This window comes from Ipomoea nil, unplaced genomic scaffold (assembly GCF_001879475.1).
Source record: "Ipomoea nil cultivar Tokyo-kokei standard unplaced genomic scaffold, Asagao_1.1 scaffold2805, whole genome shotgun sequence".
NCBI classification, from domain to species: Eukaryota; Viridiplantae; Streptophyta; class Magnoliopsida; order Solanales; family Convolvulaceae; genus Ipomoea; species Ipomoea nil.
In genome coordinates, this window is record NW_017619233.1 from 356,060 (window position 1) to 428,148 (window position 72,089).

Genomic DNA, 72,089 nt, shown 5'->3' on the forward strand with positions numbered 1-72,089 from the left:
AGAAATGAGTGAAAAAAAAAAAAAAAAAAAAAAAAAAAAAAAAAAAATCAAAAACTGAAAAATCCCCCAAAAAAACCCCCAAAACCCCCTAAAATCCTCTAAATAACATAAAAGGGCATCCTTATTAGTAGAGATTTTGATGTGAATTTTGAGGAGCTTTTGTAAGTGTAATTAGGAAAGAGAAAATTGTAGAAAAATAAAAAAAAATGCTAATTTAAAAAAAAAATTGTCATTAACGCGACACTACACACGCCCGCTGAGCGTCATTTGTTGGCCTTCACGTGAACAGAGATGGAAGTTACTAAAATTGGTGGGTCCCACTTTTTCTGCAAGATCTCCAAATTTGGAGTAGCAACTCTAACATTCTCTTCTCATTATTATCCTTCCATGTTGGCAAATTTTTATTAAAACAAGTGCATAGTCCCCTTATTGAGGGAAAATTATGCTGTGCATCTGTATGCACCATGCATGGTGCATACGGATGCAAAAACGACGTCGTTTTATTAAAAACGCGCGTCTCACTTAAAAAAAAAAAATCAGTTTCGACTTTCGATTCCGAGCAACAACATATGAACTAAAATTCCAGAATCGATGAACTAAAATTCTAGAATCTATGAACTAAAATTCCATAATGAATGAACTAAAATTCCAGAATCTAATCTATGAACTAAAAATTTCAGAATCTATGAACTAAAATTTCAGAATCTATGAACTAAAATTTCAAAATCGATGAACTAAAATTCCAAAATCGATGAACTAAAATTCCAGAATCTATGAATTAAAATTCCAGAATCAATAAACAACATAATGCTGTTGAGGGGAATCGAAACTGATTTTTTTTTTAAAGTGGGATGCGCGTTTTTAATAAAACGACGTCGTTTTTGCATCCGTATGCACCATGCATGGTGCATACGGATGCACATCATAACTATCCCTTATTGAGGATGCCTAACAACAGGGCCGAATTTTGGGTTAGTGCAAGCTGGGCTACATCGCAGGCCCCAAATTTTAGAGGGTCCAAATTTTAGAGGGTCCAATCTTTTTGTAGTGCGAGTTTGCACACGCCATTGTTGTTGTTGTTATTATTATTATTATTATTATTATTATTATTGTAATTTATTTCATAATATGTCTTTTTTTTTTCTTTGCGCACATCAACATTTTAACACCTTCTCCTTATTATTATTATTATTATTATTATTATTGTTGTTGTTGTTGTTGTTGTAGTTGTAATTTATTTTATAATATATCTTTTATTTTTTTCTTTATCACAGAACATTTTACCACCTTATTATTATTATTATAAAAAATTATGATATTAATTTTAATGATTGTAATTTTAGTAAAGTCTTATTTATTTACCTTATCCCTCTCTCATTCAACACATGATTTTATTTCTTAAAATATGTACAAAATCCCCTAGTGGGGATGGCCTTAAACCCACGTATAATAGACACCGGACAGAGTGCACTGTCAGTGATGGCTGATGAATTTTAGTTTAGATTCCAATTACATTGTACTCTAGTGCTCTCTCATTACCTATCCTTTATATATATAAGTACGCGACAAGCAGCTGGTAATTGAGAGAGAGAGTGGAGCGGAGGTGATAGCAAATTATAAGAAATGTGGCGACAGTGCCGGAAACTGAGCGGCAGCTCTACTGCGAACTCGGAGCGAGCTTTGAAGGAGAAGAAATGGGACGCACTGGTGATCGGCGGTGGCCATAACGGCCTAACCGCTGCTGCCTACCTTGCTCGCTCCGGCCTCTCCGTCGCCGTCCTCGAGAGACGCCACGTCATCGGCGGTGCTGCCGTCACCGAGGAGCTTGTTCCTGGCTTCAAATTCTCCCGTTGTAGCTACCTCCAAAGCCTCCTCCGCCCCTGCGTCATCAAGTTACTCTCCTTCCCTATCTCTATCGCAAACACATATCATTCAACAATTGTACAATATTGCTAACACGATTGTTTAGAAATTTAATTTGATCGATTTCTGATTTTGTTATTTTGCTCTTGCTCTTACTGGAATCATAGAGAACTAGAGCTAAAACGACATGGATTAAAGCTATTAAAGAGAAATCCATCATCATTTACTCCCTGTCGTGATGGACGCTATCTCATGCTTGGTAGAGATAAACAGCATAACTATTCTGAAATTTCCAAGTTCTCCGAACGTGATGCCAAGGCTTTTGCGAGGTTTGTTTTGTCTGTATTGATAGACTAGTGATAAATGTGTTTACGTGAGAAAACTGTTTTGAGATTATAAGGTGTAAATGTTCAGTTGCCATTTTGATTTTGATTGATGACGATGGGGTCATTCTAATGAGACATAATGCTAATGTATTCGTAGCTATAAGCTATTATGTGGAAAAGGTGTTTTATTCACCAGTGCTAATGGGCTATCTTTTATTTACTTTGTATATGTGTGTCTGAATAATTAGTTTTTTGTGCTCTGAACTTCTACTCATAAATAGGTATGAGAACCAGCTAGACAAGTTCTGCAAATTTTTGGATCCACTTTTGGATTCTTCACCACCTGAAGCTCTACAAGGAAATCCATCTTTTAATGCCCGACTGCATAATAAGTTAGAGAAATCAGCCTTTTGGTCTCACTGCCTACGAAGTGCACTCACATTGGGACAAAATGACTTACTGTAAGATTTCATAATCATAATCTGCTTTTGAGCTTTTCCTTCACATCAGCTGGACATTTACTTGACATGCATTAGAATTTTTAACATTTTTCCCTTAACTTGGTTTAACTTAATATCAGGGAATTTATGGATCTTTTACTCTCTCCAGCATCAAAGGTTCTAAATAACTGGTTTGAGGTAACTAGTTCCATAATGCATCTATTTTTGTTCAAAGAAACAGATTGTAATCACTCACTTAAAAGTCAACTCTATTTAAATATATTGGAAATTAGAAGGTTCATAGTGTGGCAGCCACTAAAGTTCTTCTTTGATCACCTAGGACACTAGGTCTAGGTTGAATATTAGTTTGTCTACATGGCTAATCTTTTCTTTTTGCTCTGTGGAATAATTTTTTTTGTTCTATACTAGAAATATATTATTGCTTCTTTGAGTGTTGGATTATTCTTATCAAGAAAACATTTGATAATCTCAAAGAGTTTTAATTCCATTCTTTTCACTTTATGGTTTGCCCAAATATTTATATTCTGCAATACATTCTCTGAATGATGGCATCTCTTTAACTCAGTTCCACTTAATATTACAGACTGATGTTCTGAAATCAACTCTTGGAACTGATGCAGTGATAGGGACCACGGTAAGCTATTTCACTATCCATCATAGAACTATATGCATTGATGCACTAAGTCTAACCATTTATATTGTATAAGTTGCATTGATAAATTCTCTTATATCAAGGAGGCTACAGTTTTTCTCTTGGATTAAAGTCAATCAAAAAGTTTAGAAGATGGGGGATAGCAGGCCATTCAAGCTATTTTCTTCCGCTAATTAACTTAGATAAATAGGTTTCATCTTATCGCATCTATGCATAAAAGTCAATACTCCAGTTTATTGATTTTGGTATACAAACAAAAGATCTAGTTTATCTCAAATACATTGTGGTGAGAAATAGTTCAAGTTATTCTCTTAGTTCTTTCTTTGGGTTCAATGAACTTGAACTTAAGAAACCCTGTTTGCCATTCTTTTGACCCGCAATGCGATTGGACATAACTTAAAATGTCAGTCTCACTATTGACATTAATTTCATTGACTTGTGCTGTTGTGCATGTCCTTGTTTGATACATGAAGGCACATTTTGTATTCTTGACAAGGCTCTTGATTTGATAATGTGCTTTGAGCTAATGATTTTTTTAAAGAAATCTTGACAGGATTGCTAAATACAATCCTTGTTTGTAGTTTTATTTCTGCACATACTGTGTTAGATTTTATGTGGCTTATATATGGTTATGAGACTTGTTTGATGTAGTTTTGTCAAATTCTTTTCAACATCACTTTTATTTTTCTTTTTTAAATTTTAAATCATAGGCAAGTGTACATACACCTGGAAGTGGATATGTCTTGCTACATCACGTGATGGGAGAAACTGATGGTGACCGTGGTATTTGGTCGTACGTATTTTTAGAGAAAAGACAACATAACTGCACATGACGGACAAATAAAAGCTTTTTACTTGCTTGGTTTTTAATTTTACTTTGGGATCTTATGTATTCAATAGGCCAAAGACCATACAAACTTATTTATTAAATTTCATTTGCTTACTAAAAACCTTTAAAAAAAAAAAGCATTGGAAGTCTTTAGATATTTCACTACCATTTTTTTTGACCTAATTATGGATTGATGCTTTTAGCATAAGCAAAGTGTGGTTTTTCATGTTGTCTGCTCTTACTTGATTAAAAAATTAGTTCACAATTATTGTGACTTGTAGGTATGTTGAAGGGGGAATGGGCTCAGTGTCTTTGGCCATTGCTAACGCTGCTAGGGAGGCTGGTGCAGTTGTAGTGACTAGTGCAGAGGTATGTGCAAAGCCATTGCTTTGTTCGGATACATCTCCATTGATATCACTACAATGTTAAAATTTACATGTTTATTAAGTGCTTATTTGCTTGGCTCTTCAGAGATATACAAGAAAGAAGTTGCTAAGATTTGAATTCCAGATGTTAGGTTGTAATACCTTAGTCGAATGCACTTGTGGTGGAAAATCTAGAGCCTCTTGTATTCAAGCCTATGTCCACCAATTTTAATGCTTTCAATAGATCTATGAATTGAAGTTCTTGCTTCTTTTATTTTTTTTGTCATGCAGGTCTCAGAGTTGATAATTGAGGACAGCGGTAGAGCTTCTGGGGTTAGTTTTATTTCATTTTATCCCTTTTCAATTATGTTTTCATACCTAGGATGAGCTTATGAATATGGATGGTATCATCTAGGTGTTGTTGGCTGATGGAACACCAGTGTATTCTTCAGTTGTCTTGTCAAATGCAACTCCTTACAAGACTTTCATGGTAAAGTTTTTCTAGCTTTCTGCAGAGTCAAGCAGTTTTTTGTCAATATCTTATTAGTTTAATATTCTTGCTAGTAAATCTTAATATCTTATAACATCATTGCAACTTTGTTGAAATTGATGAAATGGTTCATAGTGATGCTTTTCTCATTAAACAGGATCTTGTACCTAAAGATGTGCTTCCTGATGATTTCCTTCGTGCAATAAAGTTATCTGATTACAGTTCTGTAAGTTCACATCTATTTATTTTTTGCCTTGAATGAAAGATAATGCAAAACATTGTCAGAAGGCAAAGAAGAAACTCAAGAGATTAACTTCTATAATTGCTCTCATGTACATGGAACTATTATGATGATAGAACATTGAAAGGAGACATCAACTTGTCATCATCCTCAATGCTTCTTATCATGGTGCCTTCTTATATTTGTTTCATCCTATCATTTCTTGTCATTCACCTACCTGTTAATGAGAATTGATTAATGGGGCAGGCAACTACCAAAATCAATTTGGCAATTGACAGACTCCCACAGTTCAAGTCCTGCAACTTAAGTCATCCTGATGCTGGGCCACAACATACTGGCTCCATTCACATCGGTTCTGAGTGGTATGACACCATTCATTTTATCCATTTTCAGATTTATGTTCTCATGGTTTATTTGCAACTTATGTCTCAAGTTTAGATTTAAAAATTATCATTAATTTTAAAATACAATGACAAACTACCACTATATAATCTGTGCCTGAAAAAGGATTATAGTTTTACTCTAGTTCAAGTAACATTCTCCTGTTAAGAGTTCATGCTATATCTAAAAAATCGTTGTGTTGTTGGCCAGTAGTCATTTTGATCAAAGTTAAGTTGGCTTGTGAACTTCGGTGCAGTTGTCACTGAACATAATGCCTGCCTTTTTCTTCACAATATTAGTTCTTTAGCTAGCAATTGCTTTCTATGTTGTGTTATTTGTTAGAAAGTCTGCACTATTGGAAGTTTGGTCACAGCAGAGATCAGTGAGTTCCTTTTGCAACTAATAATTTGTCTCGCTGGCAGTTAAAAATGGAGTTGTTGTCACGATGGTCACATGGTTTAGGTGTTGATGTTTCTATTCTCTATTGCAGTACATAAATAGAATTTTTGTTATATAAATTTTCATAGATGCCTTAGTCAATTATTTGTTAATGGTCATATGACTCATATCAACAGTCAATTAGTCAAATTAGTTCTGACCAATTTATGTGTTTACGATAAAAAGCAGATCCACCAGTTGGCTTGGCTGTTTTCTCTTTGCCTGGGTCATATTTTCAATTCCATTTCCTGGCATCACGTAAAACCTTTAACTTCTAGAACATCAATTTAAAAACCATTTTTTTATGTTCTTCGTTTTCATTGTAGTTTTGAGGACATGGCTGCTGCTGCACAGGATGCTGAAAATGGAGTACCATCTCGAAGACCTATAATTGAAATGACAATCCCTTCTGTCCTTGATAAGACCATTTCTCCTCCTGGTGATTTTAGTTGTTTTCTTCAATGATAAATCAGTGAATAACTTTGTGTGTTACTTTCTTGGTGCACCAACCTTTTGCTTTTTCCAATATAACTTGTATTCTTTCTTCGTTATTTTGATTTAACTTTTGCATCTTCATTTGATGTATTGGATAAAATATTAGCATTTAGGCTCTTCTTTCACTCAGAAAATGTATAGAATGCTTACAGTCCTCCCATTATACATCATTTCCATTTATTAATGCACATAACCAAACATTTAATGTTTAGTTCTTTAGGTGAGTTTTTCTCCAGCACCATTTCACCAAGTGGTTGCAATTTGGGTCATTTAGTATTTTGTGTTCATCCATCATTTAAATTTATCCTTAATTCATTTAATGGATTTGGACACTGCTGTTGTGTGGTTATCCTTTTCATGAATAATTTTATTTGGCTTTGCTTTCTTTCTCTACAGGCATTGTGTGTGTTCTGCATACTGAAAATCTTCATTCCTCTTTCTAGGCAAGCATGTTGTTGGTTTGTTTATCCAGTACACACCGTACAAGCCATGTGATGGAAGCTGGGAAGACCCTACATACAGAGTAAGAAATTAAGAATGACACATGCACACATTTGTATTTTGAGTGAATGATATCAATCTTAAAATTCTGTCCGCATTTACCATCCATTTTTGCTATTAATTTTGAAGCTTGTACAGTTAATTCTGAGCCTGCAAAAGTTTGTTTGCATGTTTGGGCCCATCTCTTATAATTTTGAAACCTAATATAGGTCAATTAGTAGATGGCTTCATGGTTGAGTGTGAATCTTTTCTGCAGGAAGCATTTGCTCAGAGATGCTTTAGCCTAATAGATGAATATGCTCCTGGATTCAGCTCATCTGTTATTGGTTACGACATGTTGACTCCTCCAGATCTTGAAAGAGTAATTGGTCTGACAGGTATCCTGTGGTTATCTGAGTTCAGTTAAATATCTAAACGCATTTAGAGGAACGATGGGTTATGGGTGTGAAGATAAGTCAAAACTTGAGTTGGAATGTGAAGTAGAATTACTTATTTGTCTATATTTCTTTGGGAATCAAAATCCTTTGATCCTTCACTGCAATTATGTTGATGGGTGTGATCTCCACTACTTGCTTCTATTTTGACATTGCATTCGCATCAAAATCCCTAGTTTTTGAGTAAAAAAAATATATTCTAAGGATTCTTTCAGAGCTTCTATTGTTGTCAAAACATGTTCTGGCATATGTCTGCATCTGGTTTAAGTCACCATCGCGAGAATTTCTCAATTGGAATTTCAAGTTTAATTGACTTAAAGAAAACAACATAGATGGTACCATTTTATTAGTAAGGCGGTATTTGAATGCTGGTGTATTACTTAAAACTAGCATAACAAGCAGATCTAGATTCTTGTCATCTTCATTGTTATATGATATCTTGGTTTTACTTTGACAGGGGGGAATATCTTCCACGGTTCCATGGGATTAGATTCATTGTTTCTCATGAGACCAGTAAAAGGATGGTAAGATTAAACAGAGATTTCATAAGTTGGTATTTTGGCACATTTGTTTCAAATGAAGGCTCAGCCACTGTTCCATACACAGGTCAAACTATAGGACTCCACTGCAAGGTTTATATTTGTGCGGTAGTGGGGCACATCCTGGTGGAGGAGTAATGGGAGCCCCAGGGCGCAATGCTGCACGCGTGGTTATTCAAGACATTAAGAAACAGTAACTGATGCTAACCCTGAACCAAGTAAAAAAAAAAAAAAAAAAAAAAAAAAGAAACAGAAATTCTATTGATTCCCGATTTGAGCATTGAGGATCATACGATTCGTTTAAGCTTCGGGAGCACTGGGGTTCAGTTACCTCATCGGCTACAGGTAAGACTATTTGTACTAAGAACATCGTACTGTGCATTAGATTTCTTGAAGTTGTTGGATGGAGTTGGCTAACTCCATTTACTTTCTTCCCTTTTGTTTGTTGGGAGTGTTAAATGTTTTATCAGGATGTTTTTTATTTAAAAAATGCATTTCTAAATTTAAATTGTCCTTTTTATGCCCAGAAAATATTTGAAACACCATTGGTGTATAATCGTATTCACCATGTATTAATTGTGTGAATCACATTTTGTAATAACATTAATAAAAGTAGGGAAAATGGTCAAATAGACCTTTAAACTTTTGATGAAAAAGCAATTGAGCCCTCAAACATTAAAAAAGTTTAATTACACACTTGAACTCTTTAAAATTGTACAATTAAACTTAATTTATAGGTAATCAATAAGTTACCAGGTAAATATATATATATATATATATATATATATATATATATATATATATATATATATATATATATATATATATATTTATTTATTTATTTATTTATTTTTGGCCAACCGACGACGAACGCCGCCGGCTTCCGATCTGGAAAGAGGCCTCTATCGCCTCCTTACAGACTGGAAGGAGGCGATGGCGGCTGCCTCGTTCCAGACTGGAAAGAAGAGGCAAACATCACTTCCTTCCAGTCTTGAAGGAGGCGACTATGGCGGCCGCCTCCATCCAGACTAGAAGGAGACGATGGCGACGGCCGCCTCCTTCCAGACTAGAAGGAGGCGACGATGGTGGCTGCCTCCTTCCAATTTGGAAGGAGGTAATGACGTCACCTCTTTCCAGTCTGGAAGGAGGCGACGACGCTGGCCGCCTCGCCTCCTTCCAGACTGGAAGGAGGCAGCATCTGCCTCCTTCTAGATCGGAAGGAGGCTGGAGGCGGCAACATTCAGCCTCCTTCCATATTGAAGGAGGTTGCGAAGGTCGTCGCCGCTAAAAACAAAAAAAAAAAAAAATGAAATAAATCTATATATATGTCTACTTGTACAATTTTAAAGAGATCAAGTGTGTAATTGAACCTTTTTAATGTTTGAGAGCTTAATTGTTTTTTTATCAAAAGTTAGAAGGATATATTTGACTCGGCAAATTATGTTGTGCAATCGTGTGCACCATGCATGATGCACATGGAATTAGATTCATAATTTCTATACTATAGATTCATAATTATTGAACTTTATATTCACAATTACAAAACTCTATGTTCATAATTTTCAATGTTGTGCATAATTTGAACTATATATCCAGAATGAATGAATTATATATCCAGAATGAATGAACTATATATCCAGAATGAATGAATTATATAGTTCAAATTATGCACAAGGCCGTTAACGGCAATCGAAACTGATTTTTTTTTTTTTTTTTTTTTTTAAAGTCGGACGTCAAAACGACGTTGTTTTTGCAACTGTGTGCACCATGGGTTGCACAGCATAACGCTCCGTTTTAATACTACTCCTGTTGGGCTGGTCGTCAACTAGCAGCTACTCTAAATCTCATTTTTGTTTTGTTTCATTTTTTTTATATTATTGAATAGTAAATTTTTTAAAAAAAATTCTTATTTAAAAAAATTATGTAATATTATTATTATTTTTTTACATAATATATACATTTTATTTAAATTTAAAATTTAAAATTATCGATTAACATAAATTTTTTGGTCGATTTAATTTAATTTTAGATAGTGATAATTATATTTATAATTATACTTTTAAAATGATAATAAATAAAGAAATAATTAAAATATAGTTGATATAGATAGATTAGTGTGTTCATAACAAAATTGAAAAAAAATTAAACTAGTGGAAAAAATAAATTTTTAAATTGAGTGAGGTAGTACAACATTGGATGCTCTAGTAACTCTAGGTGGAGGAGAGATAAGGTGAGGTGGAGACAGGAGGGGGAGAAGAGGAGAGAAAATATTTTAGGCAAATTTTGCTCTGCAATTGTGTGTATGGTGCACACGGTTGTAAAAGTGACGTCGTTTTACTTAAATAAAAAAAAATATTTTCGATTGTTGTTAGTTATGTAAACATATGTTCATAATTTTATAATTTCACATTCTGAATGTATAGTTATGAATGTGTTGTTATGTAATTCTGCATATATAGTTATGAAGTTATAGATATATTTAGTTATGTATGCAATTCCGAATGTATAGTTATGATGTTAATGATGTGTAGTTATGCAATTCTGAATGTATAGTCATGAAGTTATGGATGTGTAGTTATGCAATTCTGAATGTATAGTTATGAAGTTATGAATGTGTAGTTATGCAATTCTGAATGTATAATTATGAAGTTATGGATGTATAGTTCAAATTATGCACAACATAACGCTATTAACAGCAATCGAAACTGAATTTTTTTGTAACAGTGTTCACCATGCAGCTATAACGCTCCAATATTTTGTTTGTGGGCTCCCAAGTAGATAAAAAAACAAATTAAAATAAAAAATAAAAAAAAAGTTCTTGGTGCAGTGGTGAACTGCATGTGCCTTCTAAACGCATAAATAAATTTTTTTCTAACACCCATGTTTTTTTTTTCTCTCTTCAAGTCTCAACATTCATGTGACAAAAACTTTGCAAAAATTGATTGCTACAGGAGATGCTCTAACAATGTGGGACCATACTTATCCACAAACACATTTTGAATAGCGACGTGGCGATTCCTTATCCAGTTTTAATATGCTGTGGATTGGATATCTGATATCTCGTACACGAATAGATTAATTTATATCTGTGTGTGATCAGTACAACACCACAACACAATCGTCCCAATTTTGTTTCATCAAAAAATTAAAACAATCTCGAAAGAAAGAAAGAAAGTAGTATTTATCAGAATTGAATGGCAGCCATGGCGTCTCTACATACAATAATGTTCACTAACTCAGGCAAGAAACCGGCATCGCTGCCATGCTCAAAATTCCTGGGCACTCCGAGGAACGTGGTTACTCCGAGCCCCAAGATCGCCAAGACGGCGAGGCCATTCACGGTGGTCGCCGCCGTCGGAGATGTATCGGATGCCGGGACCACCTACCTGATTGCCGGTGCCGCCGCCGTGGCGTTGGTCGGGACTGCTTTCCCTATCTTCTTCTCCCGCAAGGACACGTACGTACCCGTAGTTTTTCCGTGTTTCATTTTACATTTATTTCATTAACACACTCCATATATACTAGGGTATTTGCCAGTGAATAATGCCACACATTTCTAAATTTTTCTTTTGACATGCTTCTATTTGATTGGATTTTTAAATATTTAACTATAAATAAGTGTGGTCAGTTAATCCAATCGATATATCGTGGACCATGATCAACATAGCTGTGTGGATTATGACGATACGATACATATATGTATATTGTCAAATAAAATTATAGTAGATTGAAATTATATTTTAGTATTATTTTAATGAACTAATTGTATGTATAAAATTAAACTGAATAATAAAACTCACTTGTAGTAGAAACTGAATAGCAGAGTTCATACAGATATTTATATTACAAAATTGAGGTGTTTTGAAATTAAAATGATATTTGAATATTGTTATAATAAACTTATTATGTGTATAAAATGAAACTGGATAATAGAGACACTTCAATTTTATTTTTTAGGTTAGACCACGAGGTATCCTAAACAAGCCTTAACTATAGGAGACTTCTCTTAAAGTAAGGGATAAGAGGCGAGTGTACAATCACTCACGCCAACAAAGCTGGTTGACATTTCAATTTTATTATTATAAAATTAGCATATGTGAAAAATAAAACTAAAACATAACTCATAGCCTCAACCCTCATACCATGATATTATTATATGGAGCATGATCCACAGTAAAATTTACCCCGTTAATCCATGGACATCAAATGATTATAATGTATATTATGAGGGAAAAGTAGGAAGGAAGAAAATATTTTCCTTTTCCAATTAACTATTTGCTAAATTTACTCTCTATTTTGAAAATACTCTCTATTTTGAAAATATTATGGCACTTTTTGGTAACATAATTAGCTTATTAACCAATTTTAGCTTATTTGACCATTATTAGTTGTTAAACAATATAATTAATACGAGTGTGTGATTAATTAGCTTTTCGTAACATCTTATTGTTCTAAAATGCTAAAATTTAAAAAACTGCTCTAAGTAGCTTTTTTATCAGCTTTTTTGAGAAAAAATCATTTTACATATAATCAATTATCAGCTAATTTACCAAATACTTTTCTACAATCAGCTAATACTACCAACTAGTCAAATCTACTAACCCAAATAGCTAACAATTATCAACTAACCGCTACTTCGTATTTACCAAACACTCCTATATTTTAATTTACGTATGACATTGTAATATTTCCAATTGATTACTTATTATTTGGTGAATTGGTCGAATTTTGAATGAAATTTCGAGATTGGTAAATTTAGTTATGTTTTTTATTTTAGTTATTAAAGTGAGATTATGTGGTGAGTGTAATCTAAATCTAAAAAACTAATAAGTGTCAATACAAGTTATGCCCTTGATTTTGGTCCCTTTTTTATATGCTAATAAATATATACATTTTACTTTAATTGTTGTACATTCATTTGCATTGGACAAAATCACCCTTACACCGTTATAACACCGTTAGTTTTTAATATATCTACCAATCTTATCATACACCTACATCTATCATATCTTTTTTCTATTTTTAATTATCATTTTATTAAAATTATCATATAACAATTAATTTAATTATAAATTATATTTTAATTAAATATTTATATGAATGTTAAATTATATATGTGTATCATATATATATATATATATATATATATATATATATATTATTTGTGTATCCATATCAATATATCATATATGTAAGTCTTAACTTAGTATTATTTGTAAATTATTATTATATAATTTTATTTTTTTTTTGTTTTGATCACTATATTATTCAAATATATGATAATTCAAAAGTATCATCGCTTTAAGAAATTGTAAAACATAATTTTAACTAATTTTTTAAATTTTGTTACTTACAAATATTTTAATATTGGGCATACGTTTTCGCGCATCGCGCGTACAAAATGCTAGTATATAATATAATGGTGGGATGAGAAAATAGGTGCCCGGAATGTGACGGGGCGGGTTTCGTGAGGCAAGCAGGGGCGACATTGAGGGCCAATGCTGCTAGGAAAGACCAGACTCAAATTGTATGCGCTCGCTGCAATGGTCTTGGCAAGCTCAATCAAATTGACAAATAGACCTAATACATATTCTCCACGCAAATTTTTCTTCAGATCATGAATAAAAGGTATATTTTTAATATAGTAAACGTACATTATTTATGTATTGAATGCACATTATTTGATAATATACAAAATATTATATTTTCAGTACTCAAATAATGTATTTTTAATATATAAATAATGTGCCGTTAGTATATTAAAAATGTACCTTTTATTTATGAATTATGATTCACACAGTTGTGTGGACCATTACACTTACGTACTGTTTCATCTGTAACTTTAATGTATTCTGATGATCAAAACCTTTGGTCAAGTGTATATTGTAATATTAATAAAGAGGGAACTTTTATGGTGATATGTTGTACTATGCCATGTTCTTCAAAAAGGAAGAATAATTGTGTTTGAAAATATTGTATATATACCTCACATTTAGAGCGGTTAACAAACCGAATATAAATGAATACGAGCAGTTTGTGTTCGTTTGTTAAGATTTTTGAAGTGTTCGTGTTCCTTTGTTAAGGTTTCATTTTTGAAAATCTTGTTCGTGTTCATTTATTAAGCGTTTATTAGTGTTCGTTAATGTTCGCGAACATGTTTGCGCACGTGTCCGATAACGTTAATGAACACGCTAACCAACATGTTTGTTAATGAACACGTTTATAAACATGTTCGTTCACATTCATGAACGCTTAATAACCAAACACATTTATTACATGTTCATGATCAGTTGATCACAATTCGTTCGTGAACAAGAAATAATCTATGTTCACAAACAATACAACTATTATTCTAGGCCGCCTAGGCGCTAGGCGGCACCGAGCCTTGGAGTTTTGGCCTAAAGGCGGCCAAAACTCGGCCGGCCGCCTAGGCGGCCTGGGCGGCCAAACTCGGCCGAGTCGGTCAACTCGGCCAACTCGGCCGAGTTGACCGATTTTGACCATTTTTGACCGATTTTGTCTGATTTTGACTGATTTTGTTCGATTTTGACCGATGTCGTCTTTCATTAATTATTGATTTTAATATTATTATGACATTATGACTTGTAAATTATCATTATTTCATATATTTATATGTGTTATTTGAGTGAACGTTGAAAACAACCTCATTAAAATTGTCGAACTACAAGTCTGTTACTATATTTTTTAATTTTTTTGGTGCCAGCCTAGCGCCGCCTAGAATCCGCCTAGGCGCTAGGCGCTGCCCGGCCTCCCGACTAGCGCCTACTGCAACCATGATATATATATATATATATATATATATATATATATATATATATATATATATATATATATATATACTTAGCTGCTTGTTCATAAATATATGTTCATAAACATTATATTAAACGAACACAAAATGAGCTTGTTCATGAACATTATTAAAAGGAACATACACAAACAAGCTCGTTCACGAGCTCTGATCTTAACAAACGTACCTACAACTGTTCAGCCTTTGTTCGTTTATAAATAGAGCTCTAAAATTTATTCATTTATAATAAACAAACATAAACGAACACTTACCGAATACGAACACAAGGAGAGGTTTGGAATTCTTTTTAAGAAGATTTTTCTTTTTGGAGTATGGACGTACGTATGGCATACTGTTGTACATCACCGCTTCACTTATATTATTTCTATTGTCATGAATACAATTTGTAACTAACATACCAAAAATATATATTTGAATGTGTTACGTACTCAAATTTAGTACGCAACAGAAGAAACCTTTCGAGCAGGCTTCTAGCTCCAATCCGTATTCGAGTTACGGTAACTCCAAAAGTAAAACAATATAACAAAAGAAAATGAAGAATTCTTCAATATAATTGACTAGAATAGTAGAATAACAATATATTTCCTCTGAATGGTTCCCCGTATTCATATACAATGGACCTATTTATACTAAATTACTAACACATATAATAATTAAGTTACTACAATTATTCTAACTATACAAGGTAATAATATATTCTAATATACATAATTTCCTTATACTAATATTTAGTCAATTATCCTCTAATTACATATATTCATTCCTTGTAGACCATCCCCTAATTAAACCACCAATTATTTCTTTCCTTTGTTGCATATCACTCTCCACCCCTTCAAAAAACACCTTGTCCTCAAGGTGTAGAGAGGAATAGAATAAACACATATTTGTTGAAGCAGTCCATGCAACTTTGGATGGGGGCTAGTTGGCAAAATAAATTGAAATGGTTCACGAGCTTGATCGTGACACATAAATGGTCTCCTCCCCTTTTGACTTGCACCGTCTAAAAATATCTCTTGCTCTCCAATGTTGAGTTCCAAGTCTAAGGTAGTAGGACTCACAAGTCTTGTCTCAAGATAATCCTCAAGAGACTCTAAGTTGTTGAAATTGTGAATGTTGCTTTCATCATGAGTGGTTGGGAGATCTGTTGCTATTGATGATTCTTTAGACTCTGGGTTACTTGGTTCTTCTTGAGAAATTGGATTAGAATAATTAGGAGTGTGGCATTCCAAAGTATCATCTTGGTCCGTCTGTAATTCTCCACACACAGCCATCAATAGCTCCAAATTAGGATATTTAATGTCTAAGACACAACAGTTATCGTAAATATTTTGGCCATGAAGAGCTTGTTTGGCCATGAATGCATCTAAGACAGAATCAAACCATACCAAAGCTTGGAAGGTGTAACTTTCATCCTTCAAAATATAAATATATTGTACAGATCCTTTTGTAGAAAAGATCGAATACAATACAAAATCATCAATTGAATACCATACATGGTGTACAGAAACCAATAAGCACCGGTGAGTAATATTTTCCATAAAAAATAATTCTCTACTCTTTTTTTTTGTATTTTTTTCTTTTCTCTCGTTTTTTTTTTTGTTTTTTTTTTGAGATCTTTTTTTTTTTTTTTGTTTTTTTTTTTGAATTTTCAAAGGGGTGCTATAAAAAATGAGATAAATACAAAAAATAAAATAAAATAACAAAAGGATATGAGATACTCTCACCAATACTCTCAATGAAAGCACCAATGTTACGTACTCAAATTTAGTACGCAACAGGAGAAACCTTTCGAGCAGGCTTCTAGTTCCAATCCGTATTTGAGTTACGGTAACTCCAAAAGTAAAACAATATAACAAAAGAAAATGAAGAACTCTTCAATATAATTGACTAGAATAGTAGAATAACAATATATTTCCTCTGAATGGTTCCCCGTATTCATATACAATGGACCTATTTATACTAAATTACTAACACATATAATAATTAAGTTACTACAATTATTCTAATTATACAAGGTAATAATATATTCTAATATACATAATTTCCTTATACTAATATTTAGTCAATTATCCTCTAATTACATATATTCATTCCTTGTAGACCATCCCCTAATTAAACCACCAATTATTTCTTTCCTATGTTGCGTATCAGAATGACTATTTGTTGTTTTTTTTTTTTTTTTTTTGTTTCTTTTTTTCTCTCAGACAATGAAAATATATATTTTAGTCTCAATATTAATCAATTAATAGAAACATTACAAATAATGATTTAATATTTAAGTCCAATATATGTGCAATTATCAGGGGTAACAACTGCAATTATGAATATCTGTATACAGGAGGAGTAGCAAAAGTGGTTGGATTTAATTCTTGTATCTAAAGGGCACATATACGATTTTTGCTACACAAGAACTAACACTTTCTAGTGTAATTTTACCTTTCTTTTGTGGTTTGGAGGCCAATTATCAAAATTCTTTTGACTCCCCTTCTTAGTTTGAGGGGTTTACCTCTAGCGATTTACGATTTGATTTTAATTACTGTCTGATGTGGTAAATTTCACCACGTACACGTGCAAGAATAATACAATCATTATTGTGTGGACCATGGTTCATACAAGTTGTGTGGACCATTTTTTATTTACTGTAAAATAATGTACATTCAGTATAAAAATAATGTACATTCAGTACAAAAATAATGTACCTTGTATACAGGGGATGTACATTATTTTTGTTCTGAGTGTACATTATATTACATAATGTACATTCAGTACAAAAATAATGTACATTTAGTATATTAAAAATGTACTTTTTGTTATGGTGCACATAACATTGTGTGGACCATGGTCCACACAATAATTTGCCAGAATAATATATTTGTCTGGTCAATTGCTATTGGGCTCGGTTTGAGTGTTAGCGTTGGTACTCGGGACCTTGTCCAAGTAATCAGGTCGGGACCGAGCACGGGAAGATAAAGGCAGAGGCTCCCTAAGACGTAGAAACATTCGACGATCAAGTCAGGTCGGTCATGCACGATATTCAGGTCGGGTCAGATCGGGAAGTGATCCAAGTAATTTCTGGGGTAAGATATTATATGAGTTAGAATAATGTACTTTATGTATTATAAATTATAATAATGTACTTTATGAGTTAGAATAATGTATTTTTTGGGCCGTGGTTCACACCATTGTGTAGACCACTGTCCACGCAATAATGATTGTCACTTGATGAATTAGACCGACCGTGTTACACTTGTTGGATTATACTTGATGTAGTAAATACGGAGAATACTACTGATTCGTAAGGTATTCGATGTGATCCGGTTTCGATCCTTTTCTTAGCCATAAGGGCAGGCTTGGAGAACGGAGACAGAGGGTTCAATCTTTCAAGAGAAGGACATACAATAAACTTATAAACATCATGGTAGTTAAAAATGAGAAAAACATCAAGTAGTAGAAAACACCTAACATCTAACAAAAGTGATGTTAAAATGCTAGCTCCTCTCATTGACTCCAAGAAGTAATATATAACGGTTGGAGGCTGAATGCTACTGAGCAACCATTGGCCACAAGAATACAAGATTTTAATGATTCATATTAACCATCCCCATCCACTTGCTCAATTCCTCTAATATTTATTTTACTTTTCTTCTAAACTTTAATTTCGATCTCTGTAAATAAATATTAATTTATCTTATTAGGCACTAGTTTAATTTATTATTAATTTTTTTGAAAGCAACCAAAGTGGTTATTATAGAAAGCCTCAAATCGAGTCAGGTGGGACTGAGTCCCAATACATAGCAGTAGCATAGCCAAAAGCTGTAAAAGCTAAAGTGTATGTGTGCTAAACAGTTCTGAGGCACTAGTTGAATTTTAATTTGCAATTTTTTTTTAATGAATTACGCATATAATACATAATGCATTATATATTTACGGTTTGGAGAAAAATATAATTATAAGCTAAGTTAAGGTGTGGATGTAAGCTTAATTGGGTGGGTGGAAAAATCCTAATAATAATAATAGGTGGGTGGAAAAATCTAAGCTAGCTAATTTAACATTGTGTTATTTTCGTAAGATCAGAGACTAAGCTCATTGTATTTTGTGGGTATTACCTCAACAAATTTATAATTCAGATTAGTTCAAAAGAATTGAACTAGAGATTATTGTATTTATATGTTGTAAATATTATGCCATACTAGAGATTAATGTAATTTGCATGAAATATTTTAAAATTATACACAACTTGAGAATTATTGTCAATCATTCTTTAAATAGGTGAGTGGCAAAAATTTAAGCTAATTTATATTGATTTTAATTCTTTTCATCAATATATATATATATATATATATATATATATATATATATATATATATATATATATATATATATATATATATGACTTATGTGATTAATTAATTAATGGATCAAGGTATATGTATAAGAAATTTTCACTAAAAGGCTCTGTTTGGCAGAGCTTATTTAGGAGCTTATAACTTATTTTAAGCTACTAATAAGCTATATGCCCTGTTTGGTAATGTTCCCAAAATAAACTCCAAGCTTAAAATATAAGCTTATTTTGGAACACTACCTTAGGTATCGTTTCAAAATAAGCTCCTAGCTTCCTTACTTTTTTCCATCTTTATCCTTATTATTTTAAAGAAATGACATAAGTTACCATTTCCAATTAAAATCTTTTTCCCTTCTCCTTTATCCGCAACTTTCACCACAAATATTATTATTATTATTATTATTATTATTATTATTAATATTATTATTATTATTATTATTATTATTATTATTATTATTATTATTATTATTATTATTATTATTATTATTATTATTATTATTATTATTATGAGATTTGCAACAATATTATTACTACTTCGTTATGAGATGCTAGATCATGATTATGCCAAATAGTTTTATTTCAAAATGTTAATTTTTTTTAAAGACAAAATGTTAAATTTTAATAGAGTTAATACCCAAAATCGTCCTCGACTATAGTGGTTTTTCTCAATTTCGTCCTAAACGACTTTGGTGACCTAATATCGTCTCAGACTTTTGTGTTTCGCTCAATTTAGTCCCAGACTTTTGTGTTTTTGCTCAATTTAGTCCCTCATTTGTTATTCTGTCCATTTGGTGTTAAATAAATAGACAATTCAGTAATTTTAATATTGGCATCTCTTTACTCATAGACATGTGAACTGCGAAATCCCTTTTTTTTTTTTTTTTTACGAATTACTTCTAAAACTGCGAATATAAAATTTGATTTGCAGGTCCGGGAGTAATTCTGGGTGTAATTCGTACAAGAAAGAGGAATTTCGCACTTCACAAGTTGAAAGTAAAGAAAAGATCAATATTGACATTACTGAATTGTCCATTTATTTAACACCAATTTGACGGAATAACAAATGGAGGACTAAATTGAGCGAAACACAAATATGGATGTCAGCTTTTTCCCCATCCCAGTAGCCATTGCTCCCTCCTTGATGATGATGATGCGAAGGCAGGCTATGGTGGTTAAGAATTATGGGAATAATACAACAGAAATCCACACTTAGCTGGTGTGCAAATTTTGCTGTGCGTGCGTCATATATATAAACATTCAACTGCACTGAAGGTAGCTGATAATCCAAAATCAATGGCCAAATTGAAGGAAGAAGTAACAAGAAGCTTGGGCGTTAATGTGCGTGAGTTTTCTGTTCTGCTTCCTTTTGAGCTCGTAATTATGAACTATTCACGCACATTAAGCACAAATCTCACGCATATTAAGCACAATACTCAGACACATTAAGTACAAGACTCAAGCATATTAACATTACGTACATTAAGTACAAATCTCAGGCACATTAAGCACAACACTCACGCACATTAAGTATAAACCTCACGCACATTAATCTACCGCACAGGAAGCCACAAATGCACATGATCCCTTCTATATATATATATATATATATATATATATATATATATATGTATATATATATATATATATATATATATATATATATATAGATGACTTATATATGTGATTAATTAATTAATGGATCAAGATATATGGATAAGAAATTTTCACTAACACTCTTTGCCCTCTAAAAAAGAAAAAAAAAAAAAAACTGAGCTGATGAATTTGTCAATTCATAGTAATATCAAAAAAATTGCAATTTTGATTACAACATGTAGAAAGATATTGATGTGAATATTTTGTCCTTATAACTATAATTTCCTATTCTGGCTATTTGTTTAATTTCCGACATTGAATCCTTAATGTGTCATTGGTTTGACTTGGACATTACTCAAAAGTATGGTTGGACCAACAGCTAGCTAGCAGTGCAATCAGTTAAATAGGTGATAATTACCTAATTAATTAACCAAACTCTTTTATATCCCTCTGATCTGCCTCTCATTTCACCATCTATATATATATATATATATATATACCCTTGCACTTCACCTTTGTATTCAGCCAACACACTGAAGTGTCATTTAGCCCGCAACATATTATATTGTCTCTTCCCATCCGCCCCTTAACATTCAAACAATCAAAAAACAAAAATATATATAGCATATAATTTAGCTAAGGATGATGGTCTGTCTCTTTGCGAAGAGATTCATTATCTTTGTTTTAGCTGCTTTCTGTTTGGTTTCTGGTGATGTTGCTCTTGCAAAGCATGCAGGCATTACTAGACATTACAAGTTCGATGTATGTGTGTTATTATACATATATTCATTTTACTGCATGTGTTTTTATTTTCTTTGTTTTAAAAATTTGGTGATTAATTGATTGCAGATTAAAATGCAAAATGTGACGAGATTGTGTCAAACGAAAAGCATAGTGACAGTGAATGGGCAGTTTCCTGGTCCAAGAATCATTGCCAGAGAAGGCGACCGTGTTGTGGTTAAGGTGGTTAACCATGTTAAGTATAATGTCACAATTCATTGGTATGTATTGAATTTATTAATTATTTAGCCAAAGTTAGTTGGATTTAAATTTTGAGTTGAATTGAAACATATATAATCAATCAGGTATGATACTAATATAATATAATATATACTTATATTACGTATAGGCATGGAGTGAGACAACTGAGAAGTGGATGGGCTGATGGACCTGCATATATTACACAATGTCCTATTCAAACCGGACAAAGCTATGTTTACAACTTCACTATCACGGGTCAAAGGGGCACATTGTTTTGGCATGCTCACATATCATGGCTAAGAGCGACTCTATATGGACCTATAGTCATTCTTCCAAAGAAAGGAGTTGCCTATCCTTTTCCCCAACCCTTCAAAGAAGTTCCAATTATTTTTGGTAAAGAATATATATAGTTTCTCATTTAATTTTACTTTATGGATATACATAAAAAAATGTTGAACTTATTATTGTGTGTTGGGGTGTAATTATTAATTAATCAATTAGGTGAGTGGTGGAAGGCAGATACAGAGAGGATCATCAGCCAAGCATCTCAAACAGGAGGAGCACCCAATATTTCTGATGCCTTCACCATTAATGGTCTTCCAGGACCCTTATATAACTGCTCTGCCAAAGGTTAATTAATTTGATAGATATATTTGTAGTCTAACGATTAATGTGACTGAATAAACCTAAATATATATAGTTACAATTTAAAAGTTAAAGTACATTATAATGGTGCAGATAGCTTCAAATTAAAGGTGAAGGCAGGGAAGACATATCTGCTAAGATTGATCAATGCTGCCCTCAACGATGAGCTCTTCTTCAGCATCGCTAATCACAGTCTCACAGTGGTAGAAGCTGATGCGGTGTATGTTAAACCATTTAACACCAACATAGTCCTCATCACGCCTGGGCAAACCACCAATGTCCTCCTCAAAACCACCACACACCACCCTAATGCCACCTACCTCATTTCCGCCAGGCCTTACGCCACCGGGCCGGCCCCTTTCGACAACTCCACCACCGCCGGAATCTTGGAATACTCCACCAATTCCAACAAAACAACCACCAACAAACTACCACTCTTCACACCAACCCTCCCTGTATTCAATGACACATCTTTTGCTACTAACTTTACCAAGAAACTTAGAAGCTTAGCTAACGCTAATTTCCCAGCCAACGTCCCCAAGAAAGTGGACAGAAGATTTTTCTTCACCGTTGGATTAGGAGTAATCCCATGCCCTCAGAACCAAACATGCCAGGGACCAACTAATAACACTAAATTTGCAGCCTCAGTGAACAACATCTCCTTTGTTCAACCAACTACGGCTCTACTTCAAGCCCACTTCTTCAACCAATCCAAAGGAGTTTACACCGCTGATTTTCCGGCCAACCCGCCGGTGAAGTTCAATTACACCGGCAACCCACCCACCAACATTATGGTGACTAGTGCTACAAAAGTTGTGCAGCTTAGTTTTAATAGTAGCGTGGAACTTGTAATGCAAGACACTAGCATTATTGGAGCTGAAAGCCATCCTCTTCACCTCCATGGCTTCAATTTCTTTGTAATTGGTCAAGGTTTTGGTAATTATGATCCTAATAAAGATCCTTCCAAATTCAACCTCGTCGACCCCGCAGAGAGAAACACCGTCGGAGTGCCTTCCGGTGGTTGGGTCGCCATTCGTTTCCTTGCCGACAATCCAGGTAATAATAATATAATTACCTACTCCTATTCATTCGATTTCTCTCTCATCTCTCCGCCAGTATACATATATACATTCTAATGCAATTTTGTGCTTGTTGATGCATATATATATATAGGGGCGTGGTTTATGCATTGTCACCTTGAAGTTCATACAAGCTGGGGATTAAAAATGGCTTGGATCGTCATGGACGGAAAAGGACGTAAGCAAAAGCTGCAACCTCCACCCGCTGATCTTCCTAAATGTTGATACATTGCATGCAGCCATTATTCATTCCTTCATTTATTTTTACCTTTTTTGATCAATTTTTTGAGTTCGATCTATTATTTTGAGGAAGATGTTCTGTTCCTTTAGCAGTTCATTATGATTTTGCTGGACCAAACAAACAATTTGGTTATTTCATGTACTGTCGATTGTGTTGTAATGAGAACCCAAAACATCAATGATGAAAACATTTTTTAAAATTTCAAGCATAGTTAACAATATTATCACAACTTGACTCTAAGTTCAAAGTAACTAACTTGTTGTTGGTGTAAATTAATTCAGTGATCGCAACAATTCAAATTATATTAGACTAATTTTCAAAAAAAAAAATTATATTAGACTAGGTGAATAGGTATATTGGGCATTAAACTATTCATGCAACTTGCATGTGGTAACTAATATTTATATAAAAAGAAATAGAAAATAATATTTTTAATTGGTGCTAATTTTTGCACTTGCAGTATTATATGAACTAGTAATTCACCCGCGCCATGCACGGAAAAAAAATTATGCTATTATAAATATAAATAAAAAATAGAAAAACTAAAATATTAAATTATTTAATATAATAATATTTTTGAGCTTCCATTGGTCAAGTATTTATTATTTTTATAGAATACAAAATTACAATTAAAATTATAATTATAATTATAATTATAATTATAACTTTGTATGGTTAATATAATCTCTAATTATGTGCATATTCAAATAAACTTATAGAGATAATTTACATAATTACATTGATTTATTCTTAATTGTATTTCATGTATATTATAATTTTCACAATACAAATAATAACTAAGATAATTACATTTGGAAAGCAAATTTCAAATTTTGTATGTGTAAATTTAAACTTTAATTGAACATATTTTTTTATATGATTATATAATATATAGCTATTTTATTTTTCAAAAGTATATTTTTTATATGATTATATAATATATAGTTATTTTATTTTTTAAATGTTGTGTTTTTTTTTTTTATAATAAAGAATGTTGTGGCATTAATTATAACATTAATTATTTCCCAAACCATATAGCTTTATTATATAAAGGATTTGAATTTTTTTAGGGATAAAGTACAAATGAGCCACTGAACTATTTGGGAAAAAACAATTAAGCCATCGAACTCAAATAACCCCCAAATAAGCCATTGAACCCGGAAAAAAAAGCAATTAATATTTTTAACAGGTTAACTCCAGGTTTTTACTGACTGGATTACCAAATGTTTATTTTATTTACGTTTTTTTATTATTATAATCCATCTACATATTAATATATTTTAAAGTAATTATAATCAAAGTAGTTTTGTATTGTCTAGATCTAATTTATTTATTTATTATTATTTTTTAAAACAAAAGATCTAGTGAAAAAATAATAATAAATAAACAAATCAAATCTCGACATGATAAAACTATTTTGATTATAATTATTTTAAAATATAATACTATCCAAGTGGATAATATTAATAAAAAAGAATAATAAACGTAAATAAAATAAACATTTGGCAATCCAATCAGCAAAAACTTGGAGTTAACCTATAAAAAATATTAATTGCTCTTTTTTTCAGGGTTCAATGGCTTATTTGCTCTTTTTTTTTTTCGAGTTCAATGGCTTATTTGATGGTTATTGAGTTCGATAGCTTAATTGCTGTTTCCCAAATAATTCAGTGGCTTATTTGTACTTTATCCCATTCTTTTATGAATATGCTTTATTTTTGAATGAATTTGGGTTGGTGATTTAACATGGATCCTAGTCCATGATATAACCCTTTGAACTCAAATAACTCATATCAATACAGGCCGGTCTACCCCATTGTGCCAGCTAGATTTAATTTGTCTCAAATTTAGAAAAAAGAAATTTTCTTATTAGTGCCACTCAAAAATGATATTTGGTGTGTACATTATTATGTGATAACCCACGATTACAATTGCATAAAACTATCAAATTAGAGTACATTGGAACTTTGGAAGTCCATATATATTCGGTAACATATAGATCGAAATTTACAAAAATAGATGAGGTTACAAGTACCATCACCTAAAATTTACTCCAAAATTTTTCCTAGAATTGAAATATATATCCTAACATTGGACAAATTATATCGCGGACTAAAGTTCTCCTTGCATACATAAAAATAATACGATAGATACATAAAAATAATATTGTTAATTGGTACATAAAAATGACACCAATTGTATTAACTTTTAGTACTAATAGTAGTGACTTTTATGAATCAAATTTATGTACTTAAATAATGACTTTATTTACTTGCAGATTTATTTTTAAAAAATTTTAAAAATCAATCTAAATATTATTTAAAAGACAAAAAGATTTAGGAGGTAAAATTTTCAAATCTAACATTTATTTATGGGTCACAATATTTTGTGTTGTGGACTAACATTCTATGGTCCAATACAAGTTGGAACTTTTTCATCTTCTTCTAACATTTATTTATGGATCAAAGAAGTCGGGTCACAATATTTTGTGTGGTGGAGTATATAGAAGTAATGTCAGAAGTGGGATTTGAACCCACGCCCTCTCACAAAGATCAAAACTTGAATCTAGCACCTTAGACTACTCAACCATCTTGACTTCATTGTTCATAAGAATCTCTATGTAAATTTCTTATAAGTTATTCCGAAAAAATAGGAATTATTTCTAGGGATAACGTACAGCCACTGAACTATTTGGGAAACAGCAATTAAGCCATCCAACTCAAATAACCTCCAAATAAGTCATTGAACTTACAAAAAAAGAGCGATTAACCTTTTTAACAGGTTAACTTACCTTTTTGCTGACTAGATTACCACATATTTATTTTTTTATTATTATTATTATTATTATTATTATTATTATTATATTATTATTATTATTATTATTATTATTATTATTATTATTATTATTATTATTATTATTATTATAATCTACCTGGATTATATAGCTCTTTACTGCCAAGCTCTTGCTCATTCTTTCCCTTTTTCTTCATTCGAATAATGAATTCTTTCACTATTTTGGATTGAATTAACATTAAAGACTTGCATAATACAGTTGCGAATTATTTTTGGAATTATGTTGGTGGTGCGACTGTGAATCCTTTCACTGTTCCGATGAGAATTAATACAAAGGATTTGTTTTTTGAAAAATCAAACTCTTCTTGCTTTCGTGGCAATGTGTTTGTAATACTTGATGACCCTCTTTGTACCATTAAAATATTAAAATGCATGGGAGATGCTTTTTGGATTGGAAAAAGATTTGAACACTTTGTTGACTTTTGTTTCCGGCGACCACCATTACTGGCGTCCACATGCTTCCTGGACAAGGCAGTACAGACATAACTACCCGCTTCAAGCTTTGTTTATCCATTTTCCATGGTGACCGGAGGAAATGGAGCTTCTGTTCCCAGGTTGGTTTTATAAAAAAAAAAATGCGGTTTGCATTTTGCGAGATGGTGGCTTGCTCCTCTTCCAAGGTACGTGATTTTCAATGGGTCCTATGCGACCACGAATATGGTTCCGGCAAGGAGTTATCTTCATCTGATGTTGAGTGGGTTGCTGGGTGTGCTTTCTTCTGCTAGTCTTAAGGTGTTTATGCTCACGACCAAGAATGTGTGTTGATGGCTATCTCCGGGCTCTGGCGACCTATTTATTCATTGAGGACGGTCTGTGGGGTCAGGGGTGGGGTCTGTGGCGTAGTGCTTTGGTCTCGTTAGTAGCTATTTGTGTATTTTCTGCCGGCGGCAGTTGGTGCGTGGGGAATATCTCCGGCGAAGTCTTCCAGTGTGCTTGTTGTGGTGTGGTGTGGAGTTGGAGTGTCTGTGCGTTGGAATTATGATTTTCCGGCCAGTTTGGAGCGGTCTACGTGAGATTTTTGCAGATTGTTGTGTGGCTCGCTGGATGTTCTCCGAGTTTGGAGATTTTTGCAGCTTGGAGCTTTTTTAGATTTGTGGGTTGCTTGGCTCGAGCCCTCTTCTTCCAGTCATCCAGTGTTAATGCTCATGTCTTGGCTGTCGGTGGAGTGTTTTTTCCGGCGACCTTGCAATGGATGGTTGCTCTGGAACTGCTTGTTGTGGACGGCGGATTCAAGATGTTCCGGCATGGCCGAGTTCTGCCGGTGGGTGTGCTGTTTACAAATGATTAATAATAATAATAATAATAATAATAATAATAATAATAATAATAATAATAATAATAATAATAATAATAATAAAAAATAAATAAATAAATAAATAAATAAATAAATAATAAAATACATATGTGGCAATCCTGTCAGCAAAAAGGGTAATATAACCTGTTAAAAATGTTAATTGATTTTTTTTTTCCAGGTTCAATGGCGTATTTGGAGGTTATTTGAGTTGGATGGCTTAATTGCTGATTTTCAAATAATTCAGTGACTTATTTGTACTTTATCGATCCCTTATTTCTACAATTTGAGATGGCTTTCTTAACTTCATTGTTTACAAAACCGTCGTCCGTCTATGTTATTTCTTATAGGTTATTCTGAAAAAAAAAAACATGAATTTACTTCTACAGTTTGAGATGGCTTTGATAGATCCTTCACAACACAATTCAATGGCCTTTCCTATTCTTTAGGTGAGGAGTACAGTATTGTGCGAGGGTTGCAGACACACACTCCAAGATATACACTCTTAGGGATGGTTTGGTTCACGAAAAATTAGATTACCTTAGGATATTAGATTACTGGGAATGTTACAATAATAAATAAAAGACCCTGCATACGAATGATCCTCCTCGACCTTGTAAAGCCTAGAGTGAAACACCGTCGGAGTGCCTTCTGGTGTAAATTGAGGACATTATTGTAAATTGACCCATATAACTTTAAATATAACCCTTAACCAAACAAGGTAATATTATATTCCACAATCCAAACCAAACACATAAGGTAATCTTACATTCCCAAAATCTCACATTACCTTCCTGGAGGTAATCCGATCCTATTACCTGGGGTAATCCAAGATTCTGTGAACCAAATACCCCCTAAGGGTCAAGTTGGGGATATTCTATGCTTATCTTGGACCACTTGTGCTTGGTTTATGAGGAAAAAGCTATGAAATGTTGTTTATGCTTTGCAAAGTTCCATAACATGTGCATTCTAGTGCTTTGAATGACCCTTGGGCAAAATGAGTGGCATAGGGGCTTGAAACGGAGCAACTTTAGAAGAATGCGGAAGGAGGACTCATCAGAACCCGCACCACGATCATGGTGGAGTGCGTGGCCAAACTTCAAAGCCTGCCACGCATGTCGCCATGATCGTGGCTAGAGTTCTAGGAAGTAATTGGCATCGGCCACGATCGTGGCGTGGCCGGGCCGCGAAGTTTTAGGCGCGGGAAATGTCTTTAAATCTAGAGTTTTTAGTTGTAGTTTGGGAGTCTTGGATCATTTTTCCAGATTTTATTTCTCTCTCTAGATATTTTAGCTCTCAAAATACTCTCTCAATTCAAGAAGAAGAAGGAAGATATATCTTGGAAGTATTGACAACACATTGGATCTAGAGCTAATTCTTCTCCAATTGTTGATTGTAATCTACTTTTGATTAAAGATTGGTAAAAGTTTCCATTTCAATTCCTCAATTCCATTATCTTGCAATGCTTGTCTTCAATTTTAGGTATTTGCAATCTTTGAACATGAGTGGCTAAGTTTCTAGGGTTAGGATTGCTATTTTGTTGCAATGGTGTTAATTAAGTGTGATTTGAATTGAATGTTGGAGTGCGATTATTGAGATTGTGCCAATTCATGTTGTGATTGATGATTTGTATTGTGTTCTTGGAGTGTGGCCCAACTTCTTGAATAATGTAGGATTCCTAATCTTAGGCAAGAGATTTCTTAGGTGAGGATAGCCTTGATTCCATTTACAATCGCCGTCTTAGATCCGAAAGGGCGTAACCATAGAAGAAGTGAATGTAGGCTAGGTGTTTATGGAATTATTTCATAGAGCTTGTGGACACTCAGGTGCCACATTGACCTATAATATGCCGTAGAGACCGAAGTGGCTATAGCATTGCAAAACACTTCTTTTGAAAACACAATCCTCACAATCTCACACTCATATCCTAGACACTAAAATCACATTGCAACGAAGGTGCAATTCTACACCCGTTTCCTTTTAATTGATTTCTACTTGTTTAATTTACTTTCTCTTGCTCTTGCTCTGAATTCACTCTTGATACATGCTCTTCTTGAATTCCGTAAAAGCTTGAGTCCACTCACTAGCATATCTCAATTTTCAAATTTACCACCCTTAGAGAACGACAGTCGGGATTCCATTCCCATTTACCTTTCCATCCACCAAATACACACCCAGCCCATACAAAAATAATCACGTCAAAATGGCGTCGTTGCCGAGGATGGTATATGGTAGTCATTGAGATCTTGTTTGGTGAGAAAGGATTTCAAGCTTTGATACTTGATTCAACTTTTCATTTTGCAATCTTTACATTTTCTTTCTATTGTTTCTTTGTATATTGCTTGAGCAACTACTTTTAGTTGCGAGGACCATTTATCATGTATACTTGTAGGTTGATGCACACCCGATCAAGGGGAACTCAAGGGCTAATTCCACTCAATCGAGAAATCACAAAAGCTACAAGAAAGAAATCAAAGAGCACTCCCATTCAAGAAGCAATTGGTGAGATGGCATCCAGAAGTGCCATAAATCAAGAACACAATGAAAGGCCTATGCCAAGGACTACACCACCACCAATCAATGTCCATCCAAAACCAAGATTTGATGCTTTCGGGGAATCTCAAATCCCCATGAGAGCAATTGCATGTTGAAGAAGATCAAAATATAAAGCTCAAGGGCATATGGAGCAACAAAGGAGGGAGGAATTCTATAACGCCTAAGGAGATCATATCAGACAACCGGATGAGAAGCATTGCGGAGTACATGACTCTAGGTCGGATTTTTCCATGCATAACTCAATCTACATTCCACCCATCGACGCAAACAACTTTACCATTTATCTGGCGATCATAAACTTGGTGCAAAACAATCCGTTTAGTGGGTTACCCTCAGAGGACCCACACACACACATGACAAGATTTGTTAGGTCGTGTGGAATGTTCCGGCAAGATGGTGGTCGGATGAAGTGATAAGGCTCACACTATTTCCAATCTCCATCATTGGTGAACTGGCAAAGTGGCTTAACTCGCAAGATGATAATCATTTCCGCTATTGGGCTCAACTTCACAAAGAATTCATTAACGAGTTCTTTCCACTCACCAAGACCATGAAGGTGAGAAATCAAGTCCAAGAGTTCAAGCAAGGATCCATGGAATCCTTTGGTGAGGCGTGGATACGTTTTAAAATACTCAAGAAGCAATTCCCGCCCGACCTTCTACACCCGTGGGACATCATTAGCTCTTTCTATGGAGGGCTTAATGATGAAAGCAAAATGTTGCTTGAGTCTTCTTCCCGTGGGGCATTTGTATCTTCATCACCAGTTGACGCTGAAGCTTGGATCAAGAGAATCTCCTCAAATACATCTTTTTGGTACAATAAGAGGGATTTGAGGGCTAGTCACGAGTACAAACAACATGAATAAAATTGAATAATTCGCGTCCAAAGTTTGAACTTTGGACACCAAAAGTGTAGTGCAATGACATTTTTGTAATTAAAATGCTACTATATAATTTTTTTTTTAATTAAAACGAATATGAGTCCAAAGTTGACCTTTGGATGCCTATTTAAGGGGCCAAATAATAGGCGTCCAAAGTATGTAACTTTGGACACCTATTATTATGGTTCAAAATTATAACCCTTCCTCTTCATCATCAGATCTACGCGCTCTCCACACTCCACACCCCTAAATCCCTCGCCGTCGCCTCCTCACCGCGTCGCCGCCGCCTCCTCATCGCATCGCCGCCGCCACTGGCCTCCTTGCCGCCACCACCACTCGTCTGAGTCCTCACCACTGCCGCCACTGCACCGGAGATCCAAGCTCGTCCACATCTTCTTCCTCCACTGGTATCCTCGCTGCCGCTGCCGCCTCCGGTCTCCAAGCTCGCCGCTGTTACCGCCTCCGGTCTCCAAGCTCGCCGTCGCCGCTTCTCGCACTGCAACAGGTTTTTTTTTTTTAATTGTTTTTTTTTTTAATTTATTTGTTTTTAATTTATTAATTTGTTATAAATATTATTTTTTATAATTATTATTTGTTATTATTAATATGTTTTTAATTTATTAATTTCTGTATTATGTGTGTGTATATATATATGTATGAAGTCACCCCTAGAACTCTGGAAGGCTAGAATTTCTGCTCTAATCGCTCCATGTACATGTGTATTTAAATGTATTTTTGTGTTTTCAATGTAATCCATGCCAAAAGAAAAGGTTAATAGAGTTGTTTTAGAGTGAACTTAATTCCAATTTTGCTTCTTGAATATTGCATTATCACTTTTGATTCTTGAGTTTAAAATTAATCAAACTTTATTCTTAATTATTAAAGATGTCATTTGTAGTTTTTCAATTATTAAAAGTGGTATCTGGAGCTATTGGGTCTGGACCCAAGGGTAGTTAATTGGAACAGTAATAGTATGTGCTGAGTAATTGGAACAGATTGAGTGCAGAACTGCAGATAGATGCTTTGATTTTCGCTTTAAAAACTTTGCTTTGGTTTGTGATTTCCTTTGACAGGTAAGAATGAATTTGAGCATTCTTCTTTAATTACCCTTCAAATAAATTAATTCTTGTGATATCTCTTTTTTGACTTCAAGAAAGTGCAATGACTTGTATTTATTAGGAAGTGATCATAGGATTTAAATATAAACTGGTACTATTTATATTCAACAAAACAAAAACATATATTAGTCGTTATTGTGTAGTATTAAAGGAAGGGGGAAAGTAGCGTAGTAGTAGTAGTAAACAACATTCTCATAGTAGCACAATAATGGTGTAAAGACTTGACTTGATGATTTATTATTTAACTAAAGTTTTAATTTGAGCCCTTAAGTTATAATTCAAATAAACTAACTCATTTATCATATCTTAAATGTTGTGTGATAATATATAGGAGATATAGATCGGAGTTGGATGTATAAAAAACGCAATACACTTGAATATGTTCATGGGGTTTAAGAGTTTATAAAAATTGCCTAGGAATATGCAAGTCAAATTGGTGAAAATTATATAGTGTGCCCTTGTTATAATTGTAGAAATCTAAAAAAGTTTCGTAGTTCTGAACAAATTAAGAGTCATTTGATACGTCATGGATTTAAGCTAGGATATGACCGGTGGATATGGCATAGTGAAACTATAGAAAAAATCAAAGAGAATGTAGAAAAAATGTAGAGAAAGATCAAAGTAATGAAGATAATGTTGGAAATGATGGAGACAATGATCAGCTAGATGAATGGATGTGTGATATGCAAGGGGATTTGAATGAAATGCCCAAGTGCTTGAAAGTTTTTTTGAGAGTTCTGGAAAACCTTTGGAGATTAAGGCCACATTGAATGCGTAAGTACATATATATATATATATATATATATATATATATATATATATATATATATATATATATATATATATATATATATATATATATGGTAGTCATATATCTAGCTGTCCCTCAAGTAGAGCGTCGTGTTTAGCGGTCGGTTCTAACACGCCTACGCGCCTGAACCTGGAACCGACCGGTACCGAGCCCGGACGGCCAATCGGCACGGCTCCAACCTAAAACCCGAGCGCGAGCACGTGTAGCCTTGAGACGCTTGTGCTACTTGTAGCTTATTTCATGTTATAGAGCGCCACGTGTAGAAGTTCTCTCGGTTAGAACACCTTTAGTTGCATGGAGACCACGTGTCCGGCATGCCGAGAGTCCGGAAGCTGTCTACTCGTCCCTATAAATACCCGCATTTATTGCGGGTAGGGGGACTTTTGGAGACTTCAAGAGAGAGAGGGGAGCCTGCCGACCCGTTATCCCTTGATCCCGGTCTCCAATAGAACACAAACCTATAGTATAGTATGAAGCACCGTATTTACACTATCATTTTGGCGCCGTCTGTGGGGAACGTGACGAAAAGCCGCCTGAGGCACCGACTATCGTTCTCTTAAGTCATGTACTCGTTTATGGGCGATCTGGAACCTGAGGAGAGCGCCTCTTCAGACCTTCGTTCACAGCTTAATTCACGGTTTGACCTCAACCAATTGCCGGGGAGAGCACCGACCCCCGATCAAATTAATTTTGTTCAGCAGGCACCAGTTTACCCTGGAGTACCCAGACAAATGCCGTTCCAGCAACCCATTTACAATGCTGCAATGTTTGACCCCATGTTCCGATATTGGCAGAGCCCGCAACGATTTTATCTTCTAGCTTACCCCTTCCCACCAGTGTACGGTATATTTCCACACCCTCCGTATGTACCGCAGCCAATTGAGGTGCCACTGGAGATGCCTCCGGAAGTTCCTCAACCGGAATTACGGCGGGCACAATCAGAAAGACGGTCTGCCTGATCGCATTTGGGTGCTAAGGGGGGTGCTCCGGCTGAAGATAACGCTGGACCGCGAACAAGTGCTTTTGTGCGGCTCGGCCCTACTACGCAGCGTCGACTCCACCAGCAGGGGGAGTGCCTGGTACAAGCTGAAGCATCGGTAGGGAGTCGCCATGGGGACTCGAGTGAAGTTGGCTCTTCCCGATCGCAAAGGCGACGGGAGCCCAAAAATGTCGCTCCGCCCAACCTGAACGAGGAAGCCAAGGGTCTCCTTGAACAGGTCCGTGATAAATTCCGAACGTGGAAGAGAGAACACGGTTCCCGGTCATCCGCAATTGCGTCTCCTCTCCTCAAAACACCATTCACTCAAGAGATCATGAACCAGCCCTACCCTCATGATCTTCGAGTTCCAGGCAGTAAGGATTATGATGGACGAACCGACCCCGAAATGCATGTCAATTCATATTATGACAATATGCTTATGATGGGAATTACTGATGCCGTCATGTGTCGGGCCTTTTATTCCACCTTGGCTGGCGAGCAGCCGAGTGGTTTAAGGCGTTGGAGCCGGGTTCGATCTCTTGCTTTGCCGATTTGGCCACCAAATTCGTCCGAAAGTTTGTGACGTCTAAAACGGTCAGAAAACATTTTATGTATTTAGAAAAATCTAAACAATTGGAGGGAGAATCTCTGTCGGATTTCCTTATTAAATGGAAAGCAGCGATCGGAGAGGTCGAGCCCATGGACGACCTCACCGCGATTAATATGTTACACTTCTCCCTTCGAGTTGGGGCACTATATCAAGACTTTATTTTGCATCCACCGATCACATACGAAGATGCCATCCGACGAGTAACAGATTATGCCAATGCCGGAGAAGCTAATGCAGCGAAGCGGTCCCAAGAGACCGGGACAAATAGAAAACCGACTGGCCGACCGAATGGAAGGCAAGGAGATGCTCAGGGCAAAGGGCGAGGACGAACGGCGAACCGGCCTGCGATCGATGTCTTGCGTTATGCGCAATTGTGTAATATGATTGAGCTTCCTGAACCATTCAGAGATGGTCAGGACAAGAATAAATATTGCGTGTGTCACCGATGCAAAGGACACGAGACGGAGGAATGCACATACTTGAAATAGCTCATTGAAGACTTGCTTCAGTCTTGGAAATTGACCGAGTTCGCCGCAAAGAAAGAGGAGAGCAAGAAGTCTTCATGGAAGAAAGGTTTCAAGCTATCTAACAAAGGAAAGAAAGACAAGAGTGCCGATGACCCCCCAACATCTGCTTCTAAACAGATTATTCATGTTATTTTTGGCGGGCCGAAGGATGGAACTTATCCGTTAGAATCCAGTTCAATGTACTCGATTGATTCTGCGGATGGCACAAAGAGGAAAAAATTAGAACCGATCACATTCACGCCCAAAGACCTTCAGGCTGATTTGGTTCAATGGGGACGGATGTCTAGCGTGTCATGGTTGATACCGGAAGCAGCATGAATGTGCTTTACTTGGAGGTTTTCCAAAAACTAAAGCTCGATCCGATCTAACTGACGCTTATCGGCACACTTTTATCCGGGTTCACAGGCGACATGATTCATCCCGAAGGAAAGATAACGCTACCCGTAGAGTTGGGAACCCCGCCACGAGCGGTGCGAGTATTGATGGAGTTTGTGGTTGTGGACATGCGATGCGTTCACAATGCTACATTAGGTAGGCCAGTTATCGCTACGGTGGGAGGGATAATTTATGCCCCACCTATGCATGAAGTTCCCGACACTAGAGGGGGTTGGTGTCCTCAGAGGAAACTTCCATTCAGCACGGAAGTGCTACCTTCAGGCCGTGAACAGAAAAGAAGCCAGCAGTTCCCTAGTGAACACGATATCAAAACGAAATGATGAAATCAGAAAGGAACAACCCGAGCCATTTGAGGAAGTTGAAGAATTACCGTTGCATGAAAATCACCCGGATCGAACCATTAAGATTGGCAGATCTTTATCCAATGAGTTGAAGAACTCTGTATTGTCGGTTCTTCGCGAATTTTCTGATATATTCGCGTGGTGACCCGAGGACATGCCCGGGATAGATCGATCGGTTATATGTCATCATTTGGCGATTAACCCAACGGCTAAACCGGTCATACAAAAGACCAGACATTTGTCAACTGATCGGCTAGAATTTGTGAAGAAGGAAATTAAGACGTTAGCAGCGATCGGCCAAATTCAGCCCGTGGTCTTCCCCGACTAGGTCGCAAACGTAGTGCTCGTTCCTAAGCCTCCGGCATGGCGTATGTATATAGATTACACTGATCTGAATAGAGCTTGTCCTTTGGACCCGTACCCCCTGCCGAGTATCCACCAAATGGTAGACGAGACAGCCGATGCAGACCTGATGAGTTTCATGGATGCGTTCAAAGGCTATCATCAGATCATGATGGCAGAAGAAGATGAAAGTAAGACGTCTTTTGTTACACCCGATGGCTTATATTGTTATAGAGTCATGCCCTTCGGGTTGCAGAACTTCGGGGCCCACGCCAATAGCGCGACTGAAATCCCGACCCCTTTTCAGTAACCGTTTAAGCCCAAGTCCTTCCTCGAGAAGCTTTCGTCGGAGATACGGGCCGGGGGGGCTCTTGGTAGTCATACATCTAGCTGTCCCTCAAATAGAGCGTCGTGTTTAGCGGTCGGTTCTAATACGCCTGCGCGCCTGAACCTGGAACCGATCGGTACCGAGCCCGGACGGCCAATCGGCACGGCTCCGACCTAAAACCCGAGTGCGAGCACGTGTAGCCTTGAGATTCTTGTGCTACATGTAGCTTATTTCACGTTATAGAGCATCACGTGTAGAAGTTCTCTCGGTTAGAACGACGTTAGTTGCATGGAGACCACGTGTCCGGCATGCCGAGAGCCCGGAAGCTGTCTACTCGTCCCTATAAATACCCGCATTTATTGCGGGTAGGGGGACTTTTGAAGACTTCAAGAGAGAGAGGGGAGCCTGCCGACCCGTTATCCCTTGATCCAGTCTCCAATAGAACACAAACCTGTAGTATAGTACGAAGCACCGTATTTACACTATCAAAATATATATATATATATATATATATATATATATATATATATATATATATATATATATATATTTTTTTTTTTTTTTTCTTTTTTTGAGAATTATTAACCATTATCGTTTATAAATTATTTATGAGTGTATATTATATGACATTTCAATCGGTTGCAAATTTAGGAGGTAGAAGACCTAAAAACAACGTTGATTGGAATCAAATTGAGGTATATATCAAAATTAGAGTATTAATATTTTTTACAATTTTATTAGTAATGTTTTTATTGTTTAACTTAATAATATAAATACATAAAAACTCATATTTTGTAGTGTCTTCAACAACTGGAGTCTATGGAGTGCGGGTATTATGTGATGAGATACATGTATGAAATATGCACTCTATATTTTGATTTTGAACATTTAGACATGGTATGTAAAATTTATTAAAACTAAATAGTTTTAATTTACACTTTATTAATGTTAAAACTAATTATTTGATTATTTTAAATTTTTGTAGGCATTTGATGGAAAGCCTTACTCACAAGAGCAAATTGATGATATTTGTGAGGTTTGGTCTAAATATTTTATTGAAGAATGCATATAAATTTTTGAACTCTAATTTAGTTAATTTTAATGATGTGTTGGTACTTAGCTAGCTTATTACATGTATGTGTTGGGAACTTTAATTTGAAGTGTTGAGAACTTTGAAGTACTAATATTGTTGTGAATGTATGAATTAAAGTGCTCAAGTGTTGAAGACTGAAATTTAGTTTACATATGAAATTGCACCGTGAATCTTGAAATCAAAAAGTAATGTATTTTTACTTGTTTTTAAGTTAAGCACCAGTTACGTTCATTAATTAAACTTGTTTAAACAAATATAAATAATGATGACAGAAAGCATAAACGAAAGTAAAAACACAAAGAAATTGTTACGCAGTTCGGAGCTCTTTCTCCAACGTCTGCGGGGCACTCCACGTCTGCCCAATCCACTATAGATGTTCACCAAAAGGAGTATTACAAGAGGTAAATACAGATGGCCTCCAGCCTTTACCACTACCACTCTTTCTAACACCTATCCAGGACTGACACACGTATGCCAGAACAATCTTCACAAGATGCTTTAGCAGTACCACGTACAGAACATGTATTACAGATTTAAATCTTCTTAATAATTAAATAACATAGCAGATTAAATTAGGAAGCTTTGTAAGGAAAGTGTGCACTCAGAATTGTAGTCTCAAAATTGGCAAGTTTCCCTTTTGATGTGCTTTCCTTTTATACGCTTCACCTTCCACTTTCTTGATCCATATTATGTGTTGCACATGTGATTCAAACATCCTTAGCCACTCATTCTTTAGTAATCTCTGACTTGCATTTTGAATCCTTCTTCATGAGAAAATCTCCACCCCAAATTGATCTTGGTCCAAAAGATTAACTAAATAATAATACTACTAAATAATACAAACTAATAAATCAATCTAATAAATTAAACTAATAAATTAGCCAAATTAATGTGTACTAATTTGTACACTTACAACATATATGTGTTGAACACTTTGAAGTGTTAATGTATGTTGTGAATTTTGAATGTATTGAAGTTTAGTGCTAAAGTGTTGGTAATGATGTATTGATGTATTTATTGAAGTTTAGTTGAAAGCTTTGAAGTGGTAGTGGTTGTGACTGCATGTACAGGATGTGAATAATATTTTTTATACAGGATAAAAATTGAAATTTTTATCAAACAAATATAAAAAAAAATAAAAAATTATAATACGCGTATAAAGTTTAAGAACATTGGACGCGTATTGTATTTTTTAAAAAAAATGTTACCTTTACGCGTCCAAAGTTCATGAACATTTTACGCGTAAAGTTAACATTTAAAAAAAAAAAAAAAAAAAACAATACGCGTCCAAAGTTCTTGAACTTTAGACGCGTCTAAAGTTACTTTGGACGCTGATTGTTTATGCAATCAGCGTCTCTTACATACGCGTCCAAGCAACTTTGGACACGTATTAGCCTTAACTTTGGATGCTAATGATGGTTTCTGTACTAGTGGTATATATGAAATATCGGATCACACACACGCGTGCGCGCACACACACAAGCACACACACACACACACACAAACACACACACACACACACATATTTATTTATTTATTTATTTATATTTATATATAGTTAAGGTATAATACTATGAGAACAAAATAGATTATCATTCATATTCTTTCGTGTAATTAATATTGTAATTTTATGACAATCTCTTTCTCTATAGTTTTTTTTATACTCAAGGTATATATATATATATATATATATATATATATATATATATAATTGCAAAATATTAGTATAATTACCTAATAATTATTATGGTAATTAAAGAATTAATTGCACAGATATTAATATAATTGACTAATAATTATTATGTCAATTAAATTAATAATTACACGGATATTGGTATAATTACAATTAAGCATTAATCGTTGAATTTTTTATAATAATTACAATTAATTCATTCATATATCACTGCTGAAAATTTTGAAATTTCCGACCACCTGAAAGTGATCTTAAATCAAGTCAAAAGCCTTGTTCCGACCACTTTTGGTATCCGGAAAAACCTTTGTTGCTATTTCCGATCACTTTTTACTTTCAACTTGATTTAAGATCACTTTCAAGTGGTCGAAAATTTCATAATTTTCAATAGTGTATGGAGGATGAGAAAAAAAAAAAAGTAATGGTGATGATATGGTGAAAAAAGAATGGAATAAGGGTCAAATAGGCCATTGAACGGTACACAATAATGCAATTAGGCCACTAAACCTAAAAAAACAACAATTGAGTCCCTAAACTAATCAATTTAATGCAATTAGTCAAATTTACAGGTTTTGTAAGTTAGTAACAGGTCATCCTAAATTTAAAATATTTTTTTTAAAAAAATTATTTAAAAATAATTATTTGATTGTTTAAAAAAAATTATTTAAAATTTATATTAAAAAAAAAAAGGTCCAAGTTTATGTTGATGATTTGAAGTTTGAACCATGCCCACTGCTCCGGAGGTTCGCACTGTAGACGACGACCACGACGAGAATGCTGTGCGAACCGGTGTCCAAGTTTTGTCATGGAAAGCTCCCAGCGAAGCAGCGGTGATTGGAGAGCACACGTTTTCCTCAGGCGACCCCTCTCAGCTCGGCAGCAGATCAACGACTTCCTCCGGCGAAACTTGGGGCAGTTGGGTTTCCTCTCCGGCCGTCTGTACGACGGCGGCAGTAGAAGATCTCCTCGGCGAGAAGTAGCGGCAAAGCTTTCCAGCGCACAAGCAGTTTCAGCGTAGCAGTTATGGAGACATGACCTGAGACGAAGAAAGTTTCTTCGTCTCCGGCGAAGTTTTTTTTTTTTTTTTTTAAATAAAAATAAAAATTTAATAAGTATTTTTAAATAATAATTAAAATATATATATATATATATATATATATATATATATATATATATATATATATATATATATATATATTAAATTTGGGATAACCTGTTATTAACCTGCAAAACCTATAAATTGGATTAATTGCATAAAATTGGTTAGTTTAGGGACCTAATTGTTGTCTTTTTAGGTTCGGTGGCTTAATTGCATTATTGTGTGTAGTTCGATGACCTATATGACCCTTATTCCAAAAAGAATTTATACTTTAGGTATAAAACTATAATTGCACAAATATTAGTATAATTGCTTAATAATTATTATGGTAATTAAGCTAAAGGTCGTTGAATTTATTTTTATAATAATTACAATTAAATTATTTCTAATTTTTTTCATATTTATTTTAGTAATAATATAATTACATAAATCATATTACATATCAATTTTAAAGATAATTGTAGACAAACGAGTCATATATTACTCAACTAATTGAGTGATACTTTTGCACTAATCTTATATAGTCAAATAAATGTAAACTTTCAAATATTAGAATTGTTTATAATTTCATCTTTAGTTTTATTATCTAAATTTATAATAAAAAAAAAAATTTATCACATCGCCCGGGTAATTGGGCAATTAATTGCTCAAATTCAGGCAAGAATAATATCAGAAAACATAATCGATCAAACTCATTTAATCAATTGCACTATATAATGTTCGTTGTTATAATTTATACAATTAGTTCTCACTTCTCACAATGAAACTTTCATTGAAGATGGCATGGGTTATATCATGGACTAGGATTCATGTTAAATCACCAACCCAAATTCATTAAAAAATAATGCGTGTTCATTAAAAAAATTCAAATTCATATAATATTGCAAGATCAAAAATTAGCACCAATTAATTGACCATCAATTAAAAATATTATTTTCTATTTCTTTTTATATAAATATTAGTTACCACACTGCACATTGCACGAATAGTTTAATACCTAATATACTTATTCACCTAGTCTAACATAATTTGAATTGTTGCGATCACTGAATTAATTTACACCAACAACATGTTAGTTACTTCGAACTTAGAGTCAAATTGTAATATTGTTATCTATGCTTGAAATTTAAAAAATGTTTTCATCATTGATGTTTTGGGTTCTCATAATTAGAACACAGTCGATAGTACATGAAATAACCAAATTGTTTGTTTGGTCCAACAAAATCATAATGAACTGCTAAAGGAACAAAACATCTTCCTCAAAATAATAGATCGAACTCAAAAATTTGATCAAAAAAGGTAAAAATAAATGAAGGAATGAATAATGGCTGCATGCAATGCATCAACATTTAGGAAGATCAGCGGGTGGAGGTGGCAGCTTTTGCTTACGTCCTTTTCCGTCCATCACGATCCAAGCCATTTTCAATCCCCAGCTTGTATGGACTTCAAGGTGACAATGCATAAACCACACCCCTATATATATATATATATATATATATATATATATATATATATATATATATATATATATATATATATATATGCATCAACAAGCACAAAATTGCATTAGAATATATATATGTATACCGGCGGAGAGATGAGAGAGAAATCAGATGAATGGGAGTAGGTAATTATATTATTATTACCTGGATTGTCGGCAAGGAAACGAATGGCGACCCAACCACCGGAAGGCACTCCGACGGTGTTTCTCTCTGCGGGGTCGACGAGGTTGAATTTGGAAGGATCTTTATTAGGATCATAATTACCAACTACGAAGAAATTGAAGCCATGGAGGTGAAGAGGATGGCTTTCAGCTCCAATAATGCTAGTGTCTTGCATTACAAGTTCCACGCTACTATTAAAACTAAGTTGCACAACTTTTGTAGCACTAGTCACCATAATGTTGCTGGGTGGGTTGCCGGTGTAATTGAACTTCACCGGCGGGTTGGCCGGAAAATCAGCGGTGTAAACTCCTTTGGATTGGTTAAAGAAGTGGGCTTGAAGTAGAGCCGTAGTTGGTTGAACAAAGGAGATGTTGTTCACTGAGGCTGCAAATTTAGTGTTATTAGTTGGTCCCTGGCATGTTTGGTTCTGAGGGCATGGGATTACTCCTAATCCAACGGTGAAGAAAAATCTTCTGTCCACTTTCTTGGGGACGTTGGCTGGGAAATTAGCGTTAGCTAAGCTTCTAAGTTTCTTGGTAAAGTTAGTAGCAAAAGATGTGTCATTGAATACAGGGAGGGTTGGTGTGAAGAGTGGGAGTTTGTTGGTGGTTGTTTTGTTGGAATTGGTGGAGTATTCCAAGATTCCGGCGGTGGTGGAGTTGTCGAAAGGGGCCGGCCCGGTGGCGTAAGGCCTGGCGGAAATGAGGAAGGTGGCATTAGGGTGGTGGGTGGTGGTTTTGAGGAGGACATTGGTGGTTTGGCCAGGTGTGATGAGGACTATGTTGGTGTTAAATGGTTTAACATACACCGCATCAGCTTCTACCACTGTGAGGCTGTGATTAGCGATGCTGAAGAAGAGTTCATCGTTGAGGGCAGCATTGATCAATCTTAGCAGATATGTTTTCCCTGCCTTCACCTTTAATTTGAAGCTATCTGCACCAATTTATATAATTATTCAATAATGGTATATATGATTAATTAAGTGAGAACCAACATTAATCTGTGAATCTGCGAAGAACTTCTGAAAGATTGAATCGCAACTATTACATGATTGCACCGCTACGGTTCCTAAACATGCTTAGAGGACCTTGCGATGCATCCGAGTGCAGTGCAATCATATAGCAAGTGCAGTGCAATTCTTCAGAAGTTCAATTCGTAGGTTCGAACGTTAAAGTCAATTCGCACCCGATGATGGACCTCTGATCTACTATCAAATTATATATTGTAACTATTTATATATATATCTATCAAATGAATTAACCTTTGGCAGAGCAGTTATATAAGGGTCCTGGAAGACCATTAATGGTGAAGGCATCAGAAATATTGGGTGCTCCTCCTGTTTGAGACGCTTGCCTGACGATTCTCTCTGTATCTGCCTTCCACCATTCACCTAATTACACCCCAACAGTCCAACACATAATAATAAGTTCAACGTTTTTTTTTTTTTTTTTTTTAAATTATATCCATAAATTATAATAAAATTAAATGAGAAACTATACATAAATATCATTTACGTTACCAAAAATAATTGGAACTTCTTTGAAAGGTTGGGGAAAAGGATAGGCAACTCCTTTCTTTGGAAGAATGACTATAGGTCCATATAGAGTCGCTCTTAGCCATGATATGTGAGCATGCCAAAACAATGTGCCCCTTTGACCTGTGATAGTGAAGTTGTAAACATAGCTTTGTCCAGTTTGAATAGGACACTGTGTAATATATGCAGGTCCATCAGCCCATCCACTTCTTAGCTGTCTCACTCCATGCCTATAATAAGTATAGATTATATTATATTAGTATCGTACCTGATCGATTATATATGTTTCAATTCAACTCAAAATTTAATTAAATCCAACTAACTTTGGCTAAATAATTAATAAAATCAGTACATACCAATGAATTGTGACATTATACTTAACATGGTTAACAACCTTAACCACAACACGGTCGCCTTCTCTCGCAATGATTCTTGGACCAGGAAATCGCCCATTCACTGTCACTATGCTTTTCGTTTGACACAATCTCGTCACATTTTGCATTTTAATCTGCAATCAATTAATCACCAAATTTTTAAAACAAAGAAAATAAAAACACATGCAGTAAAATGAATATATGTATAATAATAACACACATACATCGAACTTGTAATGTCTAGTAATGCCTGCATGCTTTGCAAGAGCAACATCACCAGAAACCCAACAGAAAGCAGCTAAAACAAAGATAATGAATCTCTTCGCAAAGAGACAGACCATCATCCTTAGCTTAATTATATGCTATATATATTTTTGTTTTTTGATTGTTTGAATGTTAAGGGGCGGATGGGAAGAGACAATATAATATGTTGCGGGCTAAATGACACTTCAGTGTGTTGGCTGAATACAAAGGTGAAGTGCAAGGGTATATATATATATATAGATGGTGAAATGAGAGGCAGATCAGAGGGATATAAAAGAGTTTGGTTAATTAATTAGGTAATTATCACCTATTTAACTGATTGCACTGCTAGCTAGCTGTTGGTCCAACCATACTTTTGAGTAATGTCCAAGTCAAACCAATGACACATTAAGGATTCAATGTCGGAAATTAAACAAATAGCCAGAATAGGAAATTATAGTTATAAGGACAAAATATTCACATCAATATCTTTCTACATGTTGTAATCAAAATTGCAATTTTTTTGATATTACTATGAATTGACAAATTCATCAGCTCAGTTTTTTTTTTTTTTTTTTTTTTAGAGGGCAAAGAGTTTTAGTGAAAATTTCTTATCCATATATCTTGATCCATTAATTAATTAATCACATATATAATTCATCTATATATATATATATATATATATATATATATATATATATATATATATATATATATATATATATATATATGGAAGGGATCATGTGCATTTGTGGCTTCCTGTGCGGTAGATTAATGTGCGTGAGGTTTATACTTAATGTGCGTGAGTGTTGTGCTTAATGTGCCTGAGATTTGTACTTAATGTGCGTAATGTTAATATGCTTGAGTTTTGTACTTAATGTGTCTGAGTATTGTGCTTAATGTGCGTGAATAGTTCATAATTACGAGCTCAAAAGGAAGCAGAACAGAAAACTCACGCACATTAACGCCCAAGCTTCTTGTTACTTCTTCCTTCAATTTGGCCATTGATTTTGGATTATCAGCTACCTTCAGTGCAGTTGAATGTTTATATATATGACGCACGCACAGCAAAATTTGCACACCAGCTAAGTGTGGATTTCTGTTGTATTATTCCCATAATTCTTAACCACCATAGCCCGCCTTCGCATCATCATCATCAAGGAGGGAGCAATGGCTACTGGGATGGGGAAAAAGCTGACATCCATATTTTCTGCTGCATTTTGCACATTCACGCACACTAAGTTCAAATCTCAGGCACATTAAGCACAACACTCACGCACATTGAGTACAAATCTCACGCACATTAATCAACCACACATCCGCACAGGAAGCATTCAACCGCACGGGAACCTTTCAATAAATATATAAATATATAAATAAATAAATAAATATATATATATATATATATATATATATATATATATATATATATATATATATATATATATATATATATATAGGGAAGGGATCAGGTGCATTTGTTGCTTCCCGTGCGGTTGTGCGGTGGATTAATGTGCGTGAGTGTTATGCTCAATATGTTTGAGATTTGTACTTAATGTGCGTCATGTTAATATGCGTGAGTTTTGTGCTTAATGTGTCAGAGTTTTGTGCTTAATATGCGTGAGATTTGTGCTTAATGTGCGTAAGTAATAAGAGAATTTTCAACAATCTGGAATTGAGGTAAACAACAGAAGTTCCAGATTCTCGCACCAAGATCGGTCTGCATAGACAATTGATAAGGATAGAATTTGTGTATTCACTTTGGGAAGCTTTTATTTCATTGTAAATATCAGTAAAGCAGAGCAACACACTATTATATGTCGTTATTGAAACTTGAAGATTCAAATATTTCATCTTGGATAGAACAAAAAGAGCATCAGCAACCATCTCAGATGTCGAATAAGCACAGGCCAGCATATTCCATACCACATTATGAGCAACCCAATAATCGAAGTTATTCTGAAGTAACTCACAGAGTGCAGGTATTGGGGATGGGGAAGAAGCTGATATCCATATTTTCTGCTGCATTTTACACATTCACGCACATTAAGTACAAATCTCAGGCACATTAGACACAACACTAACGCACATTGAGTACAAATCTCACGCACATTAATAACCGCATAACCGCACGGGAACCTTTCACTATAATATATATATATATATATATATATATATATATATATATATATATATATATATATATATATACATACTAGTTTTTTACGCGCATTGCGCGATTAGGATAATGCCCAATGTTTTTCTTAAATAAGTATTTTAAAGCATATCAAGGCAAGATTATATTTGAATTGTTCATGCATAGATAATTGAATGTTGAATTTGCGTATTTAAATTGGTAATTCTAATTTTACAAATGCAAGATAATATAGTCAAGATTGATTATAATTGTCAATAAAATAATTGTATGGGTATGATTGAAACCAAATACAGGACATAAGGGAGAGCAAATAGAAATTAAAGCATAAAATATTAAATAGATACTAATATTGTTTGAGGAGATTTCGGCAGTAGGATTTGTGGTCAGAGTTCTATTAAGACTTTAATATTAGAATTAGATTAATGTTGTAGTTATAATTCTATATTAGAATTAGACTAACGGTGAATTAACGGTACTTAAAGAAAAAGTTAACGGATTGGATAATCATATAATTAAAGATAAATTAAGAAATCTCAAGGAAAAATTAAAATTTGAACAATCTGAACTATTCATTTGATTTAATAATTTGACGGTCATTGTTTCTACCCAATGTTTATAATTAAATAAATATTTGAAAGTATATCAATGCAAGATTATATATGAGAAGTTCAACATAAGTAATTTTATGTCTAATTTGTTTATTTCAATATGTAATTCATAGTATATGAATACAATGTAATATAGGAGATTCATTATAATTGTTACTAAACTTTTTTTTAATAGTAACCAAGTATTTTTGTTGCAAATGGTTCTAATATATTTAATGAATCCACATATATACAAGATCAATGAATTAATCAACGGTAACAGTCCTTTAGGTGTTTTGCTCAGTGTTCATTTAGTTCAACCATTATTGTTGAATAAATTATTATGGATAAAGAAATTCTTAATTAAAGGAATTTAGATGTAGTAAAATTTAAATTTTTTAGTTATAATGTAACCCAAAGATATTGGACGATTGGAAAATATGATGTAACCCAAAGATCAAAATGCTAAAGAAGGTGTTTTGGTTATACAACAATTTGAAGCAACAATTTGTTCCAAACCATTGAAAATACAAACATTGCAATTTACAATATTTTCACTTAGAGTTTTTAAAAATAATTTCCCCAAAACACATATATATTTTTAAAAAAATTATTATTAAAACAATTATTATTATTATTATTATTATTATTATTATTATTATTATTATTATTATTATTATACTTTAGGTCATTTTAAATGTTAATTTAAACAGCTATTTTTTTAAAATATCTTTTTACCTACCGTTGATATAATTCGCTGGTCAAATCCGCTAACGCTAACCGCTAACTGCTGATTGTCAAACAAGGACATTGCGAGGTAGTTTCTCACCTCAATATGTTGTGTGATTTGAATACTCTCTTTGTCAACAAATCACTCAAGTAGTTAATATGATTGGCTTTATTAATTTAAATTTTTTAAATTTTTTCATGGTATTAATAAAATACTTGCTAAATAAATATATAGCATTATTTTGTATTATAACTTTGATATTTAATTAAAAAATAATGCACAAAAAAGATAATAAACAATGTAGTAAATAATCAATTGATGAATTTGAATGTAAAGAATTTTTACATTGGAGAAAAATAATGACAATATAACTAATGAAATTATTCCTCTTAATTAATTTATTGATAATGAATAATTTTTTTAATAAAGACATTGTAGGGACAATGTAGCGAATATAATCCATTGATGAATTTGAATTTTGAATGTAAATAATTTTTATATTGGATAAAAATAAAGACATTATAACCAATGAAATTATTTCTCTTATTTAATTTATTGATACTGAATAATTTTTTTTTGAATAAAGACATTGTAGACACATAATTCTAAATTAAAGAAATGCATATGTATTATTTTTTTGTTGTAGCTACTAAATTATTATTTAATTTAATAAAAATAAAATAGAGTACTAATTATGCCAACTTTGATTGGGATTAGGTTCGAACCTAAGACCCTTCTTATTGAAATTGATGAGTAAGTTAACGGTTGAACTAACAAAAATTAACGAAAAAGATAATATTTAACGAAAAAGTTAACGGAAAATCATATTCATTAAGGATAAATTAGGAAATCTCAAGGAAAAATTAAAATCTGATCGATCTGAGCCATTCATTTTATTAAAGAATTTGACCGCCATTTTTTCTACCCATTATAAGTCTAACTTTCTTGGGCTCTTATTAGTATAGTAGATATATATATATATATATATATATATATATATATATATATATATATATATATATATATATATATATATATATATATATATTTGATGAAAAGAACTAAAATCAAAACAAATTAGCTTAAATTTTTGCCACCCACGTATTGAAAGAATGATTGACAATAATTTTCAAGTTGCATTGTGTATGAATGTATAATGTTAAAATATTTCATGCAAATTACATTCAAATTATAAAGGCATTGACGGTAAAAATGTTACCAGTAGTAATAATATTAAAGTAACGCAGTGTAAAAGAGTGACAATAGTTGTATTGCCAAGTGTTTTAGTACAAAATAGTCAACATGTCCTCCCAAGCTGAGGGGAGCATCTACTTATACCAGGGTGCTAACGGAAACAGCATGGACATAAATGGGGAGCTAAGTCTTTAATTCTCTCTCATCAATGGTGACATCAATGGTGGCTTCAATGGCAATAAAGGTAACACCTGTTGGAATTCTGTCCGTTGGGTTTCCATGTGGTGCCGGGTCAAATGCCCACTTATGATCCGAGTTGGGTGTCAGCCCTATTATCCTGTCAGGCATAACCGTTAATTACAATATAAATACAATAATCTGTAGCTCTTAATTCTGAAATACAATAATGTGTCAGCCCTATAATCGTTAATTACAATATAAATACAATACCCACAAAGTTCATTAAGCTTTAGTATCTTGACAAAAATAACACAATGTTAAATTAGCTTAGTTTTTTTCCACCCACCTATTATTCTTAGGATTTTGCCTGCCACCCACCCAATACAATCAAGGTTACATCCAACACCCTAGCTTATAATAATTATATTTTTCTCCAAATCCTAGCTTATAATTATATTTTTCTCCAAACCGTAAATATACAATATTACAATGCATTACATATTATGTGTGAAATTCATCACAAAAAATTGCAAAAATTCTACTAGTACCTAGTAAGAGAAATTAATATTTATTTACATAAATCTAAATTAAAGTTTAGAAGAAAAAGAAATTAAACATTAGAGGAATTGATCATGTATTCTTGTGGCCAATGGTTGCTCAGTAGCATTCAGTCTCCAACCGTTATTTATTACTTCTTCAAGTCAATGAAAGGAGCTGGCATTTTAACATCATTTTTGTTAGATGTTTGGTGTTTTCTATTTTTCCTCTTTAACTACCTTGATGTTCACTCCAGTTTATAAGTTTATATATTGTATGTCCTCCTCTTCAAAGATTGAACCCTCTGTCTCCCTTCTCCAAGCCTGCCCTTATGGCTTAGCTTGTATCAAACCCCATTACTATATATGTCAAATTTTAAATTAAAACTGCTGAAGTTATTATGACTCTAATTGGTCCAATCCAACAAGTATCAATCATTATTGTATGGACCATGTTTTGTATACTATAACATAATGTACATTCAGTACAAAAATAATGTACATTGTATTCAGGGGATGTATATTATTGTTGTACTGAGTGTACATTATATTGTATAATGTACATTCAGTACAAAAATAATGTACACTTAGTATATTAAAAATGTACTTTTTGTTATGATCCACATAACACTGTGTGGACCATAACAATAATTTGCCAACAAAGTATAACACCAATGATTAGCACTTACAGTTGTGTAGACCACAGTCCAAAAACTCATAAAGTACATTATTTTAACTCTTAAAATATATTATTGTAGCACATAAAGAATATTATTTTAACTCATAAAATATATTATTTTACCCTAAAAATTTCATTATTCTAACACATATAAAGTACATTATTCTAACTCGTAAAAATATATTATCTTACCCCAAAATGTTCATTATTCTAACACGTACATGGAGCAAGGATTTTTTTTTTTTTTTTTAACACCAACGACGTCGTCCACACAATAATTTGCCGTAGGTCAGTCTAATTCGCCAGTGAATGTGTGACAACCCAACGGGCCTTACACACTATGATGCCTAATTAGTTCCGTAGATTCAACAAGTTTGACACTCTAATTTAAATTTTTTTTTTTTTATTATAAAGAAGGGGATACCCTACATATACATACTATTTGCCTCAACCGATGTTCGAACCTATCACCTCCCACTTAGAAGAGTAATCCGATACCAGTGGACTATAAGCCACTTGGTCACTCTGATTTAATTTAATTAACTTATGATAATCCATCTATGTTTAAAGGCAAAGCACTACGTATAACATTACTAATGGTACCCCGGTTGAGGTATAAGTCTAGAAGGAAAGGGTGAATAAACTTATTGAAAAAATTAGAAACAAGTATTAAATAGGTCAATAAACTTATTATTTTTGTACAATTGAGTCACTGAATTTAAAAAGTATATAATTGAATTATCAAACAAGTAAAATATATGCAACTGAGATATTTTTATGATTTATTTTAATACAATTTAAGTTGAAAATATTTTAATCTTTCATCCTAACTAGTATGACAAAGGAAAGGGTGATACTTAGTACATACCATGAAATTAGTATGATTGGATTCTATTGGAAAAAATTAAAACAAAAAAATATCTCAATTGCAAATATTTTAGTTGTTTAATGGTTTAAATGCTCACTTTTTAAGTTCAGTGATCTAATTGCATAAAAGCTATAAGTTTAGTGGCCTATTTGACACTTGTTTCAAAATTTCAAACTTCTTCACAAATTTTGAATAAAATTCTTTTTGGGATAGACTAAGGTTGTGTTTGGTTGATGGGTTTTACCCATAGGAATGGGTATGAAAGTGATTATTATTGTTTGGTTGATAGGTTTTTAGAACACTACTATGGTTTCGAATACCCCATCAATTGAAAAATCCATACCCAAATAAAATAAGGGTTTCATTCCCTTATTCATTCTCAAACACTACTATTAGTAACTATTCTCATTCCACCCTACTACCAAACATGTTAGATACTTTCACCAAAATTCATTACCAGTACCAAGTATTTGATACCATTCCGATTCCAATTTTCATGCATGTGTGAACCAAACACACCCTAAGTTAGTCCCTCAACTCAACCTTTAAGGCAATATAATATTGAAATGTTAACCAAATACTAAAAAACACTTTAGAGATTTTCATGGGAAAATTATGTTTGCACATTTAGAGTAATGTTGATGTGTGAAATCTTCTAAGAAAACATAGATCTCAATGAATAAAAAGTACGTGAAATAATTGGTTGTCTTGAGCAAGCAAAAAGTCTATGTGGAGGAGGGGGTTTGATAGACCTTTTGAACTTTTTAAAAATAAATTTCATAATTAAATCACATGGATAGATTTCGCTTGCTGATAGTTGGCACTAGTGGTGGAGTGAAGTGTGAGAGGGTATTCTCACATGGGATATCGTCTCAAGAATTGGATCAAAGAGAGTTTAATAGAAGTGGTTAAGCACAAAAGTGTATAGTGTTTGGAAGCTATTTCAGATGGAGAGATGAGAATCATGTAAGAATAGTAAACACAATGAAATGAACAATCAAACAAACAATTATAAATGGAGGGACTTGGACTTGGTCACTTTATTATAGATGCTATAGTGTTTCCTGTTGGGGAAAATTCGGATAGAATATGTCGTAGACCTGGGGCTACTATTTTTTATAGGCTGAGAATGGATGAATCCTGAAGGGATCGGTGACGTGTGCAAGACACTACCTTAAAAGCAAAAATTTCCCGGAGACGGTTGTAGTCTTACCGGTTGCTTTCGACCAGTTAACACCGAAGCTCAGGATTGCAGAAGAGAAGAAGAGAATTTGATGAGTGAATAGAACTGAGGAGAAGCAGGGTATTTATAGTATTGAAAATACCCGCCCCTCCCCTCTCAGCCATTCATGCTCCACGATTTTAGGAAGAATTGTGGTGAAAATGCCCACAAGAATAGGAAGACTTGTTCCACCACAACTTAATGTGTGGATGGTAGATTTCTACATGAAATCTACCTCTAAAAGGGAAAAAACTCGGAATTAAAATAAAGCCCGAGTAAAACGCTGACCCCACCCCACCCCACCCCACCCCGACGCGCGTGCGAACCGAGCCGTGCCGGGCGGGCGGCGCGCGCGTGTGGGGTTCCCTTTCCTTCTCTCTCTACAATAGTTTAAGCCTTCCAAATGGGTTGGTATTAAAAAGGTGGGAATTAGTCCCTTATCCTTCCAATGTGGGACAAGAGTGTCTTCCTTCTACACACTTTAAACCACCATCTTGAATGTAATCTCCAACAATCCCCCACACATTCAAGGTGGCAAGAAGAAGACGGAATTTCTGGCATGAGTGCTGATCTTAATGTCAGTGGTTGTACCTTGAACTGACACGTAGTGACTTGAGTAACTTTCTCCTTTGATAGTGAATTAGACCTTGAACTATCGAAAGAAGAGTTAGTTTTGAACTCAGTTCACACACCAGCAATCACCCTGTAAGAATATATAACTTGGTTTTTCTCGTATGGTCAACTCTTTGACCTGAGACCTATCTCTGAATAGGTGTGTTTAGCTTCCAGGTTTATATAACCTCGAAGTTTGCTCATTGTATCGCTATTAAGCCCATCTCCCTCGATGTTTCGAGGATGGCTCTTTTGTTTAGCCCCTTCGTGAGAGGATCTGCAATGTTCTTTTCGGATTTCACATATTCTAGTGAAAGTACGCCACTTAGAATTAGTTGTCTCACAGACTCATGTCTGACTCTTATGTGTCTCCTCTTACCATTATAGGCACTATTTTTTGCTACGCATATCGCAGCTTGAGAGTCACAATGTATGGGCACTGACGGCGTAGAAGACCCCCACAATGGCACGTCTGCCAGTAGGTTTCTAAGCCACTCAGCCTCTTGCCCTGCTAGATCAAGAGCTATAAATTCAGCTTCCATCGTTGATCTGGCTATGCACGCCTGTTTCGTGGACTTCCACGATACTGCTGCTCCTCCCATGGTAAAAACATACCCGCTGGTGGAGCTCACCTCATCACTATCATTCACCCAATTCGCATCGCAATACCCCTCTAGGGACGCTGGGAAGCCAGAAAAGTTCAATCCCCAGTTCATCGTTCCCTTTAGATAGCGTAACACCCTCTTTAGTGCATTCCAATGGGTATCGCTGGGATTATGAGTGTATCGACTTAGTCGATTTACCGCAAGTGCAATATCAGGTCTGGTATAGTTCATTAAGAACATCAGACTCCCGATTATTTTCGCATATTCCTCTTGAGACACACTTGCCTCTGTGTTTTTCGAGAGTTTTGCACTTGGGTCATATGGAGTTTGAGCAGGGTTCACTTCAAAACTGTTAAACTTCTTTAGCAGTTTCTCTGTGTAGTGACCCTGTGATAACTTGTAGCCATCTTTCTCTTTGATGACTTTCACTCCAAGTATCACATCAGCTTCGCCCATATCTTTCATATCAAACTTGTCACACAGAGACCTCTTTGTCTCTTTTATTGCATTTATATTTGAGCTAAAGATTAGCATATCATCTACATAAATGCAAATCAAGACAATTCTAGACTCAATCTCTTTTGAGTACAAACAAGCATCTGATCGGTTTACCGTGTATCCCAGATCTAACAGTGTTTTGTGGAACTTCTCGTACCACTGTTTGGGAGCTTGCTTTAACCCATATAGGGATTTTACTAGTCTACATACCTTCCCTTCTTGCCCGGGGTTGGCGCATCCAGGAGGTTGAGACATGTAAATTTCTTCTTCCAGGTCTCCATTTAGGAAAGCTGTTTTTACATCCATTTGATGGACCAGCCACTTGTGAGAAGACGCTAGAGCAAACAATATGCGTATTGTGGCTATTTTCGTTACAGGAGAATAGGTGCAGAAGTAGTCTTCACCAAACTTCTGTTTATATCCCTTAGCCACAAGTCTTGCTTTGAACCTTTCAATCGACCCGTCGGGTCTCATCTTCCTTTTGAAGATCCACTTACAGCCAATAGGTTTGGCTCCCTTCGGTAGGTCTACAACCTCCCAAGTGTGATTAGATTTGATTGAATCTAGCTCACTTTGTATTGCTTCTTTCCAGAAGACAGCATCGACTGAGCGCATAGCTGCCTCAAAGGATTTTGGTTCCTCCTCTAGAATTAACTGACACACAAACTGATCAGAAATTTCATTGATGTCATTTAGTTCAGAAATGTACGTAATGAAATCAGGCCCAAAACTTGTCTCGGTCCTTTTTCTCTTACTCCTTCTAGGTTCTTCTGACTCAAGTTCTGTTTCAGAAGTTGAAGGTAGTGAGGACAAGACTTTTTCATAGGTATTTGATCCACGTTTTAGTGGGAATATGTGTTCGAAGAACTCGGCCTCTCGTGCCTTGCACATAGAGTGGCCGTCTAGGTACATAAATCTATATGCAGCGCTATTTTCTGCATACCCCACAAATATTGCATCTGAGGTTTTAGGGCCAAGATTAGGTTTCTTGAAGTAAGGAAGACCTACCTTGGCCAGGCACCCCCACACTTTGAAGTATTTTAGATTGGGTGCGTAACCTTTCCATAGCTCATATGGAGTTTTTTCATAACCTTTGTGAGGTATCCTGTTGAGGACGTGGTTAGCTGTTAATGCAGCTTCCCCCCACAAAGAGTTAGAAGCGCCTGCGCTTACTAGAAAAGCATTTATCATTTCCTTTAGGGTTCTATTTTTCCTTTCAGCCACACCATTTTGTTGTGGTGTATAGGGTGCTGTCACCTCATGGATGATTCCATGTTTTTCACAAAAGGTTTTGAGGGAGGTAGACTCATTCTCTCCACCTCTGTAAGACCTAAGTCTTTTTATCTTTTTCTCTAACTGATTTTCTACTTCAGTTTTAAAGCTTACAAATTTTTGTTCTGCCTCATCTTTAGTTCTAAGCAGATATATCTTTGAAAAACGAGTGAAATCATCTATAAAGGATATATAATATCGCTTTCCCCCTTTTGTCTCAGTATTTTTAAAATCAGCTATGTCTGAGTGTATTAACTCTAGAGCACAAGTTGTATGATGTTTTGCAGTAATGAAAGGTTTTCTAGCTAGTTTAGCTTCAGCACATACTTCACATTGAGAAAGCGAATCATCTTGCACGTTTGAGAGCATATTCATGGTTTTTAATCTACTCATGCATTTGAGACCAACGTGTCCTAATCTAGCATGCCATACATCAAAAGAAACAGCAATATACGCAGAACCGCCATTACGTGTGGCAAGATTATTCATGAAAGTTTCAAAGTTTGCAGAAGTGAATGCAATGAGGGGCAAAACAAACAGCCCCCCACGTAAATAAGTCTTCCCTAGGTACTCCCCTCTACGGGTCATGATCATTCTCTCGGATTCAAACACAAGTTTGATCCCGGCCCTAACCAACAAGGGCCCTGAGACCAAGTTCCTCCGCATAGTGGGGACATACAACACATTAGACAGAAACAGATACTTTGTGGAATTGAGTTTTATCTCTACTGTTCCTACTCCTCTTACCTCAGCAGTACTGTCGTTTCCCATATAGACTTGATCTCATTGTCCTTGAGTGAAGGCACGAAACTCCTTGAACATGATCCTACTCGCACAGAAGTGCCGAGTTGCTCCAGTGTCTATGATCCATTCTTCCGTGCCAGTCACCACATTTGCTTCCAGCGTCACAACCGCTGCTATGACTTCAGTCTCTTCCACCACGTTTGCTTGATGCTTGTTCTCTTGTTGGACATTCTTTTGGTCGTTTGCGCCCCATCAGCGATAGCACTGCGCCGCGCGATGACCGTTCTTCCCACAGACGTAACAAGGTCCTCCTTCCCCTTTCTTCTAGTTGTTTTTGAACTTGTTGTTATTGTTGGCTTTGACTCCTCTTTTCCAGCCTTTATTTTGTCCACCACTCCCAGTTCTGGACCTATCACCTTTAACATCACTGGATTCAACCATGTTAGCTTTTAACGTACCAGAATTAGAAACAGACCTTTGTCGATAGGCGTCTTCTATGTTGATGTGATTGACCATCTCTTCCCAGGAGTAATCCTTGGACTCATGTTTTACTTTGTTTTGAAACTCTCCCCAGGATTCTGGCAACTTCTCAAGTAAGGCATAGGTTTGTAGCACTTCACTTACCGGAATGAGTTCAGCTTCAAGGTCGGACACCAGATTCTCATATTCGTGCACTTGCTCGATCACCGGTTTCGTATCCACCATACGATAGTTGAGCCACCTCCCAACCGTGTACTTCCTCCGACCAGCATCATCAGCGCCATACTTCCTTTTGAGCATGTCCCAGATCTCCTTTGCAGATTTGTATTTAGCATAGATGTCTAACAGGTTGTCAGACATGTGATGCAGCAGAAGACCGCGAACCGTTTTGTTGTCCCGCTCGAACTTAGCCCGGATGTCTTGAGACTTGTCAGTTGTGACAGGTTCAGGTGTTACAGACGCAGGGGTTGAAGTGGAGCCGTCCTCTGTTTGAGGATTAGTGGAGTCAGCAGCTTTCGCTTGAGCAGGTTCAGGAACATACGTGAGAACGTATTCCAGTTCAGCAGATTCGATGTGTATGAGCATCTTGACTGCCCAACGACGATAGTTTAGGCCGTCAAGAGGTTGAAGCTTGGCAAGGTCAGATGCAGGCTTAGGTACGAAGCTCGACATGATATCCGAAAAAATAAATTTTTGCTTTTAACTGTTGGGGAAAATTCGGATAGAATGTGTCGTAGACCTGGGGCTACTATTTTTTATAGGCTGAGAATGGATGAATCCTGAAGGGATCGGTGACGTGTGCAAGACACTACCTTAAAAATAAAAAATTCCCGGAGACGGTTGTAGTCTTACCGGTTGCTTTCGACCAGTTAACACCGAAGCTCAGGATTGCAGAAGAGAAGAATAGAATTTGATGAGTGAATAGAACTGAGGAGAAGCAGGGTATTTATAGTATTGAAAATACCCGCCCCTCCCCTCTCAGCCATTCATGCTCCACGATTTTAGGAAGAATTGTGGTGAAAATGCCCACAAGAATAGGAAGACTTGTTCCACCACAACTTAATGTGTGGATGGTAGATTTCTACATGAAATCTACCTCTAAAAGAGAAAAAACTCGGAATTAAAATAAAGCCCGAGTAAAACGCTGACCCCCACCCCGACGCGCGTGCGAACCGTGCCGGGCAGGTGGCACGCGCGTGTGGGGTTCCCTTTCCTTCTCTTTCTACAATTGTTTAAGCCTTCTAAATGGGTTGGTATTAAAAAGGTGGGAATTAGTCCCTTATCCTTCCAATGTGGGACAAGAGTGTCTTCCTTCTACACACTTTAAACCACCATCTTGAATGTAATCTCCAACACTAGGATAATGACCATGTAATGCCTCAACAAGGAGACCACAGAGGTTCTACTAAGTGCCAATGTAACTCTTGTGGACATTGGACTCACAATGAGTTTTAAGCCTCATTCTCATGGAGACTCAAATCAATTGAAGCAATTTATGCAACTCTTTGAGTTTTAAGCCTCATTCTCGTGGAGACTCAAACCAATTAAAGCAATTCATGCAACTCTTGTGGACATTGGACTCACAATGAGTTTTAAGCCTCATTCTCATGGAGACTCAAACGAATTGAAGCAATTCATGCTTCATACGCTTGGCGTTTACATCTCTTTCTAACTTTCTTTTTCTCAAAGCAAAGTTGGACTAGTGAGAGGTATTGTGTCTATGGTGTTGCTCTATTCTCATAATGAAAACACCTTATCCATGCACCTCTTGCAAGAGTCCATATAAACCACCAAGCTCACAGCTAGAACTATCACGCTATCTAAGGGTCACTAAGATTAAATGACGCCACCAACGTGGACTGAACAAGTGAGCTTACGAAAGCTTGAACACCACCCATACCCATAACCGGACCCTGAATGACGCCACTAAAGTGGACCGAACAAGCAGGCTTACGAAAGCTTGAACGCCACCAATACCCATAACCGGACCCTAAGATTGGATGACGCACTAGTGGAAATTATGAAATTTCCGACCACCTGAAAGTGATCATAAATCAAGTTGATATCAAAAAGTGGTCGGAAATAGCAACAAAGGTTTTTCCGGATATTAAAAGTGGTCGGAACAAGGCTTTTGACTTGATTTAAGATCACTTTCAAGTGGTCGAAAATTTCATAATTTCCAATAGTGACGCCACCAAAGTGGACCGAATAAGCGAACTTACGAAACAGTTATCAGCTAATAGCCATTTAAACATGGCCTATATAATATACAATTAACATATTATATATGTATATATAACTAACATATTGATTCTGTTTACAGGCAGGTCCTAGGTCAAAACCCATTTTGCTGGCTATGCCCACGCCCTATAAGGAAACATATGATGAGCTCTGGTCGTTGCTTTCCCACTGCAGTTGATAAAAGGTCTATGGCAGCATGACCATAATTAAGAAATATTTTGCATGATAATGTTACTTGTCCAGAATAAACTCATCAAATATCTATAGTTGGAAACATGATCTATATACATGATGTACCTAAAATGAAAAATTAAATAATTTTTTTTTTCTAGAGACTCCATTTATTTCTTTTCTATTTAATTTAAACATTAATCATTCTCAATATTATATTTTACTTGAATGAATTTCAATTCTTTACGTATTTTGAACTAGTGGAATTCTTAATTAATACAGTGATCTCTATATACAATTTTGTTGCTTAATTAACTAAGTTTGTACACAATGCTTAATGAGCAACCGAAACAAGAGCTAAAAGACATTTTTAAAATGTAGGATCTGCAAGCTAAGTTGGTGTAAGCTTATTAAATTTTGGCCCGCACGAGCTTAGCTCACTAGTTCAGTAGACAGTATTTGGGAGAAAAGAGATCAAGGTTCGAACCTCGGTAGTGACAGTGTGGAGATTATGCTCAAAGTTGGCAGATCTCTTCTGCGCACCGGCATTTGGCCCTGTCTGCTGAGCCAGTATTGTCGAACCGGAGTATGGGGCCCTTGGAGTTGGGGATTCAACTTTTTGACAGAAGCTTACTAAATTATGTTAGTTAATGCGAACTCGCGTCATTATTAGAATGCTATTTAGTGAATTATATTACCTTAGGAACCTCACAAGTCATAAATTCAATATGAAGATTTCCTTAGTTTGAAGATCCGTTGAGGAGCTCAGTGGAAAAATCTCATCAATAAGGACATTAAAGGATTGTTGATGAGTGATGACTTTGATAAAATGTTAGATTTGAGAGATCTAACGAATTTTCGAGTTCTCAAATTTGAGTAACAATAAAGACTTAATATTATGTGGGAAATATTTGAGACTTTCATCAGTAGTGAGTAGTAATAGGAGGGTAATTTTTGGTTACATGAAGTTGCTTTCTAAAGCCGGGAAGGAGGCAATGCCCACATATTAATATGTTATGAGTATTTTTTGTTGCCTAATTCCTTTTGTGATTCAATTCACTAGAGAAAGTGATGAGTAGATTTTGGTGGAGTGGATGTAGAGGTAATAAGGGAATTCATTGGCTAGCCTGGAGTTGTATGTGCTTCACAAACGTTTTGGAGCCTTGGGTTTAAGGACTTGCAAAATTTTAATATCTCTTTATAGGGATATGATGACGATTCTTGACTAATCTATACTCACTATTAGCGTGGTTTTCAAGGTAAACTATTTTTTATAGGATATATTCTTTTTTAGAAGCTAGGTTTGGACCTAATCCTAGTTATGTTTGGAGGAACATTATAGTAGTCCAGGATCTTATTAAAGGAGGTTGTAAGTAGACGGTGTATTGGGATTTGGGAATGGTTTGACCACCAAATTAAAGTTTGGGATCAACCGTAGCTAACATTCCATCTAGAAATATTAAATCAAGATTCTTAAGGAAGGGAAGTGTATCACACTCCCTCCAAAAATATTAAAATATTATCTTCTTTCGTATGTAAATTGTATTTTTTTTAAATAATAATGAGTTTGGTAAATATACACACAGACACACGCTAATTTATGTAGTTGTTTTGTAAATTTATAAAATTTAAAAAATATTTTTAATAGTTTAATTGTATTTAATTATTTTCATATTTTAAAATATGTTATATCATATTGTTTAAAGATTAAACATTTGGGTGCGAATCTAAATGAGCACTGGCGCAAACTTGAGTGGTGCCCTCCCATCTTGGAAGATCTTGTTGATCATGACCGTCTCTGGACGAGCTGGCCTAGAAGAAGTAGCAGTTAGCTCTCTCTTTTTTCGGGGTACCACCCCTCCTTGTCCATTAAAAATATAAAAAATAATAAAAAATAAAAAAGATTAAACATTATATATTGTTAAAAAGGGCCTACAGAGTAAAAATGCAAGGTAAACTGCACTTCCACCCTTTTTTCTTTCTTAAATTTACAGTAGTAGGGAGAATTTCATTCATAGCCCTCCATGCATGCAAAATTCTTCCATCTGGATGCTATATCAAAGTTCCATAATTTGTTCTAGTCCGGGGTACGACAAGGAGGAATGAGTAATTTCCACGCAAATTCCATGCTAATACCACAAAACATCTAAAAATCATGGGGTTTTGAGGATAATCTGGACATCTCTATTAATAAAGGTGTCCTGAACAAGTTCACAACGTCACTCTCTATTAGATCTAAATACACTCTAACCATACAGAGTAGAATTTATGAAAAAACTAACATTGTATGTCTGTTAATTTTTTTATTTTTTTTTTAATGAAAACTTGTATGTGTGTTACGTTAGTTAATTATTTTTAAATTATTTACTTATATATTTTTATCATTGCTTAATTAATTATTTTAAGTTTGTAGTTTACTGACACTCATGAAAATAGAGTAAGGATATAAAAATAAAATAATCATTACAACATAAAAGATAACCCTCAATCAAACAAGTTTATATTACAATAATTACATACCTCCATTTTAACCAAACACAGAAATCAGCATTCCTTGCATACAATCTAACATTCCCTTCAATTTAACATTTCCTATATAATCTAACATTCCATGAAGTATTCTAACATTCTGTGATCCAAATGTCCTAAAGAAGAGCATTTAATGTCACTTGTTCATATTTTTAATTCAAGTTAAGAAATAATGTCAAAATAAAGGTCAAAAGAAAAATGAGAAGGTTAAAATTGGAAAGAAAGTGGAAGTGAACAACATAAATAACACACACAAATTTTTATTTAAAGAAAAAACATTTGATAAAACTTTACTACCAACACAATTTTCATTCTAGTTAACAACTACCATTTTTGTTATTATTAATTTTTATAGATTATAGATAATATAATATAATACAATACTATAAATTAAGTTAATATATTTATATTTGTAGTAGAATGTACAACTCAATAAATATAAAAATACGGACATAAATTAGGGATACTAACATAAATTTACTCTTATAAGTTTCATATTCATAGATTATATTAGTCAGATTATATTTCTGGTAGATTATAGATAATATAATATAATACAGTACTATAAATTTAGTTAATATATTTATATTTGTAGTAAAATGTACAACACAATAAATATAAAAATACAGACATAAATTAGGGATACTAACATAGATATACTCTTATAAGTTTCATATATTATATTAGTTAGATTATATTTCTTGTAAAATACTTATTATTATTATAATTATAATATATATATATATATATATATATATATATATATAATAGATAAAAACACATTAATTATTGAACCTATTTGAGTGGAGCTCAAATCAATAGTTACTCCGTATTATATAATAGACTAGGTTGCACGTAGTAAGATGAACCCAAGTCATTCAGAATTTATCTCCCTAATTTTTTTCAATTTTAATTTTTTTTTCTATTTTTCTTTTGTACAACTAAAATTAATGTATAAAAAATATATGTACAAAAAACTACTAGTGTAGGTTCATAAATTTACTACACTACTATAGAGGTTCGTAAAATCACAACCAAGGATTCTTAAACTCACCATGATGAGTTTATAAAATTATTATTGTAGTTTCATAAACTCACTATTACAAATTTATAAAGTTTGCATTGCAAGTTCATAAAGCCATCATTGCATATTCATAAAGCCATTATGTAGGTTTTTTAAGTGGGTTCTTTAAGTTACTATTGCAAATTCATAAAGTCGATATTGTAGGTTCATTAAGTATCTTTTATATATTCATAGAATAATTATGATATGTTTATAAAGTCAATGCTACAAGCTCATCATACAATTATTGAAATGATAAATTGAAAAAATATCTAAAAGCATTATATGTTTTTAGGGTTATAGGGTAGCCCTACTTACCCTTCGTAGTCCACTTCTCGACCTAAAATGATTTACAAGTGCATTTCTCGATCTCAAAATGATTAAAAGTGCATTTCCTGGCCTTAGGAGGGTCTAAAAGTGCACTTTCCGACCTCATGAGAGTCTAAATATGCACTTCTCGAACTTAGGATGGTCTAAAAGTGCACTTCTCACGAACCAAAGTTCACCCTGCATACATAAAAATAATATGATTGATGCATAAAAAAAAATATTATAGGTACATAAAAATGACACCAACAGTAGTAAATTTTTGTTCTTGATAATAGTAGCTTTTATGAATTAAATTTATGTACTAAAAGTAATGTCTTTATTTGCTTGTAAATTTATTTTAAAATTTTTTTTAAATCAAAATAAATATTATTTAAAAGAAAAAGGATTAAAGAGGTAGAATTTTCAGATATAACTGTTGCAAACATTTATGGTTTCAATGCTTCAAATCGGGTCACAATATTTTGGGTTGTGGAGTAACATTCTGTGGTCCAATACAAATTGGTACAAGAGTATTTTATGGGCTAATGAGGAGTTGGTGCACCGAATAAATAACTTTTGTTTGAAGTGGGATTTAAACCCACGCCTTCTCATGAAGACCAAAACTTGAGTCTGGCGCCTTAAACCACTCGGCCATCCTGACTTCATTGGTTATATGGCTGTCTATATAAATTATTAGTTATTCTGAAAAAATAACAGGAATTTATTTCTACAGTTGAAATGGCTTTGATACTGCACAACGCTATTCAATGGCCTTTCCTATTCTCTAGGTGAGGAGTATTATGCGAGGGTTTTAGACAAACTCAGCTCCAAGATGTACACTCTCAGAGTAATTTGATTCACGAAATATTAGATTACTTAAGAAAAGGTTAAATTGCTGCTAAGAATGGTGTCTTATTGATAGTTCGAATGATTTTATAATTAGCTACATTCGTAGACCCAATAACTGCTATGCCCATTCGTTAGCCAATGCGGAAGAACCATGGGTGGGTCGGTTTGGACCGATGTTCTCACTAAATTTCTAGCCTCAGGTTCGTGCTTACTTAATATTTTTTTTTTGAATGCTACTAGCTCTATTACATCGTAGTATCTGTTCATATACTTTCTCAACCTACTGAAACACAAAGAGCCAATAACGCCTCCACTGAGGCTCGAACTTATAACCTTCCACAAATGGAAGTCCAACCCAGATACCATTAGACTACATAGTCCTGGTCGTGCTTACTTAATATACTTCTTCTTTTACTTTAAAAAAATTAAATAAATTGATTTCTACTTGTATTTTAGTGATGGTAATTTAATTATTATTGATATTATTAATATTACGCTATGAAAGCATTCATGGTTATTTTATTTAGGGTGCGTTTGGAAATTCAGAAAATGATTTCTAAAAAATGTTTTCTGGATTTTCAGTGTTTGGCAAGAGAGGGGAAAAATGATGCCTTAGTCAAAGAAAAATGTGTATGTTTTGGAGAAAATGACTTCTCCTTTTTTTGGGGAAAGTCATTTTCCAACTTGCCTGCCCTCTTTACGCCTCAGCCCTCCTCACACCTATAGCTGTTAATATAGGCTGGTGAGGCGGGGCGGGGCGGGATTTTACTGGCCCAGCCCGCCCTTGGCCCGTGAGCCCCCGCCACTTTTTTTTTTTTTGACTCTTAAGTTGTTAGTTTGATACTTTGTTCATTTTTACCACTTGTACACTCTTAAAATATTTAAAATAACTTGTTGCATAACTAACATAAGACATAGTTCATCAATCATTGGACATTACAAATACAGAAATATAATTTTAAAGTTCATAGACTAAAATTTTAAAACATTAAATTATGATATAGGATTATGGTTATTACTTATTATGTTATAGTTAGATTTTACCTAGATTGTGAAATTTTCTAGGAGTATTTGGTAACGACTTTTGATACAAATTTTTCCAAATATGAAGTTCAACAAGTCTAGAACATATACACAAAAATTGTCATATCAATCCAAGGCCTAGAAGTAACTTTCTCGAATTTTTCCCTTAAACTGCGTCAGACAGAATTTTCTAGACAGCACAATGCGAAGAACTTAACGGAATTTTCTGTGATTACTAGAACATGTTGTCCAGACAAACTTTTTTTGGATATCAAGTTATATAAGTGTAGGTTTTCCAAAAAAAAAAAAAAAAAAAAAAAAAAAATCAAGCAAAAAGGAGTCCAGGAAGTATTTTTTTTCCAAATTTATTTTTTCCGGCTGCGCCAAACATAATTTTCTCGGATAGTAAAATATATTTTTTATGGCTATTTTTTCTAGATCAGACACCTAAAATGGTTTCCTGGCGGGAAACTTCTGGAAAACCAATCTAGGCGACTGGTTTCTACAATTTTTTTTTTTTTTTTTGCAATATCATTGAATTAAAATGTTGAAGTATACAATTCTCTGCATTTTCCTGCTCATTTTTCAAAAAATGAATCAAATACAAAAAGATAGTTTTCCATTGTGCAGCCTAACACTAGAAAGGAAAACGTTTTCTGAAAATGACTCATTTTTCAAAAAACATTTTTCAAAAGTTATTTTACTGATTTCCAAATGGAGCCTTAATTAGTGCTGCCGAAATAATTGTAATGTTTTAATTGGACACTAATTTGGTAATATTGCCGTTAATGTTATTATATACTAAAGTGTACATTATAGGTTACTATTATAATAATAATAATAATTATTATTATTATTGGTACCATACAAATTTATATTTAGAATAGTATTTATTTGTGGACAAGATTTTGTGAATTCATTATGAAACCTAGCGTTTTGTACGTGCAATATGCAAAAATTCATGGCCAATATTAATATATTGAAAAATAATAAAAATTTTAATTCGAATTGTATGTCACAATTTTTTATAAAATTTATATATTCAAAACAATAAAATAAAATAAATAAATAAATAATAGGGATAAGATCTGGTACAAAGAGTCTCCTAAGTGAAACATGCGGTGAGATCTGAGTCGTTGATCAAATCTAGATCAACGGCTTAAATCAATGAAAATTTAAAAAAAAAAAAAAAAAAAAAAAAAAAAAAAAAAAAAAAAAAAAAGACACGCGTCTTGGAAGGTAGAAGCTTTGTAAAAGACTAAAAGTGACGCACCTTAAGTGTTACAAAGACGCACCTTAGGTAGTAAAATCACGCACCTTAATTGTTAAAATGACGCACCTTAATTAAGTTTCAACAATAACGCACCTTAAGTTCTCACTTGTAGAACTGACGCCACTTAAGTGTTAAAATGACGCACCTTAAGTGTTAAATAACGCACCTTAAACTTTGAAAACACACACCTTAAAGCTTTCAACAATAATACACAAAATTACAATAATATCATTGCATTTTTTTTAATGTGTTCAATCTATACATTCTCTTTTAAATGGGAGGAATGGACTTGCTAACTTTTTCAAATACAGAGACACGAGAGACAATTCATGAATACCAACCCTCATTCGTCCTTATAAATTGTTATAGATTATAGATATAGATTAGATCTATGCATATAATCATATGTAAACACTCCTTAATGAGCTCACATATAGAACTTATATCAAGATGAAATTAAAGTGCACTACATATACTATTAAAATGAGTATTTTTCTTGACTGGTTTACATCATTGTCATCAATTATTGTAAGGATAACAAGGTGAGATTTACCATTGCACAACCTACCTCAAATAGTGACAACGAGTTTCCCTCGTCAAAAAAAAAAAAAAAAAAAGGTGTATTTGATTCGAATATTGGAATAGAATGATAATGAAAATCAAATATTTGGTAATGGTAATGATAATGCTAATGGTAATGGTTTAAGTAGAATGAATCCATTTGTTTGGCAGTAAAAGGAATAGGAATGAAAATAAATCGATAATTAAATTATTTAAATAAAATATATAATACAGAGATATACACATACATATATTAAAATTCTATATTAAATGCATAGACAATATAATGACCTTTAATTTTATTTTTATTTTTTTTTTCATTTTTTCTCCTTTATTTTTTATTTTATTGTTCAAAAGTAGATTTGATTGTAAAAGGGTAATGGATTTTGTAATTACCAAAGGATTGATTCAAATAGTAGAATAACAAAAGTAGGCAAACAAATATGATAATAGGTATTAAAATCTATTGCAAAAGTCCCCAACCAAACATACCTAAGTAATTTTCAACATAACTTATTCCATTCAAGTATACTTAGCTTTTTGTTACATATATAATGTAAATTTATTCTAACCTGAGGGGTGGAGTTGAGTAGAAGGGTTTCATTCATCCTTAACCAAATGTTAGGAGTTTGATCTTTAGCTTTGGATATGAAGCAATTTTAAATATAATGTCCATATTAGCTATCCCACGATGATGAAAATCCTAGTTACATCTAAAAAAATGTAAATTTATTCTTTTTATAAAATATTGTTTGAATAAACTTAAAGAAAAGAGGCTTTAAAAAAGATGTTTCCTTATTCCCAAAAGCTATGGCTACTATTTTGGGAATCTCATAAAATTTAGTACGTATAAAGTGGTGATCGAAAAATGACTTATTTTAAAGCTCTTTATTCAGCCTTTATTTAGTCTCATACGATGTTCTAACATCATGTATTAGTTGGAAAGCTTTCTTGCTCCAAACTTTATAGTTTGTTCCAAAGCATTCTCTTTCAGATGTCAGGAAACTTTGGGATTCTTTAAAGGAGTTAATTTCATTTATGATCCTAGATTTATAGTTGAAAGTCCACTTTTTGTCCCTTTTAATCAGAACATTTTTTTTTGTCATAGTATTATTGTGGCATGATCATTTTTTATCCTCTATCAACAAAATCGTTGAAATGTCATTAAATATATTGATATTTTGATCTTTTTAATACAAAATGCGTTGACCCATTATATTTTTTTATATATGTTTATTTAAAAAAATTATAATTGAAGATCAAAATGCCCTTGTATTTAATGAAATTTAAATTATTTTGTTGATAGAGAACTAAAAATGATCATGCCACAATAATACTAGGATCAAATGAGGATGTTTAAAAAAAAAAGACTAAAAATGAATTGACACCTATAAATCTAGAACCAATAATGGAATTAACTCTTCTTTAAAGAATTTTTACTACTTGTTGTGGAAGTAATTTAATTGAAATTTGAAAAGTTAGTAGTTGAAATTTGAAAAGTTAGTAGTTGAAAGTTAAAAATTGATAATAAGTTAGTTAATTGAATTAGAAGTGATTGAATAGTAAAATTAGTTGTACGTTAAGAAATGTGATGAACGACAAAAGTCTAAAAATGACATTTATATATATTATATATTATTATGATAATTTGAATGTCTGTGTATAATACAATATATATTATAGGAAAATTTATGTGTACATAATTAATATTAATATAATAATATATAAAAAAATGCCTTTTTAGTCTCTGAATTGTGACATTATGGATAACTCAGTCTCTTATTAATCGTAATTGTAATCATATTTAGTTGCTGATTAAATTGTTTGTTTGGTGGCCTTTTCAATCCTCACCTGATTGGACTTTTTTTTTTTTTTGGTACATATTAAATTCTATATAAATATCTCCAACTCAATTTCTTGCTTTCAACTTCAAGCTTTAACATGTCATTTTCATTTTCACTTTTATCAAGCCTCTTCGATAGCTTTCATATTACCTTCACAACATGCTTGAAAACATCTGGATTAATCCATATAAACACTCCACAATACTCTTTCATTTAACAAATACAAAATCTAGCCTGAGAAATTTGTATTAATCACTTTTCAAAATTCTGAATAATTCAAATGATAACTGAAGTATTCACATTATAGAAAATAAACACTTACTATATATCGTGGGCATGCTTAAAATTATTTACTGATATTAACACAACTCCAAGACATTCTAATTGGTAGTGTCTCTACACTAAATTCTTCATAATTTAAAAAAAAAATATACTATTTGAAATTTGAAACATCTTTTAATCAATTAAACTTTGAACATATGGTAACTTGCTTGGAAGATGGATGTTCAAATTTTCAGAGCAAAAATTACCTCAATATTGGCAGATAAAAGGAGTATGTTATGTATGACGGTTGGGGCAGCGAAGAGAGAAAAGAGATAGCTAAAATTGTATATTATTGCCCCTTTAATTTATCAATTATTGCAAATTAACATTAGGTTTTAATAGATATTTGATGTGGGAACTAAAAAAGTCACCCACTGAACAATTCAATGACTAAATATGACTATAGTTATAATTAAAGGATTGAGTTGTTCATTATATATGTTACAAAAAAAATGACCGAGTTGTTCATTATGTTATAATTAAGGGATTGAGTTATAAGCTAGAACTTATGTTGAAATGATATAAGAAGCAACGTTTTAAAATAAGTTATTATTTTAAATTAGAAAAAAAAAATATTTTAGTCTTTCCGTTATATTCACAATACAGTATTAGTCGTTGAGTTATATGTGTGATCATCTTTAATTCAAGTTATGCGCAAAGTGGTGATTTTAGTCACTCGGTGACTATTTATGGTGGCTTATTTGGTCTTTCATGGACTAAAATTGTCACTTTGTGCATAACTTAGCTAGGGGGTTAAAGATGATCACACATATAACTCAAGAACTAAGTTTGTACTACGAGCATAGCTGAAAAACCAAAATTGCAATTTTCTCATTAATTATATTTCATTTTTTACCAAACAGAAGTTAGTTTATTTGTAAATTAAAATAAGATATAAACTTCTAAATAAGCTCTAATAAACATGACTTTAATCTATAAACCTAGCTTAAGTATACGTAATTATGAATATTCTTTTATGATGCATTATTTCAAAATAAGAAACAACTTATTATATGCATGCAACATACTCCATATATGTTTAATTTGGAGTTCTTGTTCATCTTTTTATCTTTTTTGGAAAAATTATCCACTTCATATGTTAATTAACTACTAGTGTTTCTTATTTGAAAAATAAAATATATGATAGTATAAGACATTTAAGAAAATCACACTAAAAATATATATACTCCAAAAGAGACAACTCTATTAATGGAGTGCTTTTTTCCTTTTTTTTTTTCTTTTGTATTTCTCTGAAAAATATTCGGAGAGATATACCCAAGCCACTTGCTTAGGCATCACTATTATATTCCTTCTCAAAATGTATGACATTTTGTTTGACGCTCATTATGTTATGTACAATATTATTATATTATCTATCATCTAATGTGATTTTACATAATAACTTGTGGTGGGTCTACAAGTAGATAAAGAATATAAATCAATTATAACGCATACTATATATCACATCATTGATGAAAATATCTAATGAAACATCTTTATCTAAATAAGTATACAACATTCTTTATACTATATTATACATTTGCCAAGCACCTTGTCTCTCCCACGTGGGAGGTCATGACTCAATGAAGGCATTTTTTAACTCTGTGTGAGTAGATACAACAATGTAATACAGTCAGTAGCATTCAAAAAATACTATATTATATATTTAGAGAAAATCCTAAAGTGTTAGATTGCACAAATTACAATTAAAAGTGAATGCAAAATGTTTTAAAATCTAAACTAGATTTTATCGGGTGAATGAATTATTTGCAAAATATTTTAAAATCTAAAATAGATTTTTTATCGGGTGACTGAATTACAATTAAAAGTGAATGCAAAATGTTTTAAACTCTAAACTAGATTTTTTATCGGGTGAATGAATTATTTGCAAAATATTTTTAAATCTAAACTAGATTTTTTATCGGGAAACTGAATTATTTACAAGATTTGGTTGGAAGAATGAAATTAGAGGGGAAAGAAATATAATTCCTTTGAAAATAAATAAGGTAAGAATAAAATAGGAATTTAAATTCTATCATTTGATTGGCATGAATAAAACTACTGAAAATAAGTTATATAAAGACTAAAATGTCATTATAAAATATTAATTAATAAAGGCTTGTGTAAGGTTAACAAAACAAAAGGACAAACAATGAAAAAGAGGTGTGGAATTGGGATGGAATTTCTATTCCAAGGGGAGGCATAGGAATTTCTATTCCATGAAAAGGAAGAATCGCAATTTTGTAGACTTTCAATTCCCTGAAATAAACAATGGAATTTTTCAAGCTCAAAAGATTATATCGAAAAGGAATTACAATTTCATTGTACCAGTATTGATTGATGTGTATATTTTTTTGTGTTAAAAAAAAAAAAGTTAATTGGCTATCCATTTGAATTCCGAACCATTTGGAACTGTTGATGATAAAATAATACATAACACATCAGAATTCAGAATTCTCATCTTTCATGCCCTGGCCTGAATCCTGATACACAGGCCAAGCAAAAAAAAAAAAAAAAAAAGTTGTATAAATCTGTAATCATTTGTCAATATATTTCTATTAAAATTAAAGAAAAGAACACCATATATCCTATATATAAAGATTGCATTTTTTTTTTTTCTGCTAATTCTAGAACTAAAACAGAAGCAATTCAAGAAGACATGATAAGAATTGAAGAACTAGCTAGCGCAAGCTTCCGTTCTTGCCGGAGGAGGGATGAACGCGGAGTCGAGATCAGGCGGGTTGAAGAACAAGCTTCCATTAATATTATTCTTGGGCTGGTTGCGCCGCCGTCTGCGCTTCTTCCTCGGCGCCGGCGGACACACCGTCGGCTCCGGTATTCGACACTCCGGGTTCTTCGGCGTCGTGCATTCGCCGTAGTCTTCCGTCGTCGTCTCCATCTCAAATCTCTTCTCCCAGACGACCTGGAATGAATGAATGAATGAATGGGGCTATTTATAAGTGAAAGAAAGAAGGCCGTTTGTTCAACTCTCTCGTTCAAAGGGATTTGGATTGTATTGTGACAGTGAAGAATGGGGTGGCACCGACTTATAAAAAGGGGGGAATGGATTGATGGGGAATGGGTTG

The 72,089-nt window shown here is 33.8% G+C and overlaps 5 protein-coding genes and 1 long non-coding RNA gene across 6 annotated transcripts in view; 3 read left to right on the plus strand and 3 right to left on the minus strand.

Annotated features, from left to right (window-relative positions):
- The first annotated feature begins 1,501 nt into the window (after positions 1-1,501).
- Positions 1,502-8,523, plus strand: LOC109158334 (pyridine nucleotide-disulfide oxidoreductase domain-containing protein 2). Its single transcript, XM_019306276.1, has 16 exons — positions 1,502-1,892; positions 2,031-2,192; positions 2,471-2,650; positions 2,770-2,827; positions 3,234-3,284; positions 4,013-4,095; positions 4,413-4,500; positions 4,788-4,829; positions 4,912-4,986; positions 5,144-5,212; positions 5,474-5,589; positions 6,373-6,485; positions 6,985-7,064; positions 7,299-7,419; positions 7,934-8,000; positions 8,083-8,523. The coding sequence occupies exons 1-16, from the start codon at positions 1,624-1,626 to the stop codon at positions 8,210-8,212; spliced, it is 1,704 nt and encodes a 567-aa protein (XP_019161821.1). The 5' UTR covers positions 1,502-1,623; the 3' UTR covers positions 8,213-8,523.
- A 2,607-nt stretch (positions 8,524-11,130) lies between these two features.
- Positions 11,131-13,986, plus strand: LOC109157981. The gene is made up of 2 exons (XM_019305792.1): positions 11,131-11,472; positions 13,455-13,986. Exons 1-2 carry the CDS (start codon positions 11,210-11,212, stop codon positions 13,591-13,593), a joined length of 402 nt encoding a protein of 133 aa, XP_019161337.1. The 5' UTR covers positions 11,131-11,209; the 3' UTR covers positions 13,594-13,986.
- A 7,170-nt stretch (positions 13,987-21,156) lies between these two features.
- LOC109158006 (laccase-17-like) lies at positions 21,157-23,905 on the plus strand. Its single transcript, XM_019305823.1, has 6 exons — positions 21,157-21,541; positions 21,629-21,780; positions 21,909-22,153; positions 22,262-22,390; positions 22,499-23,461; positions 23,579-23,905. The coding sequence occupies exons 1-6, from the start codon at positions 21,422-21,424 to the stop codon at positions 23,707-23,709; spliced, it is 1,740 nt and encodes a 579-aa protein (XP_019161368.1). The 5' UTR covers positions 21,157-21,421; the 3' UTR covers positions 23,710-23,905.
- Positions 23,906-41,755: 17,850 nt separating this feature from the next.
- Positions 41,756-44,809, minus strand: LOC109158103 (laccase-17-like). The gene is made up of 6 exons (XM_019305923.1): positions 44,433-44,809; positions 44,191-44,342; positions 43,820-44,064; positions 43,562-43,690; positions 42,283-43,233; positions 41,756-42,109 (listed from the first exon to the last, which is right to left on the minus strand). The coding sequence occupies exons 1-6, from the start codon at positions 44,550-44,552 to the stop codon at positions 41,979-41,981; spliced, it is 1,728 nt and encodes a 575-aa protein (XP_019161468.1). The 5' UTR covers positions 44,553-44,809; the 3' UTR covers positions 41,756-41,978.
- Positions 44,810-56,660: 11,851 nt separating this feature from the next.
- On the minus strand, positions 56,661-57,488 carry LOC109158015. The gene has a single exon (XM_019305834.1). It carries the CDS (start codon positions 57,486-57,488, stop codon positions 56,661-56,663), a length of 828 nt encoding a protein of 275 aa, XP_019161379.1.
- A 12,264-nt stretch (positions 57,489-69,752) lies between these two features.
- LOC109158106 overlaps positions 69,753-72,089 on the minus strand; it is a 22,761-nt gene continuing 20,424 nt past the window's right edge. The window contains exon 3 of the long non-coding RNA XR_002050306.1: positions 69,753-69,833. This is a non-coding gene — a long non-coding RNA (uncharacterized LOC109158106). The remainder of the gene's footprint in view (positions 69,834-72,089) is intronic.

Coding starts and splice junctions, on each gene's coding strand:
- LOC109158006 (XM_019305823.1), top strand. CDS start 21,422: ATGATGGTCTGTCTCTTTGCGAAGAGATTCATTATCTTTGTTTTAGCT. Junction 22,154..22,261: donor AGAAGTTCCAATTATTTTTG/GTAAAGAATATA, acceptor TTAATCAATTAG/GTGAGTGGTGGAAGGCAGAT. Junction 23,462..23,578: donor TTTCCTTGCCGACAATCCAG/GTAATAATAATA, acceptor ATATATATATAG/GGGCGTGGTTTATGCATTGT.
- LOC109158015 (XM_019305834.1), bottom strand. CDS start 57,488: ATGTCGAGCTTCGTACCTAAGCCTGCATCTGACCTTGCCAAGCTTCAA.
- LOC109158103 (XM_019305923.1), bottom strand. CDS start 44,552: ATGATGGTCTGTCTCTTTGCGAAGAGATTCATTATCTTTGTTTTAGCT. Junction 43,234..43,561: donor ATATAACTGCTCTGCCAAAG/GTTAATTCATTT, acceptor AAATTGGTGCAG/ATAGCTTCAAATTAAAGGTG. Junction 42,110..42,282: donor TTTCCTTGCCGACAATCCAG/GTAATAATAATA, acceptor ATATATATATAG/GGGTGTGGTTTATGCATTGT.
- LOC109157981 (XM_019305792.1), top strand. CDS start 11,210: ATGGCAGCCATGGCGTCTCTACATACAATAATGTTCACTAACTCAGGC. Junction 11,473..13,454: donor TTCTTCTCCCGCAAGGACAC/GTACGTACCCGT, acceptor ATGAGAAAATAG/GTGCCCGGAATGTGACGGGG.
- LOC109158334 (XM_019306276.1), top strand. CDS start 1,624: ATGTGGCGACAGTGCCGGAAACTGAGCGGCAGCTCTACTGCGAACTCG. Junction 1,893..2,030: donor CTCCGCCCCTGCGTCATCAA/GTTACTCTCCTT, acceptor CTGGAATCATAG/AGAACTAGAGCTAAAACGAC. Junction 6,486..6,984: donor TAAGACCATTTCTCCTCCTG/GTGATTTTAGTT, acceptor TCCTCTTTCTAG/GCAAGCATGTTGTTGGTTTG.